The sequence below is a fragment of the Lontra canadensis genome, unplaced genomic scaffold, assembly GCF_010015895.1.
Source record: "Lontra canadensis isolate GAN:19392208 unplaced genomic scaffold, GSC_riverotter_1.0 scaffold31, whole genome shotgun sequence".
Taxonomy (NCBI): Eukaryota; Metazoa; Chordata; class Mammalia; order Carnivora; family Mustelidae; genus Lontra; species Lontra canadensis.
Window position 1 is genome coordinate 16,610,381 of NW_022631025.1, and position 72,089 is coordinate 16,682,469.

The 72,089-nt window shown below is 40.4% G+C and overlaps 1 protein-coding gene and 1 pseudogene across 1 annotated transcript; both read left to right on the forward strand.

The window, feature by feature from the left end:
- Window positions 1-1,441: 1,441 nt before the first annotated feature.
- Window positions 1,442-2,728, forward strand: FOXB2 (forkhead box B2). Its single transcript, XM_032866735.1, has one exon. It carries the CDS (start codon window positions 1,442-1,444, stop codon window positions 2,726-2,728), a length of 1,287 nt encoding a protein of 428 aa, XP_032722626.1.
- Window positions 2,729-4,625: 1,897 nt separating this feature from the next.
- Window positions 4,626-33,532, forward strand: LOC116873075 (annotated as a pseudogene).
- Window positions 33,533-72,089: the final 38,557 nt, after the last annotated feature.

The following is a 72,089-nucleotide window of genomic DNA, read 5'->3' on the forward strand; positions in this document are numbered from 1 at the left end:
GGCTCTTCTCCTCATTAGCTTTTCCCTCCAACCTTCTGGGCTTTGGGATTTCTTGCAGGGAAGGGGCCCTGAGACCACGGTGCCCCTAACTTGGCCCAGAGTGGCTAGTCTAGGAAAAACGTAGCGTAAGGAGCAAGAAGTTCAGAGCAGGTACGGGGGAAGCAGGAAAGTGAAAGGGCGGGGACAGGCGGGAGATGCAGGAGAGGAGAAAGAAAGCGGTGTCCTGTCCCCCCTCTCCCAGGCGTAGCGACCCGGGTGGGGTGCAGCGGCGGGGACCGCACCCGGCGCTGCGCCCCTCCCAGCGAACAGCCTGCGCTCCCCGCCCCTCCCGGCGGGCGGTGAATGTTGGGGGTGGGGGCGTCCAAAGTGTGGCGGAGGAGCGGGCGGGGGCGAGGCGCGGCGCCTTCGTGCCCCTTCTTCTGCGAGAGACGCGGCGGCGGCAGCGGAGTCCCTCAGCCTCGGTCATGTGATAGTCTCGAAGCGCGAGCTGCGGGGGTCTCCGGCGTCTCGGGGACCATTACAAAACGCAGCCAGGAGAGCGCGTCGCTGCCACAGCCGCCGCCGCCGCCGCCTCTCCAGCTCGAGACGGGCCCCGGAGAGCGGCGGCAGCTGCGGCGCGGACGGCGGAGCGGGCCCAGACCAGCCTCGCATCCTCCCGGCCTTCGCAGCCGCCCCCTCGGGCCCGCAGCGTGCCCCCGCGTCCAGCGCCCCCGCCGCGCCGCTGCTGCAGAAACCAAACCCCCCCCCCCCCCCAGCAACCGCCTACAGCTCTCTCCCCGGCTCTGCTGCGAGCGGCCAGAGACCTGGGAGAAACGGGCTGCCAGGAGCTGAGCTCCCTTCTCCTTACCTCGCCGCTCCCCTCCAGGAAAACCTCAACTCCCGGCTGGGTGCCCGAAGCAGGGACAGCCTCCGGGCGCAGCAAGTCTTGCCTCTCCGGCCCCCTGGAGCACGAGCGCCAACTCGGATATTTAAAGGGCCAGAGTCCCGCCTGTGCCGTCCTTCCCAGCCCGCTGGGCCTGAGCTTCCCTCGGACCGAGAAAAAGAAAAGAGGAGGCCGGGAACGGAACGCGGCCCTGCCGACGCCTCCACCGCCCGCTCTAGCACCGGGTCTCTGACCACCCGGGGGAAGCCGCCGGGAGGGTGTGGTGGGGAAGCTGGCGCGCCCCGCCCGCCACTCTCTGCGCGGGTCGGCCACCGTCGGGCCAGAAGTTGCTAGCCGCGGAGAGCTGAGCTGGCCCGAGAGGGCAGCAGGCGCGGAGCCCCCCGAACAGCTGGTAGAAGTCTGGAGAGAGACGGCGAGAGGGTCTGGGGACAGAAAGGGCGGGGTGGCGGGGCTGGGCGGGCGGATTGGGGCTTAGTGCAGACCGCCAGGCCCCGGCAACCCGGTGCGTAGACACTGCCGTCCAGTGGGGGCCGGAGGGCAGTGGAGGCGCCGGAGGCGATGCCGCGGCCGGGGAAGAGCTCGTACAGCGACCAAAAGCCGCCCTACTCGTACATCTCGCTGACCGCCATGGCCATCCAGCACTCGGCCGAGAAGATGCTGCCGCTGAGCGACATCTACAAGTTCATCATGGAGCGCTTCCCCTACTACCGCGAGCACACGCAGCGTTGGCAGAACAGCCTGCGCCACAACCTCTCCTTCAACGACTGCTTCATCAAGATCCCGCGGCGGCCGGACCAGCCCGGCAAGGGCAGCTTCTGGGCGCTGCATCCCGACTGCGGCGACATGTTCGAGAACGGCAGCTTCCTGCGGCGCCGAAAGCGCTTCAAGGTGCTGCGCGCGGAACACACTCACCTGCACGCGGGAAGCACCAAGAGCGCGCCAGGCGCCGGGCCCGGAGGGCACCTTCACCCCCACCACCCGCACCACCACCACCACCACCACCACGCGGCCGCGCACCACCACCACCACCACCACCACCCGCCCCAGCCGCCGCCGCCCCCGCCGCCGCCGCACATGGTGCATTATTTCCATCAGCAGCCTCCTCCCGCCCCGCAGCCGCCGCACCTTTCGTCGCAGCCCCCGCAGCAGCCTCCCCAGCAGTCGCAGCCTCAGCCGCCGTCCCACCCGGGCAAGATGCAGGAGGCGGCAGCGGTGGCGGCGGCGGCTGCGGCAGCGGCGGCGGCGGCCGTGGGCAGCGTGGGGCGCCTGTCGCAGTTCCCACCCTACGGGTTGGGCTCAGCGGCCGCCGCCGCCGCTGCCGCAGCAGCGTCCACGTCGGGCTTCAAGCATCCGTTCGCCATCGAGAACATCATCAGCCGAGACTACAAGGGCGTGCTTCAGGCCGGCGGGCTGCCCTTGGCGTCAGTCATGCACCACCTGGGTTACCCCGTGCCGGGCCAGCTTGGCAACGTGGTCAGCTCCGTGTGGCCGCACGTGGGCGTTATGGATTCGGTGGCCGCAGCCGCCGCCGCCGCCGCCGCGGCGGGGGTCCCTGTGGGCCCGGAGTACGGGGCTTTCGGCGTGCCGGTCAAGGCCCTGTGCCACTCGGCAAGCCAGAGCCTGCCTGCGGTGCCGGTGCCCATCAAGCCTACCCCCTCGCTGCCGCCGGTGGCCGCGCTGCCTCCGACCCTCACTGTCCCCGCGGCCGCGCAGCAGCCGCCGGCGCCGTCCACCGTGTGCCCTGCGGCTGCGGCCTCGCCGGCCGCCTCCCTGCTGGAGCCCACCGCCCCGAGTGCGGCCGAGAGCAAGGGCAGCTCCCTGCACTCGGTGCTGGTGCACTCGTAGGGGACACGGCGAGCCGCGGAGCCGGAAGCGTGCAGGCACTCCCGGCCCAGGACAGCCGGTTAGGGAGAAGGCGCCCTGAGGCTGGGCAGACCTGGCGAGCCTGAGCCTTTGTGGCAAAGGAAAGTCTTTGAACAGACAAACCCGAAAGCGGATTCTCCAGTGATCTGAATAAAGATAACACTTCTGGTGTTTGTGTTTATACTATGTTGTACAATCAGATTAATGAAAGGAAATTTTCAGGTAAGAGTTTCTATTGTAATTAATATTGTAAGTCAGTAAGTTATGGGGGGAGGGAGCGAAGGAGTTTGGGGAAGCCTCTTTGGCAAATTGCAAATGGATTTAGACCCTCATTCCTGGGAGCAGAAGCTGGCGGAGCTAAACCTCCCCGGGAGAAATCCAACAGACAATGACGCTTCAAACGGACCTCAGCCACCAAGTTTCTCACCCTGGGAGAGGCCTCTCGTCAACATCCTAGACAAAACTGCTATTCACTAAGGAAATCTCGTTTTATTTAAGATGGAAAAGAGAGAGCATTTTCATATCGTTATCTTGCCGGTCAGTTAAATGGGCGAGGACACGGTATCATGAATAAAGTCGCTTGGGGGTGAGGGGGTAGCAGGAACTCCACGAAGGATCTTGGGAAACAGTTCAGTTTCTTGCTCTGACCCGGGGGTCGACAAGGACAGAAGGACAGCTAAAGCAATTAGTTTGCACAAAACAGAATGGTAGCGGCTTAAGGAGCAAAGCCCCAGATTCCAAAAGTAAAGTTCGGGGGAACACAACCAAAGAGAGACAATAAAGGCGGCTTTTTACCTGCAATTCGTTTGTGTATCAATCGGATGAGGCTGTTAAGGAGCCCCCAAATAATGTTAATTCCCACGATCCGTTCCATTTGGGACTTTAAAGGAAAAAAAAAATCACTTGCATCATGGGATTTTGCTCCTCTAATCATGAGTGCAAGAAAAACCCGCGCCAACACCCGACAGTATTGGTCTTAACGCTTCCAGGAGCGCTTCTTGGCGGTTGCCTTCCAGCCTCCGGACAGATGTCAGAGGATGACTTCCGTCCCTTCGGCGCGCCGCGGTCGATGTGGTATCCTGAGCGCTGTTTGGCGCCTACGACTCTCAGGCGAATTTTTCATTTTCAGCTCGTGAATGGAAAAGAAACTTGCCGCTATTGCTCCTTCCCCCTTTTTGAGCCCCAGGAATAGCACTTTACTCGCAACAAACTTTTGGGAACGAGGGGGGCGCGGGTAAGGAGGAGGCAGCTGCCCTTTGCCTCTGAGTCACCTTGGGCTTGTGTCCGCGCCGCGTTCGGGTTGTGACTTTGTAACAAGTTCATGTCTGCCGGTGTTGTACGCGGTGTTCCCCATTAAAGCTTCTCTCTGGATATGCCGCTGCCGGTGTGAGGATGTTGCGCTTCTCAGGAGAGGAGGCGGCAGTCTGAGCGCCCACTGGGCGGTCGAGGGACTTTCCAAATCCTCTCCTCCCCTTTATTTCTCAACTTCAGAGCCTCTTAAGGGGTGAGTTCACAGGAGAGCCGCCACCAGGGACAAGCGTCCTCCATTGCTCTTATTATCCGTTGGCGCAATTACCTTCTGGAATTCCACCATCCTTATGCTGGCCTCCGGATCCCCAGCCCACCTCAGGGCAGGGAACCGCATTAGCAAAAAACCCGCAACAGGGAATTTTTTTGTTCCCATTTGAGGTTCACTTCAGTTCACCATCACCACCACTCAACACCCTTCCCCTTTCCTAAGGGCCTGGAGGGCGGGCCACGCCGGGGACTCTGTACCCTTGGGTAGATGCCCTGAGGCGCCCCCTTAAGTCTGGAAGACAGACCGGGGCGGGGAAGTCGGTGCCAGGTCCCTGCCACTGCCACCGCGGCCGACACTGACATGGAGTGCGACCCCCGCCACCGAAGCCGGGAGGACCTGTTGCGCTCCCGCTCGGGGAGCGTCCTCGGCGAGCAGGGCCTCGGGAGGAGGCGGCAGCCTGGGGCCCCAGAGCGCTGGGCGGGCGAGAACCCCTGGCCCCGCGGTCCGCTCTCCCGGGAGGGAACCTGCGGGCTGCAGCGGCTGCCGAGCCGCGCGGGGAGCTGGCGAGGCGGCCCCGGCCCGGCGCCGGTCGGGGAAGCCACGGCCGGCTGTCTGCTCTCCGACCTCGAACGGGGCTCCATCTGTTCAGTCAGGCCCAACAGAAGCCTCCTCTAACCTTTCCTCCGAAGAAAGTAAAGGACCTACAAGATGACCAGCACACAGTAATGACACTGAGGGGGAGGGGTGGGGACGGGAGGTGGGGCGGGTGTTGGTTAAATCTTGAAGTAGGTGTTTCCACGCATGCTTTATGTACAAGTTGCATCTCAGCTCGAAGCCGAGGTTTGGTCTCCGTTTAGGTCACCAAGTCCTTGCGAACTGAAACAACTGGTGTACCCACTTCTTCCAACTTGAGACTCTGTAAGGGTTTCGGCAGGGTTTCCCTCTTCACTAGTCTGATGCGGTGGAAAAAGAGAAAAGAAGGGGGACACTGACATGGGGGGGGTCACAGATTTGGAGGGACTTTTGAGTTTGGCTTCTTTGTCCTCCTCTGGATGAGTGAGTGCCTAGAAGTCCTGGGGTCAGGACCCCTAGTTTAGAAGAGTCCATTGGCTGGAAATAGCAATTGAATCCCAGGGGCTTGTTCAAAAGAACACTCCTTCCTTCTGGTCCAGCTGTCCAAAAGGTGTGATTTTACGGTGCCCAGGGCCCCTTTTCCAGGAAAGGGGCACAGCCCAAAGTGTCCTTTAGCACCAACAGAGCTAGCCTAAGCAGTAGTCCCTCCTGGGAAGAAAGGAGCCTGTGGGCCACAGCCACAGGAAATGAGCAATTGTCCCTCACAGTTTTCCTGGCCCCGCTGAGCTAACTCCTTCCTGCCTCTGTGTTGAAAACAAGGGTGTTTAGTATTTACTGGAAGAAAAGAGAAAAAGGAGAAGGGAAGGCCAAGTGAATTTAGAGATAATTCTACTCGAATTTTTATCCAGCAGGAGATCCAGGTACCCAAAGGAAACAATGCTTGGCATTGAGAGTAGAGAACCTGGGAATTCAGGCAAATAAATAAGGGTGAGGGGAGCTTTCTGCCAAAACTCTGATCCCAAGGGAGGCTTCCAGTTGAAGCCCCAGACACCAGCCCTGTCCTGAAGACCCCTCTTAACTAAGATGGGATCAGGAATCTGACTGTATTGTGTGGGGCTTTATCCGCCTAAGCAATTACCACCCCATTCCCAAGCCAGGAACCTGGCAGGATTAGTCTTGGCAGACCTCTGAGATACCAGGACTGGGAGGACCCCAGGCCTGAGGCTCACTGCTCATCACCAGAATCAGATTTTCATACCCAGATGCCATAAAACATCCATTTAAAGACATTGGAACCAGATCTGGTGCTTATTTTAAACATGTTCATAGGGTTCAGGCCATTAAAAAAAGAAAAAAAAAGTATTGTCCTGGTAATAATCAAAGTATATAGAGAAGTACAAAAGCTAATAAGAATAATAAATTGATGGTACTATTTTGGTGACCCTCTCAACTGAGTATGTGATCTCATCTGAACTCACAGGATTCTCTCTCTAGCGACAGGTTGAGATAGAGGGAAAGTAAATTCTGGATAGAAGTGAAATGCAAGTAGAGACAATAAAAAGGTATGACCATCTCAGTTCATGTGTTTAATAAAATCATTTGTGGTGGTTTAATAACATCATTAGGGGAGAGAATCGTGCTTTCCAGGATGATAAAAAAGAATAGGGTTGCTTAGCCTGTATCCCACTCACCTGCAGGCACGGGAGCCTGAGCAAGATGGGCAGAAGCAATGAGACAAGAGAGAGATTTCAGTGTAGATATCTTTACAGTAAAGTAAGAGGGAAACAGCTTGGAATCATCCATTTGATTGTATTTCCTTGAGAAGCAGAGACAAGAGCTAAGGGCAGAGGGAGGACAAAGATATTTTAGCTGTAGTCGCTAGCAGAACAGGCTCTCCAGAATCGGCACAGTTGGCATCTGGCACTTAGGAAGGCTGTCAGTCAAGCTGGCCTGTGGTCAATTATCTCCTTAAGTAGACTGGCACGAGTCCAGCCAGGGAGGAAGGCTGGTGGCATCCAGAGGAATCAGAGCCAGTTAGCTGGCCTTGGTACTAAGCATCTTTGCATGGGGGGTTTGGAAGGCTGATCAACACATCTTCTCCTGGGATTCGAAGGTGACATTTGCCTGCTTGGCACTAGTACAGAAAGAGTCCAGAACAGTATGGAAACAGAATGCCTTAGGAGAAAAAAAAAAAATTGATTCTCAAAGCCACCAGTTCTCCTTAAATTCCATTCACTGACAAAAATCACCATCTCTGATATGCACAAAACGATACAGAGATCTTGGTAAATGACAGCGGGACGTGGTTCCTCCACTGGACAAGAATTCTCGTTCATCATTGTACCTGACTATGAAATGGGCAGAAAAGATAGTCTGGGGGGCATATTCAGGCTTGGATGATGTGGCAAGGGTTTGAAGTGGTAGTGTTAAGCAGACTATGGGGATACAATTTTGTGTGGGGGTACAGGGGCAGGGTGGAGTTGTCATTGGAAAGGGGAGAGTAAAGAAGGGGTTTCGAAAGCCAGTGATAACCACTTTGTAGGTAAAAAGGCAGAATGGGGATTCAAGTGGAGGTGGGAAGTCCTTGAATTCCAAAGGGCAAAACAGTTTCTTCGAGTCCAACGTTTTCATTTTGCTCATTTGAAGTATTTTCATTAACTTTATCTGTCAAAGCTGAAATGCTACCTTATACCCTTTGGGGGAGATTGAAGAGATCTGTTTGGGATTTCAATTCAGTCTTAAACCATTGTTTAAATGGTATGAGTCTGGCAAAACTCCAGATGTACTCTGTCCCAAGCACTTTTCCCCCTTAACTATCCCCTGTGTATTTTAAGGAAAATCTAAGCCACATGTTGTACTTTCCCCCTTGCATCCAAATGTCGTTTTATTGAATTTTAGCATGGTCCATGAAATTCAAATTCTGAGTTTTAAGCTATAATATATTCATATGATCTACAACACAGTCACATGATATGCACATATATCATTAAGCAGAAAATAAAACATCTGAGAACTATAGTTGATTATAGTAACATTTCTTCAGACTGAAGAACCATGCTGAGAACTCCATATTAAAAAAGGATTTTATGAAATTATCCAAAAATTCAGAGAAATGAAATTAGTGACTCATGAGAATATTTTTAAAAGAATACTGCTAAGAAGCTATTTTGATTATGCTTTGTTTGATCCAAATAGTTGTTTCCTGCCACAAGGAACAGGTCTTTGTGTGCACAAGACACCCAGGCTTTGCTTGTAAGTCACAGATCTCATTATTGTGGCATCATTTAAAAAATGCATTGAACTAAGCTCTCCCATCTGAGCCACTTCCAGCCCTGTCAGCACCTTCACAGACAGCGTGCTTTTACTGTTACTGCGGATGAATGCTTAGCAAGAAGGGAGCTGGAGAGCTGTAGTCCAGGCCCAGCTGAACTAGATTCATTCCAGAAAGGATCCACAACATTGAAGCACACAGATGAGAAAAGGGGAAAAGGGGGAAAGGAGGGGGAAGAGAGGGGAAGCAAAGAAAGAAGCAGAGAGAGAGAGAGAGAGAGAGACGGGGGGCAGATGTATACATCTAATATTGACAAAGCAAAAAAAAAAAGGAATTATAATTTTCTAACCTAATATTGTTTTGGTTTTCTCTCAGGAAACTCTCGATCAATTTTTCCAATGTATGTGTCTATAACACTACTTATCAGAAATAATCTTGGCTTAAAAGCAATATCCATTCTTCTTTTAAGAATGGTTCTTAGTGGGGCGCCTGGGTGGCTCAGTGGGTTAAGTCTCCACCTTCAGCTCAGGTCATGATCTCAGGGTCTTGGGATCAAGCCTTGCATCGGGCTCTCTGCTGAGCAGGGAGCCTGCTTCCCTCTCTCTCTCTGCCTATTTGTGATCTCTCTCTTTCTCTCTCTGTGTCAAATAAATAAATAAAATCTAAAAAAAAAAAAAAAAAGAATGGTTCTTAGCTAGAGAGGACAGGGCACTGTATAACTAACTGGCAGCCACATTTATTGCCTAAAAAGAAGAGGCGTCAGTCTGCCTAAGAATTCATCCCAGGTGAGAATTTTGCATGATTAATTTTGTTGCAATTTATTGTATAGGGATTAACCTATATCCCCACAAGGAGGTGTTTAAATAAGTGATGCTGTTTATATACTATGGAGTATCATGCAGCCATCACAAATAATGCTTATGAAATTTTGCTCATATAGAAAATGTTTATGCACCAAATCTAAACAGCGGTACCTCTAGACTCCAGACTGCTGAAATCATAAATCATCTTATTTTCTTGTTTTCCATATGATCTCGATTGTTTTGGATTGTCTGCACACACCAATCATGTTTTACTTTTATAACCAGGGGAAAGATCACTCAAAGATCTCTCCAGCCAGTACAACTAGCATGTCAACAAAATGTAAATTATTATTTTTTAAGATTTATTTATTTATTTGACAGTTAGAGACCACAAGTAGGCAGAGAGGCAAGCAGAGAGAGAGGGGGAAGCAGGCTCTTCTGACCAGAGAGCCCGATTCGGGGCTCACTCCCAGGACCCTGAGATCATGACCTGAGCCAAAGGCAGAGGCTTAACTCGCCACCCAGGCGCCCCCAAAATGTAAATTATTATATTTTAATGTAGCATCTTCAGTTTGGGGGAGGGGTGAATAACTGACTGGTAAAAATGTACTTTAAAGGCAAAGAACTGCAGAGAAGAAGGACCCACACACATCCTGCTGTCCTCCTGCTGTGTCTTTTACAAGACGGCTGTCACTTTTTTTAAGTTTTGACTCCGGGAATTTTGTGAGAATCGCTGTCCCATAAAACTGCAATGGGAAAATGCAAAAAGGCTGAAATTACAAAGAGGGCTTGATAAAGAAAAAATCCCTCTCTTTCTCTCTCTCTCTTTTTTAAGTAAGCTCTAAACCCTACGTGGGGCTCAAACTCACAACCCCCAAATCAAGAGTCAAATGTTCTTCTGACAGATCCAGCCAGGCGCCCCAAGTCTTGCGTACTTTTGCTCCTTTTTCTACTCGCTTTCTCTCTTTTCATCTTTCACATTGCACGAAGTTTTTTAGTAGCCCCAAAGTCTTCTTGAAACTAGGCAGATAATGAGCATTAAGTTAATACATTCTACTAGCTTAGGCAATTCCTCCCAAATGCGAAATAATATGCAGTTTTCCAAAATAGTAATATAATTCTGCTTTTTCCCAGTTGGCAAATCCTTTTTGTGTAGTGACAATGTTTTAGGGGTTCCTGGGTGGCTCAGTCTGTTAAATGTCTGCTCTTGGCTCAGGTCATGATCCCAGGGTCCTGGGAATGAGCCCTGAGTTGGGCTCCCTGCTCAGTGGGGACCCTGCTTCTCCCTCTTCCTCTCCAGCTGGTGCTCTCTCCCCCTCTATCTGAAATAAACAAAATCTTAAAAAAAAAAAAAAAAAGATACTATTTGTACTAGTTCAAGTAAACCTGTATTGTGTCTTCCTTGTCTACACCGAAATCGTTTCTTTAAAAAAAAAAATATGGGGAAGTCTGGGGCATGTGGCTGGCCTCAGTCAGTAGAGCATAGGACTCTTGATCTTGGGGTGATGGGGTGATGACATTGAGCTCTATGTTGGATGTAGAAACTACTTTCATTTTTTTAATTTTTCTTAAGATTTTATTTATTTGATAGAGAGATCAAAAGTAGGCAGAGAGAGAGGAGGAAGCAGGCTCCCTGCCAAGCAGAGAGCCAGACGTGGGGCTCGATCCCAGAACCCTGAGACCATGACCTGAGCCAAAGGCAGAGGCCTAACCCACTGAGCCACCCAGGCACCCCAAGACTACTTTTAAAAAATTTGTTTTAAAATTTTAAAAAATGCAAAAGTCTGTAACTACTCAGAACATTCAAATTTTCAGAAGACTAAACATACCTCAACTATTATGACAGAAGCCTGATTACCTCTAAAAATGACCCCAGGTCACTGAGATTTTTGGTTTTTAAAAATGTCGCACTGGAGAACTTAAATTCAACTAAAGTTGAAATTATAAGCCTGAATTTTTAACCCAAGAGAACCAGAGAATCAAAGTATGATCAAATATATCTCACTTCACCAGCTTAGAGAACAAAATAACATCCTATTTCTTTGACATACAAAAATTTTGAACCCTCTTCTCAGTTATTACTGGAAAACATCTTTTTCCTTCTCAGGGAACCCTAGGCTGACTCAGGCCTGGTTACTCCCACCTTTTTTTAAGATTTTATTTACTTATTTGATAGAGAGAGAGGGAACACAAACAGGGGGAGTGGCAGAGAGAGAGGGAGAAGCAGGCTCCCTGCTGATGTGATCCCAGGAGTTTGGGATCATGACCCAAGCCAATGCTTAGGTGCCTGCGTGGCTCAGTGGGTTAAGCGGGCCCTCTGCTCAGCAGGGAGCCTGCTTCCCTGTCTTTTTCTCTCTGCCTACTTGTGATCTCTGTCTGTCAAATAAATAAATAAATAAAATCTTCAAAAGAAGAAAGAAAAGAAGGCAGATGCTTTACCACTGAGCCACCCAGGTGCCCCCTGGGGAGTTTTGTGAAACACCTTCTGCTGGATCCCGCCTCCAAAGATTCTGATTCAGCTGGTGTGAAGCAGAGCCTGAGTTGATACCGGTCTAATGAGTTACCAGATGATGCTGATGTTGCTGATTTTTTTTCTTTTTAAGATTTTATTTATTTATTTGACAGACAGAGATCACAAGTAGGCAGAGAGGTAGGCACAGAGAGAGGAGAAAGCAGGCTCAGGGAGCCTGATGGAGGGCTCGATCTCAGGACCCTGAGATCATGAACCCTCATCCAATCCACTGAGCCACCCAGGCGCCCCACTGATGTTGCTGATTTGCTGGGCCCCAGATCACACTCAAGTTCTGGGCTGCAAGAGATTTTCTTTTCATCAGTTAACAGCCATCTCAGCCCATCAGCCATACCCAAATAACTTTGAACATTAGTTAAGATCAATATCTTTTTTTCTCTCAAAACCTCCATAGGGCAGGGGCGCCTGCGTAGAGCAGTCAGTGAAGCGTTCGACTCTTGGTTTCGACTCAGGTGGTGATCTCAAAAGTCGTGGAATTAAGCCCCAAGTCCGGCGCTGTGCTCAGCTCAGAGTGGGCTTGACACTCTCTCTCTTTCTCCCTCTGCCTCTTCTGCTCTAGTTCTCTCTTGATCTCTCTCTAAAATAAATAAAACCTCAGGGCGGGGGGCAGGAACCTCACTGTTGCCTATCAAATTTACCCATCCCCTTCCCAGTCGTCTGAGTATTATATACTAATGCACAAGGGAAACGGAAAAGCCCCGTATGCCCCAGAGTTGGAACACTCCCCACCGTAGTCACATCAGGACAGAATGGTTGGGCTGGAAAGCAAAAAAATTTCTTATTTCATCAAGGAGGCAGCTGAGGCAGCAGTTACTTGAGAAGCAAATTACTAAACATTAAAGCTAGAAGTCAGTTGTTGGGGGCACCTGAATGGCTCAGTCAGTTAAGTCTACCTTGCTCAGGTCATGATCCCCGGGGTCCTGGGATCAAATCCTGCCTCAGGGAGCATGCTTCTTCCTATTCCTGCCACTCCTCCTGCTTGTGCACTCCCTTTTTCTCTCTCTGTCAAATAAATAAATAAAATCTTAAATTAATTAACAAAAACTCATTTGTCTTCTTGCTATGCCCATCTTTACATCATAAGCCAGCTCCTTTACAAAAGGAACTACCACTTCACTTCCTTAATGTGATGTAACTGTATTTGCAGACCACATTTTCCTTTGATGCTTTTATCTTTATGTCAACTGTTTTATATAGGAGAGATAGGGGTTTTTTTAAAGATTTTATTTATTTACTTGACACAGAGAGAGAGAGATCGCAAGCAGGCAGAGAGGCAGGCAGAGAGAGGGAGGAGCAGGCTTCCTGCTGAGCAGAGAGCCCAAGGCGGGGCTCAATCCCAGGACCCTGAGATCATAACCTGAGTCAAAGGCAGAGGCTTAACCCACTGAGCCACCCAGGCGCCTGGGGAGATAGGTTTTATTCTGAGTTTATACAGACGCAGGCTTAGATCTAAAACTTGGAGGATCGGGTCCTTGCAGATGTTCAAATGATGCATCAATTTAGTGAACTCACGCTTTGCCTAAAAATGGAACCAGTTAGCCAAATATTTACAAAACCGCTTTGTTTTCATAGTGTGTATTCTAACAAAATGTGTGCATTCTAACAAAACAAATGTTACCAGGACTCAAGCTGGGATCCCCTCTAATCCTTGAGAGTTCCTGATCTTTTCTATAGCCTTATCCCGTGTTCTGTGACAGACTCACACCCCTGTCTCTCTGGGGACTTTAGCTGGAGAAGGTATAGAGGCTTTGCTGATTAGTCATGTCTGACTTACAACTCCAGCTCCCAGAGACCTGGTGCACTTTAAGGATCATCTCAACATAAAAGCATCCTGCCCCCTTTATTTGCAACCATTCCAGGTATAAAGGGCATGAGAAGCAAACGCTAATGTCTTGAAGATTTGAGTTTACCTTACTTCATTGAATTGAAATATTTATTATTTTAAAAACTACTTCTATCATCTCTCTACCAGGACTTTTCTCTGATTGTCTTTGCAATTCAGTCTGGTCTTAGTCTGATTGACCTTGACTCTCTTCTTGGTCTGTTTGTTCTCTCCCCAGCCCACCTTGCCCTTCTCCAGTTGCTTCCATTGCCCTTCACCCTACTCCACCCCAATTCCCACTAACTTCTTTTTTTTCAAGAATTATTTATTTGACAGAGAGAGATCACAAGCGGGCAGAGAGGCAGGCAGAGAGAGAGAGGGAAGCAGACTCCCTGCCGAGCAAAGAGCCTGATATTGGGGCTCGATCCCAGGATCCTGAGATCACGACCTGAGCTGAAGGCAGAGGCTTAACCCACCGAGCCACCCACGTGGCCACTAACTTTTTATGAGGAATGGTTTAATCCTCCTTCTCTCTGTGGAGACTGTAACCATTGGGACCTCGCCTTCTACAGGGAAAGTGTTCTATCAAGTTTTTTTCCGACATGAAGACAGCTAAGACAACTAATGTTGACTATTAAAATCAGGGTTTTTTTTTAAAGATTTTATTTATTTATTTGACAGACAGAGATCACAAGTAGGCAGAGAGGCAGACAGAGAGAGAGAGAGAGGAGGAAGCAGCCTCCCCATTGAGCAGAGAGCCCGATGCGGGGCTCGATACCAGGACCCTGGGATCCTGACCCAAGCCAAAGTCAGAGGCTTTAACCCACTGAGCCACCCAGGCGCCCCTAAAATCAGTTTTAATCCTAACTACCCCCACATCTCCACCCCACAAGCAATTATTCAATTCTGTCCTCGTGCAGGACCTCTGCCAGGTGCTGATTATAATAAGACACATTCCCCGCCTGTGCCGCCAACTATTAAGCTGTTGTCTCTCATCTCCAAGCCTCCCCTTCCCTACTCTGCTCTGGGAAGCTGGGACTTCGCATACCACGTTTCTGCTTTGCCTGCTGGCTATATGTTGGGTTCTGGTAATGTGGGGTTCTAGTGGTAGTAGCAACAGTGGGAAAAGAAGGGATTTGCTCCTTTCTGCTTGTTCCTTCTGGGGCTTCCTTTTTGCTTGTGATTCCTGAAAGCCTCATGCAGCAAAACTTCTTTACCCTGCAGTGCCTTCTTGCAGCAGCAGCTGAATCCAGTTGGAAGTTTTCCCGATGCTTAAAGAACCAACCCCATCATGCCCCTCCTCGGAGACGTCAGCACGTCAGCCCCAGGACACTCCTGCGTTCTGAGGGCTAGCAACCTGGGGCTCACCTCTGAGTTTCTGAGTGTTAATAATGCCAACTTCTTCTTATGTCCTCTCCAGCCTAAACCTTGTAGGTGATTTCTGCCGTTGCTATGACTGTGATAGTTCAGAGTTCTCTTTCTACGCATTCCGTTATTAACATTTTTACACCTAGTTAACTATTCATTAAATGAAATTCTGTTCGTCAAAATAACTGGAATGGTTTCTGTCTCCTGACTGGATTTTAATGCATCTGCCTCTAAGGATCTGATAGTCCGAAGCAGAAGACTGTCTCCTCTGACCAAGATGTGTACAAAGTAAGTGCAGGGAACCATGGAGGGAAAAGTTCAGGTTCAAGTTTGTAATATGAAACAATATGCATAGGTATAGATATGCTGATAAATATCAACCAAGGAAAACATTGAAAACGTCTTTGCTTTTACAAGTAATAAACTCTTTTAAAATAAAAGTGTCAAAGCATGTGTTTATAGTAGCATAACCTTGTGTTCTCTGCAGGACTTCATTGCAACGTGGCTTTGTAAAGTGGCATGAGTTTGCAGATAAGTTCTGTGATCTCAGTGCGACAGACCCAGTCCAGCAGCTGAGTTCCCAGGAGGAGGCTTCTCCAGACCACACTGTTTGACCTTCACTCTTCGAGAGTCAAGGAACAAAATGATCCAATTCTCCCCGGAAGGTAGGAGGCTAGAGAGCAAAGTGGTAAAACAAACAAACAATCAAATAAGGTCAAAAATAATCGAATAGGTTGAAGGTAAAAAGAGTGCTTTTTGTTTTGTTTTGTTTTTAAAATTTTTATTAACATATACTGTATTATTTGCCCCAGGGGTACAGGTCTGTGAATCGCCAGGTGTACACATTTCACAGCACTCACCGTAGCCCATACCCTCCCCAATGTCCATAACCCAACCACCCTCTCCCTACCCCCCTCCCCCTGGCAATCCTCAGTTTGTTTCATGAGATTAAGAGTCTGTTATGGTTTGTCTAAAAAGTGATTTTTGCAACTTCTGAATTTGACCATTCTGCTTATAGATGTAATAGGAGGATATTGACTTTTTAAACGAGTTGCAGTAATATAAGTAAGTAGCTAGTGAGCGGGCCCCAGCCAGAGCTCCTCACTGGAAGGATACTGGCTCACCTTAAGAATGCCCTTAAGAATGTCCTATAAAACAATAGCAAGTTGGAATAAACACACATCAGGGACTTTTGTATAGTTTTCTATGAGAACAGTAAAGATATGTTTTGAAATAAGAGTTTTGACAGAGTATTCAAGTGCTTCACAGTTATTGAGGCGTTTAAGAGAAATTTGAACATTATAGGGTCCATGCCAAATTTATTTTGATGTCCAATAACAGGTTGACCCACTACATACTGGTTTTGCTGCTTTGATATTAGTATTTGTGGAAAGTTTTTGAAAGTTTCTACAGGTATCTTTTTCATCTTTGTACCTCTACCGACTAATATGTGAGTCATGGTACATTCTTTTTTTTTTTTTTTTTTTTAAGATTTTATTTATTGTGGGGCCTGGGTGGCTCAGTGGGTTAAGCCTCTGCCTTTGGCTCAGGTCATGATCCCTGGGTTCTGGGATCAAGCCCCACATAGGGCTCTCTGCTCAGCGGGAAGCCTGCTTCCTTGTCTCTCTCTGCCTGCCTCTCTGCCTGCCTCTCTGCCTATTTGTGATCTCTCTATCAAATAAACAAATAAGATCTTTTCTTTTTCCTTTTTTAAAAAAGATTTTATTTATTTGACACAGAGAGAGAGTTCACAAGTAGGCAGAGAGGCAGGCAGAGAGAGGGGGGGAAGCAGGCGTCTCATTGAGCAGAGAGCCCTATGCAGGGCTCAATCCCAGGACTCTGGGATCATGACCTGAGCCGAAGGCAGAGGCTTTAACCCACCTAACCACCCAAGCCAGCCCCTGTCACAGTATGTTCTTAAAGTTTTGTTGAAGAGGAATAAGAATTTAGTCAATATAGTCCACCATCTTGACTTAATGAATATTCAGATGTGGAGACCATCCACCTAACTGTTCAAAAACAAAAACAAAATCTTAAGTAATGAAATCCTTGTAAGTCAAATGGCTTCAAGATAGACAGAGATTCAGCTGCTTTGCCAAGGTCATTTAGCTACTTTGTGATAGAGCCAAGATTGTGTCTCAGGGCAGCCAAACTCACACCCAGCTCTTATCCACAGTCAGAAACTGCATCAAAAAATCTCTGAAACATTTTGGGTTTTGGTTTTTACATCTGTAAGACTGGACAAAGAATACCTACCTAATTAGATTTACTTTAACCAATAAATAAAATCAGTTTGCTGACAATCAAAATTGAAATTCCTATTTTCAAAAACCAATTGAGAAATGTTTCTTAGTAACTGGAGACAGATTGGAAAAAAAAAAAATCCTAAAAATTAGTATGATTTAGTAAAGGAGGCCAGCTGAAAGGGGGAAATTGTTTTGGACAGTATTTTTTTTTTTTTTAAACTAGATCCAGGCAATATTTCTTACAACTTTTCAAAGCGATGTGATGATTTTAAAACCACATTTATAGAAACAATTTCCTGGCTTTAAAATTAATTTTGATATTATATCCAAGTTACTTAAAAGTAACTCTTGTTTCAAAAATATTAAAAGCTTACTAAAAGAAAAATTGTAAAATGATTTGAACATTATTTAGAATGAAATTTTAGATTATATCATGGCAGGAAGGCAAACTTTGAAACTGACTGTAATTAAAAGTTCATGTGAAAATGTGGACTCACCCAGGATGATGAGCAACAATGTAACATATAAATCAGCACACTTTGCATACTTTTTTTCTATTTTGCTCTTTGGCTCTCCATTCTTTCTATATCCAACAATTAAATCGTGCCTTTCCTTCAAAACCCAACTTAAAAACCAACTCTTATAGTGGCTAATAGATTGCAGGAAACAATATTTCCTTTCCTTTCTTTTTTTTTTTTTTAAGATTTTATTTATTTGACAGATGGAGATCACAAGTAGGCAGAGAGGCAGGCAGAGAGAGAGGAGGAAGCAGGCTCTGCTGAGCAGAGAGCCCGATGTGGGGCTCAATCCCAGGACCCTGAGATCATGACCTGAGCCAAAGGCAGAGGCTTAACCCACTGAGCCACCCAAGCACTCCCAATATTTCCTTTCTTTCTTTCCAAGGAGTCTTACCAATTTGCCTCTACCTTTCTCTGGTCTCTGTTATTAATCTCTCTTTTCTTTATTCTTAGAGAATGTTAAATCCATGACCCAGTGTGCCTTGATTTGGGCTGAGCATGTCACCGGCTCTTCTGCCAAAATGAACTGTAGAATAACAGGGACTTCATCTTTATGGAAATCTTCGTATTTCTCCCTGCATGCTGTTTTCCACACAGTATGTATTCAGTTACTGTGTATGTGCAGAGAACAGAATCACCCTTGGCTGGTCTCCTTCAAGGCCGATTTCTAGAGAGACAGGTAAATTCTCTCTTGTCCAATTCCATTTGTATCTCTTGATATCCATTCCATGACCTGCAACCTGGAACTACATGGGATCGATGATCTCCTTCTCATATTCTTGTAACCATTGGGAGTGCTCAATTTAAAACATAACAGGTGCCCCACCTGCAGGTAGGCAACTCTTTCCATAGCAGATTTAACTGACCAGGAAGATCATTTTAAAGTTCTAACCCCAGACCTCTTACTCTGAGAAATTCTGGCCTTTGTGAACATCATCCAAAGGGCAACATGGTACCATGAGAAGCACTTGAGCTTTGAACCCCATATCTGAAATTTACTACTTCAATTGCTTTGATGATAGTAATTGATTGAACATATAAATGTCTACCATTAATCCTCAAAATAACTGAAGGCAGGCAGTCTGGACCAAATCTCATCCCTATTTGATTGATAAAGAATCTGAGGATCAGAGAGTCCACTTTCTTCCCAAGTCACGAGCTACCTAATGGTTTTACCAGGACTGGAACTCAAGGCAATGAAATTCAAGCCCCAACTCTTAACTTGAAGTGCTACTGCTTCATTAATTTCCTTAGCTTCTCTAAGTTTCCTCATCTTAAAGACCAAAGAAAATTTCTACTTCATTGGGTTTGTTGAGACAGCTGTCCAATGAGTATTAGTGTCCTTTCACCTGGAACTGTGGAACTTAATCAACCTAAATCTATCTGAATTAGGATTTTTGGTAGGAAAGAGGGAACCTTCTATGTAATGCCCTAAATTCCACCCTGAGTTTTTCCAATTGATTACTGACTTCCCAATGACCCAGGTGTTCAGTGAATGCAGAACTGGGTCTCCAACAGGGAGCAAGATGCCTTCCTTGGTCCTCAGCAATTTACACACATTTGCTGTGAATGATTGAGGACTTTAAAAGAGCACTCACCACATTTTATGGGCAATAGCTTTTCTATCTTCAGGTAGAAACAATTGTGTAAATTTGCATATGTATCAATCCAAGATGAGTTAGACATATATGACACTGGTGAGGAAAACTAAGGTCTAACAGGGAAACTGTCTTTAGTTTCACAAAGAGGAAATCCTACTCTAGCTTCCCACTGAGAAAAATAATGGACAAAGAAAGTACAAATGACCTAGAGTAACCTCCTCTTTCTCTACAACAAATGGTCAAAACCAGTGACAATATTATTTTAAAAATTTTTTTAAAGCTGGCACATAATCAATTTTCATTTCTTTATTCTTCATATATGGTGAGATTAGGTCAATGAACATGTACTTTCTGATGACTCATTTCCTTTTGATCCTTTCCATAACTCTGATTCAACTGAGATGACATAGAGAACATTTCCAGGGTTTACATGTGACATGATATATAAAATCTGTCCCTCAGGTAATAGATGAGGGACCTGCCTTCTAATGTCTGCAATTCCCTTTCTGCCTATCGGAAACTGGGAAAACTACAGAATTTCTCTGAAATGTAGTATCCTCACTCACAAATGGTCACTGTGCAAACATTTATCAAGCGTTCTTTACGTAACACACAGTGTGCTGGGAGGTTTGCAGGGAGGATAATGTTGCCCTGATTCCTCTATAAAATCTTTGAGAGATGAAGTCCAGCTCCAAAGGTTGATCAGTCTCATTCTGAGGAGGTCATGGAAATGGGAGCTCTCTGTGCAATGCTGAGTGTGTAAAGATACTAGAGATGCCAACTTTGGTAATGAGGGTAGCAATGGTGATGACCACGAGGAGGAGGATACTGAGAATCATTACTAACCTGTGTTTAGGAAAGGGTTGATGCAGCTCTTCTGGACTTGCCAAGGGTTTCAGAGAAGCAAACAAAACCTTCCTGGGCATCGGAATGGGATAGGAAATGGGAGAAGTGTCTGCCTTGATCTACTAGAAAGTTGCTCCACGGAGCCTATGGCACATATACGAACACTGAGTTCACCTTCTTAGAGATCAAATTCCTGAGATCTTGATTACGTGTGTCAATAAACAACTGAACACGTATTACAGACAAGATCCCAGGCACAGTTAGGCAGAAACTCAGACAAAGAAAGGTCTGCTGCATTGTTGGTAATTTTCTAAGCTGCTCAGTGAAACTTACAGGTTGAAATTTTTCAGAGCATCTCCCTGGGAAAAACAGTCCCAGAACTGATAACTTGCCCCTCCACATACTGTTATTTTTAGTACACTGAGTGCTCGATGCCGTAAAAGATCGAACTGAAACACTTAACATCCACGCTACTTTGCTCCTTGAGTTAAATGAGATTAAAATCTAGGAATGAGAAATTTTTATCTCATTTTTTTACATGTGATACTAATACAGTTTCTAAAAGGAATCCCAAAGTCATTACACTCTACTACTATCATTCTTTAAATAGACATAATTGAGATTCCTGAATTTCTGAATTAGACAGCTAGATGTGTATCCTATAAAAATTTGTACTAAAACCAAGATTCAGAACTCTACAGACAAATACCCACCTCATTTTGTGTAATGATGTGTCATTGCAGGTACAATCAGCATGGATAAGAATCTAAGAGTTCAAAATTATTTGTATAAATCCAAATCTAAATGCTTAATACCAGAAATCTATTCATTTCCTGCTCTTCCTGTAACAGATCACCACACACTTTGTGACTTAAAACGATGCAGTTCTGGACGTCAGAAGTCCAAATCAGTTTCACAGGGTTAACATCAAAATATTTGGCAGACTTGGCTCCTTCTAGAGGCTCTCACTGGAGAATCTGTTCCTTTACCTTTTCCCCCGCTGCTAGTAGACACCTGTAATTGGCTTGTGGCCCCCTTCCTTCCTCTTCAAAGCCTGTTTCCTTTATCATGCCACTTTCTCCTCTTCTGTAGTCTGATTTCTCTTTGTCTCCCTCTCAAGGAGGACACTAAGAATGATAATATCATAAGGATATTATCCCCATCTCAAGATCTTTTCTTTAGTCATATTTGCAAAATCCCCTTTGCCATGTAAATTAACATTCACAGATTCTGAGGCTGTGGACATTTTGGGGAGTTGTTATTCTGTCTACCATACAGATGCACCAGTCATGACTGAGGACCTCTATGGACCTCACCCAGATTTCCTAATGATAAAACAGCTTTTGATTTCATGTCTTGATTTTTTTGTAACAGTGAATCCTATGGAGAACTCCAACTAGAGCAGCTGGCATTCAAGATCATGAGATGGGAAGAAATAGCATAAAAGAGAAAGTTGGGGCACCTGGCTGACTTCTTCTGTAGAGTATTTGACTCTTAACCTTGGGGTCGTGAGTTCAAGCCCCATGTGCGGAAATTACCTAAAAATAAAACCTTAAAAAAAAGACTAATAAATTTAAAAGTCCCATTGTACATCAGATTAACTGAGGACAGGATGATTTTATATCTAAAGAGATCCCTTGCTTGCCCTCAGTCTCCACATGTTTCATTAAAAGCACACCCAAAGCCAATGAAAGCCAGCCTGTGTTGCAAATCTTCAGAACTAAACAAAAGATACTCAATGGAGATGTATTAGTTCTTTATCCAAGTGGTTCCTCCTGGAACAATTTTCTTTCAGTTTTTGGTACTAACATCATATAAAAAAAGTCTAATCCAAAATCTGATAGCAATCTCCTAAAGAAGAAACTCAATTTTCCAGAAATAGCTAATTCCTGAAACAAGATATTTGAGATGTGACCTCAAATACCTAGACCAAGTGTCTACAATCTGACTAGTCTGTCACTATAACCATAAAATGTATTTGAAAAGAGCCCTTAACAACCTAATTTAGGGTGAACAATAGATATTTAACTTGGCCGGGCCAAATGCAAATCTATCCCAAAAGAAATCTTCATTTGACCTTTGAAGTGAGGATTACAAACAGGGAGAGTTTGATCCTTCCAGCCTTCAGGATCTCATCCCTGTAAGGGGCAGAGGAGAAAGGGAGAAGGCTGAGGGAGGGGGAAATCTGACCTTAATCCCTGTGGGATTGAGACCCATGGATCCACAACAAGTATTGATATGCAGAGAAGCAGCAAGGGAAGGAAAAATTGGTGAGGATGATCGAACCCCACTTGAATAAAAAGCCAGAGGTTTACACAGTTTGTAACAGTGTAAATGTGAGGACCCTCGCATTTGCTCATTTAAAGAAAATCTATGTGTATCTGTTAATATTCATTGTAAATTTCAGGGGTTCAGGTGCTAGTATCTGGTGACTCCTTTAAAGCCATATGACAGATGTTGTCTGTAATAAGGCAAGAATTATTTTCTAAAATTGTGCACAAAGCTATTTTATTTTTCAGAGGATTTATGACATGTGCTCAAGTAATAACAGATCTGTGCATCTACAAGTTAAGTTAAGGGTCAATTTTCCACTGTTGTCATTACTGAGCACGTGGAGAAAGTGTTTTGAATTCCAAATGGCATTTCCTCCCCACAAACATTTTTATTCATCTATTTATTTTTTAAAGTAATCTCTGCACCCAACATGGTGCTTGAAATCACAACCCTGAGATCAATAGTTGCACATTCTATACCAAGTGAGCCAGCCAGGTGTCACGTCTCCTACCCCCCAAAACAATCTTAACTGTCTTTTCCAATCATAGCATAGGATGGTATACTCCATTTGTTTCGATCGTTGTGTTCTTAAAATCTACACTACATTTTCATAAGTCAAATTGAATGTTAATATTCCCAAACTCCCACTATGTAAAGAAATTGGTGTACGTGTGTTAAAAGCAGATCCCACAAAGATTATAGATTATTTTCAGTCATAGAGAAACTGAGGCATGGGAAGAATGAGTGGCTTGTCCAAAAACACCAGCAGACAATTCTAGCACAGTGAACTGACATCAGACTTTTGACATCCAGCTAGAACCAAGAAAAATATACTAACTTCCCTCCTTAAAGTTGAACATTTTTTTATTAAGATTATTAACTGCAAATTTGAAATGTTAAAAAAAATTAATCCTTTTTGGTCTTCCAAGTCATTGCTTCAAATTCCCTAGGAATTCCATAGGAAATTACTTCAACTGTGCACTTTTTCCTGTCCTATGTTGACCCAACCTTAGTTATCAACAGATTTTGATTTGTTTATTATTTGATTGAGTCTCATCCAACCCTTCTCCCTGGCAGTCAAGGGAATCCTCTCTCCTGAATGGAAACATTTAGATTTGCTACTTTTAAACTCAAGGATTAGCTTTGCACTTGGGGAATCTTTGGGTAGCATCAAACCTACCCTACAGAATTCTGCAATTTCATTTCATTTATGAATTTAAAGGGCTTACAGCTGTCTTCACAGTTAAGTGAGGATTTACGGAGATGTTGCCTTCCCTGGTAGCAGAGATAATTCCCCAACCAGCAGGACTTCTGTACTCCCTGAAGTAGATGGTTTGACCAAGGAGGGTGAAATTAGCACGCACACACAAAACATACCATCTGAGGCTTTCTGAGAATGCAGATCCAGGGGGAAATTTTAGTGCATCAGTTACTTTTTTTTTTTTTTTTTTTTTTGGTGGTGGTTTTTTGCTAGATCTTAGTTGGAAAGATTTGTGTGCTTTTTATGTGCACAGCTGTGGAGTCTCTGGGGAGATTTCTTGCTCTTTTTCATTTTTGCATATAAGCCAAAAACCAAGATCTAAGCACCAAATGTAGTATCATAAGCCCGTAGGTGATTCTCCAAAGGATGCTAGACAAAGAACTGATTAAAATCCAAGGTGGGCATTGTAGTGGCAAGGCTACAATGTGTATTATGATGAGAAGAGAAACAGCTGAACAGGTGGGAGCCAGGCCTTTGTTTTGTGGTTGCGTTTGTTGTTACTGCCATTTGTTTGCTTAGTTCTCACTCTGGCTCTAACCATTCTATATAGACTGGGCCAAATTAATGGAACTTTTGTTTGCTACTGGTGAGATAAATATCTGTTGCCCAAACAAATCAATGAACAAACCTGAGATTGATCTTTGCTATGTGACCCTGGCTGAGTGATTTGATCTCTATGCCTATATTTCTTTGTCTTGTGAATTAATCTAAATAAACTCTAGGATTTATTCTGGTTCCAAATATTAATGGTTAATATTTACAGATAACTTACTGTGGGTTGGACAATATTTTAAATACTTTCATATGCCAACCTTTTTAATCTTCACAAAATCTTAACAAATAAGTAGTAGTATTACCCTCATTGAACAAATAAGGAATCTGAGACAGAGATGTTAAATAACTTGTCCAACGCCAAATAGCTTGTAGGTGGCAAAATCAAAATTAAACTAGAAAGATCAACTCCAGACTTTGTACTCTAATGAAAATTCTATACCACCTCTCTAAAATGCTATGGACAAAAAGTGAGGATGTGAATTTTAATGTACTACCTCAAACTAGATCTCTCCAAACTGTAAACATTTTATTTTTATTAGCAATGAATGTATTAACCTTAATCTCTGAATCCCACCCCAGCCTGAATGCTCACTGCCTCCAAAGACCAATCGTATCTCTTGACCCTTAATATCATCTCTTGGCTTACATCATCTTTGGAGCTTATCCTGGGTCTCTGCCTGTGGTGGGGAGAAAACAGCGGAGAAGCCATGGTCAATCATTTGAAAACAAACAGGATCAGAGAGTTGAATGTTGTGCTTTGGAGGATGCATGGAAATGTCAAATGAAAGCCCAGTAGGAAACCGATCACACATTTGCATTACAGTAATTAGGAGGGTTTATTTATAAATGGACTAGGTATTTATAGTGAGCTTAATGGTACCACAAGGAATAAATAATACACCAACCTGGGGATCATAGCAACAGAATTGTTACCACCTTCCTTGACCTGAAGGGAAGGAAGTGGTTACCAGAACCCTGAAGGGGAGCTTTTTGTGGAACAGCCTCTTTGTGGGGAGTAATGTCCTTGGATCCAGGGACACAGCCAGCCTGAGAAACTAATACCGGACCTTGCTTTTTCCTCTCTAGTCTCCTGGGAAAGATACCCACTGGCCAAACCCAACAGGAAACCAGTAGGCCAGTGAATCAGTTTGTGTAATCCACAGAGGAGCCTCCTGGGGTAGGAATGGAGTAGATAAGAATGAAGAGTATATGGTGAAAAGCAAATGAAAGATACTTGGCAGACCTACTGCAAGCTGATATTTACTAAGAGAGCTGTTGAGGGTCCAGAAAGGTTATTTACCCAGAAATAAATTTTGAAGACCAACTGGTACCTCAAAATTACCTGTCTGAACCCCAAGAGCCCTTAATCTTATCAAATGGTTTGATTTTGCCACCTTTTATCTGTATCTATTTTATAAGTAATTTTGAAGAAATTTCTTTCCTTATGCTCTAGTCTAAGACTTAGAAGTCAAAATGTTGTAGTTTTTCCTACGAACATTGTTTAAATTTTTCAGTTAAGTAAACAATGCAACTTCGTCTCAAACCAAACCCTCCAACAGACCCTGCACCAAGTGTCAGGATATAGTAACTACTAATTTTATCATTAAGGTATTGACAACTTTCAAAGACAGAGAAAAGATATTTTAGCTTCTTGTGGCACCCATCAATAAAGCACCTAGCAGTTTATATCTTTTCCATGCAAAGTGCCTTTCCATTCTTTTATGAATGGAAATATATATATATATATAACCTATAAATAGGTAATGATTCCTCTCATTTTTTGCTTGTTTTGTGCTGTTCTGTATTTTTTCCCCAATTAATAAATTTTAAAGGCCAACAGATTAGACCACTCCCAAAGATCATGCAGTGGCACAACATGGCAGTGGAAGAAATCTAGAAATTTAATCAATGTTAAACAGCAGTAATACCTCAGGGCAGCAACCTCTAACTCTGAGGTCAGGAGTATGGCTAACAGAATAGTTTCTAGTGATTCAGAAAACAAGTAGAATTATGCATTACCAGTGAGCTCTTTAGTTAAAGAGCTTGTGTTAGTCCAAATAGGCCAACGTATGCTGCAGTAACAAATAGCTCTAACGTTGGAGTGGTTAACACATAGAATCTTTTTAGTTTGGCTCACAAAATCTGCTGTGGTCCAGTATCTTTGCAGGCCAGTCCCCTTCCAAGTGGTGATTCAGGGATCTAGGCAGATTTCATTTTGTAGCTATGTCATCAGGAACACCGCCCCCCTCCCCACCACCACCAGCTTGCTACACAGGAGAAGGAAGAACTGGAGGGTTTCCTTTACATGCTTTAGCCCAGAAGTGACACACATCACTTCAACTTAACAGCCTTTGGTTGGAGCTAGTTACTGGACCCTGCCTATCTGTCAGAGCTGGGAAATGTGTCAGAGCACATGGATAAATGTCACATAGATAAATGTCTCTACTACAGTTCCATCTCTAGACAATTACGCCTGCAGAACAGGAGCTGGTAGAGTGGGTGTGAGGGGAACCCTTAGGTATAATTTTTAAAAAAATTCTCTCTAATAAAGGAGTCGTGTCCTCTCTACCCTCCCTTGGATCTAAGCTTCTTTACAAAAGAAGGTTAGGGCATCTGGGTAGCTCAGTCGTTAAATGTCTGCCTTTGGCTCAGGTCATGATTCCAGGGTCCTGGGATCAAGCCCTGTGTCTGGGTCTCTACTCAGGGGGAAGCTTTCCTCTCCCTCTCCCCCTGCTTGTGTTCCCTCTCTCACTGTGTCCCTCTCTGTCAAATAAATAAATAAAATCTTTTTTTAAAAAAAGGTTAAAAATGGATACATTGATTAATATAGGATTACCACTGACCATCTTTCTAAATACTCTTGCTAAAGCAAATATAATTGCAACAGAACAGGGGTTAGAATCAGATGTTGTATCCTCAGCTCTACATTGGAGATGTTACTAATTTTCTCTAGCATCATTTTTTTAATCTGTAGAATGAAGATAAAAATGCCTCCCCTTCAGTGTTGTTAGGAGAGTAGGTTATTTTATCCTAGTCATAAGAGCCAGGGAAGGAGTTCTGAGAAGAGACAAATGATTAGAGACATGAAAGCAGAGGAAGAATTTACAGATGAAGGGGGCTAGGAAAAATGATCACAGAGGACATCACCTCTGTGTTGGGAGGACAACTTCAAATAGGATTGAAAGAAAGTCACTGGGGTGGAACGGGCAGAGGGGAACTGAACATAGACCTTGTAAGTATGTTCAGAATTTTGGTCTCCTAGGATAGCTAAGAGCAAAGGGAAGACTTTGATGGAGACGTCTTTGGTTTGACATAAAGGGAATGACATGGTCTGTTGTATCTTGCAAGATCACTCAGGTTGCCTTGAGGAGAATCCACTGGAAGCAAGAAGTAACGTCAAGGAGACTCATCAAGGGACCATGAAAGTAAATCAATGGAGAGATGATGACAGTTTTGATTAAGGAGGTGAGAAAAAAAAAAATAAGATAGAGGAAGGTATTTAAAAGCTAAACTCAACAGGACTTGAATGGCAGATGGGATCTCATGTATTAAGGAGAGGGAAGTGTGGAGAATAGTTGCTACGTTACTGGCTTGCCCATTGGGATGAATGGTAGGTACAACATTCCCTGAAATTAACCCTGGAAGGAGACTGGGCATGGGATATGGGATGAAGATTAAGAGTTGAATTTTAGATGTGTTGAATTTTAGTTCCTTTGAGGAATTCAGGTGGAGAGGACAAGAAAACTCTGTGATGTGTAAAATGCCTAGTGTTTCTGGCACTTAGTGTAAAAAAACAAAAACATATCAGTGACTGCTGTTGTTGCTATTATTATTATTATTACTACTCTTATGGCCTTCCACAGCCTGCACCCAATTAACCCATCCAGACCATGGGTATTTGCTTTCAGATAAAATTTGTCATCTTATTTCCATCTAGTCTATTTCCAACCTGCCCGTTCTTTATGGCCCAGTTCAGATGTCACTTCCTCCATGCTCTAAGCTGTTCTGTCTGAGGCTCTTTTTTTTCTCGACCCTCTCTTTGGGCAGTCTTACTACTCACATTGATGCAAATTACCACCTGTGCTGATGGTCCCCAGCGCATAAGTATCTCAACTCCCATTTCCCTCTTGAGATTCAGACTCACGTATTCAACCATCTCCTGAATATCACTAATTGGCTGTCCCACAGGCACCTCAAGTTTATTAAGATTATCACATACTCATCACTTTCCCTCAAACTGCTCTTTCTTCTGTGTTCTGTATCTTAATGGATGGCATGTAATTTTTAATACAAATCTGAACATCACATTTTAGTGTCTAACTTCCTTAAGGCACAGATAGTATCTGCTTGTTCACCACAGTGTATCCAGCACCTAGGGTGATGCTTGGTACAGAGTAGGGACTCATTACATACTGAAGAAATGAATTAAATACTCCTTACTCTTTTATTCTTCATATTCAATAAATTACCAAATCCCATCAATTCTTCCTTCCAAATACTCTTTTAGTCCTTCCTATGATCATGGATACTAACCTAGTTCAGGCCACTGTAATTGCATTAATAGTCTCTTAGTTAATCCCTTTGCCTCCAGTCTTGTCTCCTACAGCAAAGATGGCTAATTATATCCAGTACCCACACCCCCTTCTTCCTTTTGGTGATAGAATCGAGCACCATGTCTCCCAGCTAGAGACCACATTTCCCAAATTTCCCAACCTCCCTCGTGTCTTCCTATCACCAAGTTACAATGTCACCTGGCCAAGGATGTTCTGGTCAATAAGCTGAGAACGGAAGTGACATGTGTGCCTTCTGAAGCACATTCTTGAAACAGAGATGTTTGTCTTCCTCTTCTTTCTCCTTTCCGCAGTCTGGATTGTGATGAGATAGTACGAGTCAGCTTACAGTACGAGTCAGCTTACAAGTAAAAACCTTAGGGGATGAAGGAACCACAGGATAAAAGGAACCCTATCCTCCTGGACTTTTTCACCTCAAACTTTTATGAGAGAGAAAAATCTGTCTTATGGAAACCAACTGGCTTCTATTAAAATAACCAAACAAATGCCCTAAGTACTAAGCCCTTTTTTCTCCCAGCCAGAATCTTTCTCTTGAAATGAAGCCAAAACAATGTTATTACCTTGCCAATCTGATCAGAACTTCCACCTTGTCTTATTTATTTTTTATTTTTTTGAAAGTAATCTTCATGCCTCACATGGGGCTCAAACTCATGACTCCAGATCAAGAGTGGCATGCTCTACTGACTGAGCCAGCCAGGTGTCCCTCCCCTGGTCTTATTTATTTTTGTAGACTTCATAGGTCTTAGAACATGATCTTGTCTATACCAACACTCAATAATATTGATCGTCAATTGATACATTATGAAGCTCATTTTCTAGCAGAACCTAAGTTACAAAATTTAACTGTTACTTGTATGTGAAATCATGCATAATCACTGCATGAGACAGCAGCTTGAGGCTTCCTCAATTTCTGCAATCACCCTGGCTGGGCTTCCCCCCCATCCACCAGCTCCATTATTTGATGACCAAACAAAGGGTCAGCAATCTTTCTGATGATGAGAATTATCCATAGATGACAGAATTCCCCCAAGTGCCACTGACCACTGTGTTGGCAAGAAAGGAATAGAATAAGAAATCGGCAGAGGCAGAGAAAACAGCACAGAACTCTGTTGGGTGAGAGGTGGTAGAAAGTCATTAGATATTGATTCATACTCTGTCATGAAGGCTGTACTTGTGACCCATACAGATTAAGCCATTAAAATATCTCAAGGTGTTGCATTTCTACTGGGAAGATGATCATTACAAATTTAGATTTCTATCCAGCTAATGTTCCTCGAGGCTCTACTCTGTGCCAAGAGTTGTCTATGAAAAAATGTCCTTAATAGGTCAATGTTTCAAGCTCTACTCCCCATCCAGAGAGGTAGATGACCTGAGTCTTAGCAGGATCTCCCAGAAGAGGAACGTATTTGAAGTACCTCCCCGCATGCATCCTCCCAAGTTCTAATCCACTCAATTCCTAGAGTTGTGCTAAAATGAGGTAGTGTCAGAGACTTCATCAAGTTCAAAGCTACCTCCTCCCCCAAATGTATGTTTTTAAAAGATTTGTTATTTTTTCTATTAGTATAAGTATTTTGTCAGAGAACTATGAGTTGTCAGTGAGATTCTCTCATAAAGTGCCATTTATAATGCAGTTGTTTTTCACAAAGCACTCTATTACACTTGTCATTTGGAAATGAGAGCCATATTTTTTGTGACACACAAAACAAATTAAACCAGACAAAAAAGGCACCTGGGCAACTGAAATCTTCAGTTGGGTTCCTACAATTCCTCATTAGTTTATATTTACTTTCTCTTCTTGTTCTTTTAAAAAAAATTTATTATTCAAATTTTACAGCTCAAAGAAATGAGCTAACCCAGATGTTAAAAGGCAATGAAGATCATTTGGAACTGAACGTGACCTTCTTCATAGTGAAGTTTTTAAGTGATGTAAGTTTTTGTTGTTTTCCCCATGGATTGTAGTTCATAGGGAAGGCAGAGAACAACTTTTAAAGCAAAGTAAATAGTGCAAATTCCCAATTGCCATAAAAAAATACTGGAGCTTGCTTTCTAAAAACTTATCTCAATTTTAAACTCACTAAAGTTTTGAAAATTCCTGTTGTTGACCTGAGCAGAAGAAACACCTGAAGCCTTGAGGCAGAGTAGCTTTTAGAAGAAAAAAACACATTCATATTTCATGTGGAAGGAATTTTTCAAGGTGCATATCAGTTCTCCAAACCAGTAAGATGGCTCACTTTCACCGCCAGTTTGTGTCTTTTGAGTTCCATTTGGTATAATTAACTCTAGTCTTTTTTTACTCTGTTTTATCTCACAAAAGTACTTATCATTATATAGCAATAATAATAATAATAATGAAAGTATACATAGTATTTTTCCTCTGGACACTATACAATAAGAATATTTTGACTGCGACTACATGCTCTTCTTCATGACCGTTATAGTGGGCAGAATAATGGTTCCTCTCAATGTTTTTGTCTTAATTCCTTGTACTTGTGACTGTTACCTTATGTGGCAGAAGCAAACTTGCAGATGTGATAAAGTTAAGGACTTTGAGATAGGGAGATTATTTTGGGTTATCTAACCAGCTGGGTCCTTAAAAGTGGAGAACCATTCCCAGCTGTGATCAGAAGATGTGACTATAGAAGACTGGTCGGACAGATACGACATTGCTGGATTTGAAGAAGGAGAAAGGGGGTCATGAGCCAAGGAATATGGGTAGCCTCTAGAAGCTGGCAAAGTCAAACAGATTCTTCCCTAAGAATGTTCAAACTTGGGGACATTTGCGTTGTTGGTGTTGCATTATTTGTGTTATGCTCTGGTGCTGTACTCACATAATATTCCTAGAGAGCTAGACTGGACAACTGAACAAGGCATAACTCAAGATGGGAAAATAGAATAAATAAATTAAATAAATCATTTTAAATAGATCAAGTCAGGGGGCACCTTGGTAGCTCAGGTCATGATCCCAGGGTCCTGGGATGGGGTCCTGCATCAGGCACCTTGTCAGTGGGGAGTCTGTTTCTCTCTTTTTCTCTGTCTGCTGCTCCTTCTCCTTGTGTTCATGCTTTCTTTCCCTCTCTCTGTCAAATAAATAAATAAAATATTTTAAAAAGTAAATCAAGATGGAAAAATAGAATAAATGAAATAGTTTATTTTATAGTTACTTTAGTTTATGTATAATTTTGAGAGAAGTTTCTGGAGCCTAACTTGCAAATACCTTTTCTGTTTGTCCTGATGGATGGGGAAAAGTCGTGATAAATATTGAGAAGGTGGGGCACCTGGGTGGCTCAGTCAGTTAAGTGTTTGCCTTTGGCTCAGATCATGATCCCAGGATTCTGGGACTGAGCCTTGCATCAGGCTCCCTGCTCAGCAGAGAGCTTGCTTCTGCCTGTCCCTTTCCCTCTCTCTGGGCCACTCTGCCTACTTGTGTTCTCTCTCTGTCAAATAAATAAATAAAATCTTTAAAAAATATATTGAGAAGGTGACCTGAGGAAAGTGAGGGGCAGGACTTCACTGAAGCAGAGTAGTCACTTTCTTCAAGGTAGACAGTTACATACTAGTTGATCAGACACTTGACTATTAGCTCCCAATAAGTCTTAGTTGTTAGTAATTAATTGTCACCCAAGGGAATGTTACGAAGCCATGAAAATTATCATGTATATTCATTTTTAAATAGATTTTTAATGATATGTTGGTAGAAAAAGTCGGTAATAGAATAGTATAAGAATATTAGTCAACTGTTACTTGGAAAATTTTTGGAAAATATATAACAAAATATTTACAATGGCAATCTCTTGTTGGTAGGCTTTCAAGAGAGGTATTTTTTGTTTAGTTATCAATGTAAGTTTTTCTTTCTTTCTTTTTTTTTTTTACAATGACCATGAGCTACCAGTACTATATAATAATAAATGATTCTAAATGTGTAACAACACTAATTTGAACTTTCCAGAGTCAGATTTTCATTAGTAGTTGTATAGACATGCTGGCGATATAACAATTCCCCTTGGACCCTCAGAGCTGGTTATCCGCATGACAGACAAAAGTAGAAAACTAACCTGGGTTGAAAAATACCAGCCATGTTTTTCACCAGGGCATTCTGAGAACCATTCAAAAATTTGTCAATGAAGTTTGGTTGCCCATCTGCTTCTTCTCAATAACCCTCCAGGGATAGGAAAGACAGCCACAATCCTAGCCCATGCTAAGCAATTATACAAATATTAAAAAATAAAATAAGCAACTTGCTCTTAGAGTAATAGATACCATTCAAGGACCAATCCTGGACTTTACCAACACAGGACAACACTTAAGAAAGGCTTAAAATTAGAGGCTAACTAATGCCGTAACTCAAGATGCTCAGAATGCTTGAAGTAGGGTAATTGATAAATTTATGAAGAATCTGTATTTTACCTCCTCTGTAAGTATCTGTTGAAGATTATCCTTGCATTACAGTCCTGGTATATAATGTTCCAAGTTAGTCCTCTGATTCCAGAACTCACTGTTGTCTATGTAAGACATGTCCTAAGAGAAGAGAAAGTTGTGATTAGTGAAGATGGACTGAAAGCACTTGTAATTCTTTCCAGTGGAGCTATGTGAAGGGCTCTTCATGTCTCAGAGGGCACCAATATGGTTTTGGGGAGGGGGATAGGGCAGAATGTATACATGTGTATGGAACACCACCTCAAGTGTGATTTTGCCAACATTCAGGACTGGATTTTGAATCAAGACCTTATTACAGCTCCTAGAAATATTATGGAGTTATAAAGTCTCAAGAGGTTTGCATTACATAATATCCTCATTTGACTTAGAATGGACTTTACATCATCAGTTCAAATACATTTGTTGACCAAAATGGCAGACATCGAATACAAACTTTTTGTTGATACCAAAAGGAAACAGATTCAGCTAAATCCTCTAACTGCTGTGTTTAAATCACCAAAAAAAGACTCTCTTGTTGCAGAGGCTGAGACTTCTAGCTATAATTCAAAGAAATCAGCAGTAGCAGTTCGAGAACAAAATACATACTTAATGTGATTGAACTATAGTCATCCATAATTATTGGGAAACAGACTCTCAGGCTTTAGTTGGCAGAATTTTTAAAAGTACTGCATTTGTAGCATAGTAAAGATATAGACGGCAAGATATGATGTATAACTACTTTATTGTAGTTATTTGTCTTTTACAAAAAAAAAAAAAAAACTTTTGTCAGTCTTAAGGGTTTTTCTCTTCTGTTGCTTAGATGAAAGAGAATTGGATTAACCCAACCTGGTTTGGAATATAAGGCTTTCAAATCTAGTATCATCGAAGTTTCTTGTCAACATTCATCTTCCAAATTCAGTTTGAAAATACAGTCTTAGAGGGTGTCTGGGTGGCTCATGTGGTTAAACGACTGCCTTCATCTCAGGTCATGATCCTGGAATGCCAGGATGGAGTCCCGCATCAGGCTCCCAGCTCCATGGGGAGTCTGCTTCTGCCTCTGACCTTCTCCCCTCTCATGCTCTCTCTCTCTCTCTCACTCTCTCAAATAAATAAATAAAATCTTTAAGAAAAAAAGAAAAAATATGGTCTTAGGAATTGTCTGTGTTTACACTGAAAAAGCTTTTAATGGATTTGTGGCCAGAGCCATGGTATAATGAACTCGTTTAAGTTCGCTTTCTCTTCTTGAAGTAGAATTACCAGCAGCCTTCTCATTGGGGTGTGAGAGGCAGACAAAAGAAAATTGTAAGTATAACATAACTAGCCTTCAGATGATCCCATTTGATATCACTGATTATACAAAAAGTACTTTCTTAATGTCGGACACTTGAGAGAAGCCAGACTCTAAATCTGTAACTGCTAAAAAGAAAGGACATTTTGTACAAAATTAACAGCTTATTTTATAGTAATTTTATTATATTGATGTTATCACTGTTCATAATTTTTAGAAAGCAACTTTCTTATTATTTTATCTTATATGACTCTTCTTTATCTAGCAACACAGTTACAAAGAGGTGGTCCTACTCAATTTGAATTTATAATCAGGCTTTCACACTCTAAGGATCACAGAATTACCATTCTGGGTGATCCTAAACTTTCTTTAAAAAGTTGGTTTTTACCTAAGTGTTAAATCCTTATATGATTCACAAGGAGAAGCCTTCTTTCATCATCAATGATTTCCATAGATTTCATCACCTACCAAAGACATCTTCAGAAGTTCAAAAGCTAATGGCCAAGGGGAGAGGTCTCAGATTTTAATATAACCCTTACATTAAAATTTTTTACTAAGTGATTTTCACCTCAGACAAAACTTCACCAGGCTCTGAAATATATGGGTATCAATGGCCACTTAATCATTTTTTAAAATTTGTTAAGGAAATTTAGAAGCTCAAGTGATGTCTTTTAGTGCTTGGTATATCATCAGTGAAATGACATCTCAACTGACAGGAACCCCAAAACATGTGACATGGTGTCTCAGGCAAGAAATGAAAAAACATATTTAAGGAAAGCTTTTGTTTTCCAATGACCATCGGCTAATTGAATAATGGTTGTACATTTCAGCACCTGCTGGGCAGAAGCGCTACCGCTGAGAGAACTTAACAGCTTGCTTTGTAGACACCAAGTCAGTGAAACACAGCAGCACTGATCTAGAGTGACAAAAGACAGTTGGGGTTCTTAGCTCCCTCTAGCTCCTGATCCCAGATTTCCTCAGGATCTGGAGATGGACAGCTGGTGCCAGATGTGTGCTAAAAGAATTCTCAGGAACCTCATGGAAACAGTTAAATTCACATAAACCTGATTTAAGTTACTGAATGGCCATAAATTTACTTTTTGCTTATGGATGTTCTGCAGCCCCCGTAGGGGACTACCTTTCAACTTGTTCCTATATTTTCACTTCCCTTCTGTGACTTACCATCATCATCATCAGCAGTATCACTTTCGGTCTTACTCTTTGCTAGGTACTGTGCTACGAATGCTACAGACATTATTTATCATGTTTTAATTCTCATATGATGCTGAGATGCGTGTTCTCCTTAGCTTCATTTACGAGTACAGAAAATGGTTTAGAGAGTTCCTTTTCACACAAGGGCTAAGTGGCACAGCCCAGTGTGGAACCTAGGCAGTCTAACTCACATCCCACTATCTTAACCACGATTCTACCAACCACTCCCTCGAAAAGGAAAAAGTACTAATCACTATTGAACATTTCGTAGATTATAATTATGCCTGTTGTTCAATTCATCCCTGCCAACTAAGTAACCATATCATCTCTAAGAGCTTCTCTGTGTTTTATAAAATGTCTCATTCTTGCTCTAGGCATAAACACTGGGGAGTAGGGGGTGGGGGCAGAGAGAAGGGGACCTTCTCACCACTGGGGAGCTGATTAATTTACAATTAGCAGAGGCTAAAAGGTTCCTTTCTGAAACTTTTGCTTGGGGGCCTAGAATTAAAACTTAGTCACTGAATCCTGTCTCTTTTTGGGGGAAGAAGATCCACCACTAGGTCTCAAGTTCCCTCTCCACAGCTTACTCGAGACAGTCCCCTGATGTGGACTTTCAGTGTGGAGACCCGGCAGGTGATCCGTAGATAGTCTTTTGTGCTTATTCTCAAGACTCCATGTTTTACTTTTTCAACTGTATATTATAAAAAAATTTTAGATATACATAGAAGATGAAAGTATTTTAAAAAATACTACAATGGACTGCCATTGACCCATCACCTAGGCTCAACACCCATATACCTGCTACTTAGTTGTTAATGTATTTTGACATATTTTAACATATTTATTTATAAGGACCCTTAGCTATTTCATACTGTAATGTACATCTTCTAAGAATAAGAACATCCTCTTATATAATCACGTACCCTTAACTTATCCAAGAAAATTAACATTATTGCTCTAATATCATATAATACCCAGTCCAAATTCAAATCTCCCCATTTGTTCCAAACTTGTTTCTTACAGTTGATTTTTTTAAACTTAGTATTCAGACAATGTATATGCATTGCATTTGCTTGTTGTATCACTTTGGTATTTTTTATTCTAAAAGAATCTTTCCCTCTTTCTCCTTTTTTGTGTGCCATACCAACATTGTAAAGAAGTTTTTGTATGATGTTCCACATTCTGTATGTGTTTGCTTACTCTTGGAGTTATTTTCCCACCAGCCCTTATAATCCCTATAAACTGGGAAGCTTAAGGGTTTGACTAGATTTTGGCAGAAGTATTGTATAGGTGATGGCTTTATGCTTGGGGTACACGATGTCAGGTGTGTCATTCTTTCTAATCTAACATAAGATCTTGCCTTTGTAAAGGTATTTCTTGGGGCCCCTGGGTGGCTATTTTAGTTTAGTGTCCAACTCTTGATTTCAGCTCAGGTCATGATCTCAGGGTCGTGAGATCAAGGCCTGCATTGGACTCTGTGCTGCATGTGGAGTCTGCTTAGGAGTCTCTTCCTCTGCGCCTCCCTGTAGATCATGCTCCCATACACACTCTCTCTCTCTCTCTCTCTAAAAGAGAAAAAAAGTTACTTGTTTCTCTTCAAAATCAGCAAGAAATCTTTGGGATTATACTTTGGCATCATGAAAATACACTGTTCTGCTACATCTTTTCATTTATGGTTTTATATTCCATTGATGATCCATTATAATCCATTGATGATTTACCATTTTGTCTTTATTGACTGGCTTTCATTCTTGTATAAAGAGGTTGAAATAATCATTTTTTCCAATGTGGTTATGACACCAACTTAGTAGGTTCATGTGCTTTTAATTTGGGAGTTTGATTTCAATTTTAGAGTTTTTCTTTTTAATTTATTGTATCTGTTTATATATAAAAAAAACTTACGAAGTTCAAACTTTAAAGTACATGAAAAGATATATACTCAAATGAATTGAAAGCAAGAACTTGAACAGATATTTGCACACCCATGTTCATGGTAGCCTTAATCACAGTAGCCAAAAGGTGGAAAGAACCAAGTGCCCATTGATGGATAAATAGAGAAATAAAATGGGGTATATTCCCACAATAGATTATTATTCAGTCTTAAAGAGGAAGGAAATTCTGATATATGCTACATGAATGAACCTTGAGGACATGATGATAAGTGAAATAAGCCAGTCACAAAAAGATAAATACTGTATGAGTCCACTTATATGAGGTGTATTAAAGTAAAAAATTCATAGAAAGAGAAAGTAGAATAATGGTTATGAGGGGTTGAGAAAGGGGAGAATGAGAAGTTGTTTAACAGATACAGTTTTAGTTTTTCAAGATGAAAAGAATTTTGAATATTGAATGCATAACAGTGTGAATGTAGTTAACACTACTGAACTGTACATTTAAAAATGGTTAAGGTGGTAAATTTTATGTTAAGTATATTTTGCCAAAATTAAAATGTTTTAAGTTAAAAATAAAAGATTGAAATTAAAAACAAAAATTAAATTTAAATTAATTTAAATTAAAAATACAGACTCGGGATAACTTTACTAGTGAATGCTACCAAACATTTAAAGAATTAAGGCCCATGGGGGAGGAGCAAGATGGCAGAGGAGTAAATTTCACCTGGTCCCAGGGATCAGCTAGATCCATTCTGAACCATTCTGAACACCTAGAAACTCAACAGGAGATTGAAGAACGGAGTGGCACAGGAGCACACTGCAGGAACCTGCTGGGTTTGGAGACAGACCAAACAGGGCCTGTGCCAGAGATAGAAATACTCCATCACAGACCAGGTGAGCATGGAGTACTCTGGTATGAGGCCAAGGGGTGGGAGTGACTGACTGCTTTTCTCTGAGGGCCCACAGAGGAGTGGAGCTCCTAGTTCTCGGCTTCTTTGAAGTCAGAGATTGGGGGTCACCATTCTGATTCTCGTCTTCCAAATCTATATGGAAAGCATTCAGGGAACAAAAGCTCCAGAGAGCAAAACCCAGCAGATTTCTTAGCCTGGCCCCTGGCAAGGGCAGTGCAATTCCACTTCAGGCAAAGGCATTTGAGAATCACTACAACATGCTTCTCCTCCAGAATTCAGCAAGAACATCCAGCCAAGAACAAGTTCACCTATCAATGAGAACTGAAGAGCTCCAGTGCTAGAGGAATGCAGCACATAGAATTCATGACTTTTTTCCTGTGATTCTTTAGTCTTCAAAGTTAATTTTTTAAATTTTCTTTATTTTTTTCTTTATTTTTTGAATTTTTCTTCTTTCCTATTTGAACCAACATCTTATCAATCCCTTTTTAAAAATATTTTTTAATTTTCATTTTTACAGTCATATTCTATCCTTTCATTATATTTAACCTTATTTTTTGTACATATATATATATGTATATACATATATATATATAGGCTCTTCTTACTTTAAAATTTTTGGATACAGTTTCTTCTAACAGACCAAAATATACCCTAAATATGGTGTATGATTTGTTCTAGTCTCCCACCTTATCACATTCTCCCCTTTTTTAAAACATTTTTTTCTTTCTTTTTTTGACCAACTTCTTATCAATTCCTTTTTTAAAATCTTTTTAAATTTTCATCTTCATATTCATATTTCATCCCTTCATCATATTTGCCCTTATTTATATAGATATATATGAGTTTTCTTTCTTTAAAATTTTGGGAGCCAATTTCTTCTTACAGACTAAAATACACCCAAAATCTAGTGTGTGGCTCTGTTCTTTTCGCCAGCCTGATCATATTATTTTTTTCTTTTTTCTTTTTTTTCCTTTCTTTCACCCTGGTTTTGGATCTCTTCTGATTTATTTAGTGTATATTTTTCTGGGGTCATTGTTACACTTTTAGCATTTTGGTCTACATTCATGTATTCTTCTCATGAAAAAATTTAAAAATTGGAAAAACTCACCTAAAAAAAAAAAAAAGAAAAAGGAACAAGAGGCAGTACTGAGTGCCAGGTACCTAATCAATATGGACATTAGTAAGATGTTAGAACTAGAGTTTAGAATGATGATTTTAAAGATACTAGCTGGGCTTGAAAAAAGCATAGAAGATACTAGAGAATCCCTTTCTGGAGAAATAAAAGAACTAAAATCTAACCAAGTCAAAATAAAAAAAAGGTTATTAATGAGGTTCAATCAAAGATGGAGGCTCTTACTGCTAGGATAAATGAGGCAGAAGAGAGAATTAGTGATATAGAAGACCAAACGATGAAGAATAAAGAAGCTGAGAAAAAGAGAGATAAATAACTACTGGATCATGAGGGGAGAATCTGAGAGATAAGTGATACTAGAAGATGAAATAATATTAGAATAAATGGGATCCAAGAAGAAGAGGAAAGAGAGAGAGGGGCAGAATGTATATTGGAGGAAATTATAGTGGAGAAGTTCCCTAATTTGGGGAAGGAAACAGGCATCAAAATCCAGGAGGCACAGAGAAGACCCCTCAAAATAAAAAATAGGTCAACACCCCATCATCTAAGAGTAAAATTACAAGTCTCAAGAGAAAATCCTGAAAGCAGCTCAGGACAAGAGGTCTATAACCTACAATGATAGAAAAATTAGATTGCCAGAAGACCTATCCACAGAGACCTGGCAGGCCGGAAAGGACTGGCATGATATATTCAGAACACTAAATGAGAAAAATATGCAGCCAAGAATACTATATCCAGCCAGGCTGTCATTGAAAATAGAAGGAGAGATAAAAGGCTTCCAGGACAAGCAACTAAAAGAATTTGCAAACACCAAACCAGCCCTACAGGAAATATTGAAAGTGGTCCTCTAAGCAAAGAGAGAGCCTAAAAGAAACATAGACCAAGAAGGAACAGAGACAATATACAGTAACATTCACCTTACACGCAATACAATGGCACTAAATTCATATCTTTCAGTAGTTACCCTGAGTGTAAATGGGTTAATGCCCCAATCAAAAGACACAAGGTATCAGAATGGTTTAAAAAAAAAAAAAAAACCATCAACATGCTGTCTGTGAGAGACTCATTTTAGACACCCCCCAACACCTCCAGATTTAAAGTGAGGCAGTGGAAAACAGTTCACTACGCTAATGGATCAAGAGAAAGCTGGGGTGGCAATCCTTATATCAGACAAATTAGATTTTAAACCAAAGACTATAATAAGAGATGAGGAAGGACACTATATCATACTTAAAGGGTCCGTCAAACAAGATATAACCAATTTTAAATATCTATACCCCTAACATGGGAGCAGCAAATTATATAAACCAGTTAATAAGAAAATCAAAGAAATGCATCAACAATAATACAATAATAGTAGGGGACTTTAATACCCCCTTACTGAAATGGACAGACCATCTAAGCAAATGATCAACAAGTAAATAAAGGCTTTAAATGACACACTGGACAAGATGGACATCACAGATATATTCATTACATTCCATCCAAAAGCAACAGAATACACATTCTTCTCTAGTGCACATGGAACATTCTTCAGAATAGATCACATCCTGGATCACAAATCAGGTCTCAACCAGTACCAAAAGATTGGGATCATTCCCTGCATATTTTCAGACCACAGTGTTTTGAAACTAGAACTCAATTACAAGAGGAAAGCTGGAAAGAACTCAAATACCTGGAGAGTGAAGAGCATCTTACTAAAGAATGAATGGGTCAACCAGGAAATTAAAGAAGAATTTAAAAATTTCATGGAAACAAATGGAAATGAAAACACAACTGTTCAAAATCTTTGGGACACAGCAAATGTGGTCCTAAGAGGAAAGTATATAGCAATACAAGCCTCTCTCAGGAAACAAGAAAGTTCTCAAATACATGACGTAACCCTATACGTAAAAGAGCTGGAGAATGAACAGCAAAGAAAGACTACACCCAGCAGGAGAAGAGAAATAATAAAGATCAGAGCAGAAATCAATGAAAGAGAAACCAAAAGAAGAGTAGATCAACAAAAGTAGGAGCTCATTCTTTGAATTACTAAGATCGATAAACCCCTGGCCAGACTTACCAAAAGGAAAAGAGAAAGGGCCCAAATTAATAAAATCATAAATGAAAGAGGAGAGACCACAACCAACACCAAAGAAATAAAAATAATTACATGAACATATTATGAGCAACTATATGCCAGCAAATTTGACAATCCAGAAGGAATGGATACATTCCTTGAGATGTATAAACTACCAAAACCTAATCAGGAAAAAATAGAAAATCTGAACAGACCCATAACCAGTAAGGAGATTGAAGCAGTCATCAAGAATCTCCCAACAAACAGGAGCCGAGGGCCAGATGACCTCCCAGGGGAATTCTACCAAACATTTAAAGAAGAATTAATACCTAGTCTCCTGAAACTGTTCCAAAAAATAGAAATGGAAGGAAAACTTCCAAACTCATTTTATGAGGCCAGGATTACCTTGATCCCAAAACCAGACAAAGACCCCATCAAAAAGGAGGATTACAGATCAATATCCCTGATGAACCTGTGTGCAAAAATTCTCGCCAAAATACTAGTCAGTAGGATCAAACAGTACATTAAAAGGATTATTCACCAAGACCAAGTAGAATTTATTCCTGGGCTGCCAGGTTGATTCAACATCCATAAATCAATCAATATGGTACAATACATTAATAAAAGAAAGAACAAGAACCATATGATACCTCACTATGCTGAAAAAGCATCTGACAAAGTACAGCATCCTTTCTTGATCCAAACTTTTCATGGTATAGGGATAGAGGGTACATTCCTCAATATCATCAAAGCCATCTATGAAAAACCCAGAGTGAATATCATTCTCAATGGGAAAAGAGCTTTTCCCCTAAGGTCAGGAACATGGCAGGGTTGTCCACTATCACCACTGCTATTCAGTATTGTTCTAGAAGTCCTAGCATCAGAAATCAGATAACATAAATAAATAAATAAGTGGCATCCAAATTGGCAAAGAAGAACACAAATTCTTACTCTTTGCAGATGCTATGATACTTTATGTGGAAAACCAAAAGATGCCACTCCAAAACTGCTAGAACTCATACAGGAATTCAGTAAAGTGTCCGGATATAAAATCAATGCACAGAAATCGGTTGCATTTCTATACACCAACAGCAAGACAGAAGAAAGAGAAGTTAAGGAGTCAATCCCATTTACCACTGCACCCAAAACCGTAAGATGCCTAAGAATAAGCCTAACCAAAGAGGCAAAGACTCTGTACTCAGAAAACTATAAAGTACTCATGAAAGAAATTGAGGAAGACACAAAGAAACAGAAAACATTCCATGCTCAAAGATTGGAATAACAAATATCGTGAAAATGTCTGTGCTGCCTAGAACAATCTGCACATTTAATGCAATCCCTATCAAAATACCATCAACTTTTTTCAAAAAAATGGAACAAATAATCCTAAAATTTATATGGAACCATAAAAGACCCTGAATAGCCAGAGGAATGTTGAAAAAGAAAACCAAAGTTGGCAGCATCACAATTCCAGATTTCAAGCTCTATTACAAAGCTGTCATCATCAAGACAGTATGGTACTGCCACAAAAACAGACATATAGATTAATGGAACAGAATAGAGAGCACAGAAATGGATCCTCAACTCTATGGTCAACTAATCTTTGACAAAGCAGGAAAGAATGTCCAATGGAAAAAAGACTGTCTCTTCAACAAATGGTGTTGGGAAAATTGGAAAACCACATGCAGAAGAATGAAACTGGACCATCTCCTCACACCACACACAAAAATAGACTCAAAATGGATGAAGGACCTCAATGTGAGATAGGAATTCATCAAAATCCTTGAGGAGAACACAGGCAGCAACCTCTTCGACCTCAGCTGCAGCAACTTCTTCCTAGAAACATCACCAAAGGCAAGGGAAGCAAGGGCAAAATGAACTATTGGGACTTCATCAAGATCAAAAGCTTTTGCACAGCAAAGGAAACAGTTAACAAAACCAAAAGGCAACTGACAGAATGGGAGAAGATATTTGCAAATAACATATCAGATAAAGGGCTAGTATCCAAAATCTATAAAGAACTTATCAAACTCAACACCCAAAGAACAAATAATCCAATCAAGAAATGGGCAGAGGACATGAACAGACATTTCTGCAAAGAAGACATCCAGATGGCCAACAGACACATGAAAAAGTGCTCCACATCACTCGGCATCAGGGAAATGCAAATCAAAACCACAATGAGATACCACCTCACACCAATCAGAATGGCTAAAATTAACAAATCAGGAAATGACAGATGCTGGCGAGGATGCAGAGAAAGGGGCACCCTCATACACTGTTGGTGGGAATGCAAGCTGGTGCAGCCACTCTGGAAAACAGCATGGAGGTTCCTCAAAAGGTTGAAAATAGAGCTACCCTATGACCCAGCAATCACACTACTGGGTATTTACCCCAAAGATACAAATCTAGTGATCCAGAGGGGCACATACACCCCAATGTTATAGCAGCAATGTCCACAATAGCCAAAGTATGGAAAGAGCCCAGATGTCCATCAACAGATGAGTGGATAAAGAAGATCTGGGGTGTGTGTGTGTGTGTGTGTGTGTGTGTGTGTGTGTGTGTGTATATATATATATATGAATATTATGCAGCCATCAGAAAAAATTCAATCCTGCCATTTGCAACAATGAGGATGGAACTAGAGGGTATTATGCAAAGTGAAATAAGTCAATCAGAGAAAGACAATTATCTTATGTTCTCACTGATATGAGAAATTTGAGAAACAAGGCAGGATCATAGGGGAAGGGAGGGAAAAATGAAACAATACAAAACCAGAGAGGGTGAGAAACCATAAGAAAGTCTGAATCTCAGAAAACAAACCGAGAATTGCTGGAGTGGAAGGGGATGAGAAGGATGGGATGGCTGGGTAATGGGCATTGGGGAGGGTATGTGTTTTGATAAGTTCTGTGAATTATGTAAGACTGATGAATCATAGACATGTACCCCTGAAACAAATAATACATTATATGTTAATTTAAAAAAATTTTTAAAAAAGAATTAAGAGCCAACCTTATGAAATTATTCCCAAAAATTGAAGATGAGGGAATACTGACAAACCCGTTTTATAAGGCCATCCTTACTCTTCTATAAAAGCCAGACAAGGACATTACAAGAGAAGATTACTGGCCAATAACCCTGATAAATGAACATAGATGCAAATATCCTCAACAAATACTAGCAAACCAAATTCAACAATATGTTAAAAGGATCATAAACCATGACCAAATGGGAATTTTTTCTGGGCTACAAAGATTATTCAGCATTAAGGAAATCAATAAATGTGTGTCACTACATTAACAGAATGAAGGATAAAAATTACATGTTCATTTCAATAGATGAAGAAAAAAACATTTGACAAAATTCAACAGTTGTTCATAATATAAACTCTCAAGAAATTAGGTATAGAAGGAATGTACCTTGACATATAAAGACTACCTATGATAAATCCACAGCTAACCACGTACTCAACAGTGAAAAGCTGAAAACCTTCTCTAAGATCAAGAACAAGAAAAGGATGTCCACCCTTGCCAATTCTATTCAATATAGTAATGGAAGTTCCAGCCAGTGAACTCAGTCAAGAAACAGAAATAAATTCATCCACAGCAAAAAGGGAAAAGTAAAATTGTCTTTGTTCACAGATGACACAGTATTATATAGAAAATCTTAAAGATTCCATCAAAAAACTGTTAGAAATTATAAACAAAGAAACAAAAATAAATGATAAAGACAATAAAGTTAGTTGCAGGGCAACTAAAAAACACATAAAAACACATAAAAAACAAAAAAAAACCATTAAAAAATCAGTTGAATTTCTATATATTAACAATGCACTATTTGAAAAAGTAAGAAAACAATCTCATTTGCAATAACATCAAAAAGAGTAAAATGTTCAAGAATAAATTTAACCAAAGAGGTGAAAGATTTATATATTGAAAACTATAAAACACTGTTGAAAGGAAATGAAGAAGAAACAAATAAATGGAAAGTTAATCCATGTTCATGGACTAGAAGAATTAATATTGTTAAAGTGTTTGTGACACCCAAAGCTATCTATAGATTCAGTGCAATCTCTAAAAATTCCAATGGTATTTTTCAAAGAAATGGAAAAAAGAATCCTATTATTGTATGGAAATTATATGGAACCCTGAATAAAAAATAACACTTAATAGCAAAAATTATCTTGACTAAGAACAAAACTGGAGGTATCACACTTGCTGATTGCAAATTACATTGCAAGTCAATAGTAACCAAAGCAGTAAGGTATTGGCATAAAAACGGAGACTAAACTAATGGAACCAAATAGAGAGCCCAGAAATAAATCTACACATATACAGTCAATTAATTTTTGACAAGGGCACCAAGAATACAAAATGGGGAAAGGATATTCTTTTCAATAAATGGTACTAGGAAAACTGGATAAATACATAGAGAAGAATGAAATGGAGCCCTATCTTCCATCATAAACAAAGTCAGCTCAAAATGGATTAAGTACTTAAATCAGAGGGAGAGGAAGAGAGAATCTTAAGCAGACTCCATGCTGACTACAGAGCCCGAAGAAGGGCTCAATTTCATGATCCTGAGATCATGACCTGAGCTGAAACCAAGAGTCAGCTGCTTAACCAACTGCCCCCACACCAACCTTCTACAAACAGGTGTCCCCACACAAACTTTCTACAGTAGAATCTCTAGCAACTTTTATTTGCACTGTTACTCAAATGGAGAAGACTATTCCTGGTGCACGGACAGATAGAAACACACACACTGTATTTAGTTTTGTAAAAAAAAAAAAAAAATGATGTTAGATTTTGAAAACAATTATCACCAATTTCTAATTGATCCTGGTCTTTTTATCAAGGTTCCTACACTTGGATCTGCTTTTTCCAACAACACTGATAATATAAACTTAAGAAAACAACAGTGTTTGCTATTTAAAACAAATGCATAGAACCCCAAAATGGATAAAGCAAAATGATATAACTAAAAGGAGAAACAAATAATTCTGCAATTATAGCTGGATATTTCAAAGTCTCTCCATCCATGATTGATAAAGTAAACAGAAAACATACAAAATCAGCGAGCTAGCAAATGTTGTTAATGACAATGGCTGTTTCTCTGATTACGTTCCAGGTACTCTGATTACCATGGAATGTACTTTATGTGGTCTTTTAGCTTGAGAACTTGGGAAAATGAGAACAATGAAGTTGCATAATCAGCAATTCAGGGTATGGAGTATATGTTAAACAATCAAACGGTCAATTTCAATGAGACCTGTTCTAAGAACTGAGCCGAATGAAGAACATATCAAGCAACCCCATCATCATCATAAAATATTCAGCAGGGCCACCCTGAACTACCATGCCACAAGGACTTTCAAGGACCTCTTGAAGAATTAGAGTTGCTCCCTCCTTCAGTGTCCTGGAAATCACCAACCAAGGTCTCCAGAACCCCACCAGGAAATGAAAACCTTTGACTTCAATGCTGCAGGAATTTCCACAGTAGCAATAATGCCAGAAAGCAGACTGGAAGAGGGTGTCCTACTGGAAGGTCTAACATTATGAGAATTAGGAAGTCCAGAAGCTCTTTTCTAAATCACTCTGGTTCAAGTTCTTACATCTCAGACCTTTTTCAATGATTCAAGAAATATAGAAAACTCATCATACATCTTCTCTTATTCTTACTGGCTAGCAAAGATCAAGCACCAGGCCTAGAACAACTACCGTGGGAGTATGTATGCTGGTGCACAGGTCATCTGGGAAAGAATGCCTGACCTAGGGAAGTGATTTAACAATAGGGCATACAGACACATATCAGAACCCTGGGTTTCCAACAAAACTGTCTGCAATGGCTGAGCATTTACCTGGGGCCATGAGATAGTCAACACTCAAGGCATGGTGATTCAATATGTTATACCAGTCATGGAGGGTCTTGAGGAAAATAGAAATTACATAGCTCTGGCTGTACCTTGGAAGATCAGTCCAAAACAAAAGGGTTTTGAAGATGGAAGAGAGAAATCTGTGAATATTGGCACTGAGCAAAAGACAAGTTTCTTTACTAAGTATTTCTTGGAGAAGAGTCTACCTTACAGTTTCTAGTATGTGGCTTAAACTCTAAAAACTCATTATAGACCATTTTTGTGTCTTGTCTGCATGCGTTTTCCAAGCTTTGTATGTGATAACTTTCTCAAATGCCTTTGGAAGTAGAAATTAGGAGCCTGACACATTTCTTCAAGAGAATAAATGGTCGACCTTTACCACATTTCACCAAACAACGTATAAGGGAAATATAAAATCATAAAGCCCAGTAAAACATAAGGAGGCAAAACTGAGGCTGATGAAAATCATCAGCTCAGATTCTAAGCTGTTGGGCTCCTTGGGTTTCCCCTTCTTTAAATCTGTCTTTTCTGGAAAACGGTGAGACCCACACCAGCTATCACATAGCAATATCCTTTGGGTCCACTAGGAGGTTTAATTTTGCCATTAAACTTGGAAGAATACAAGGAGATTAAAGACCTCTTCAAATGTTAGGCAGAGCCATTGTCTAGAACGGGACATACCTGTAATCAGGGGCTGCCTTTTCCCTTTGGAGGTACACCAGTCACGGTGTATGGAGAACAGTAATGAAAATTCTGACCTTCCACCCAAGGAGGCTGGGAATACCAACTGGAACTAGGAGTTTTCATGGTTATCAAACCTAAACTACGAAGTTTGTAAGACAAACTCGTAATATCTGCTACCTCCCTCCCCACAAAAAAATTCCTTTATTTTTTTTCTATTTTTCCGTTCAAGTGTTTCTGAGCCTACAAAGTATGAACAAAGGAGAAAGTGATGAGAGAAACCCATACAGCCATTTTGACCAAAAGCTGTGTTTATCCTCCATGCTCACTAGGTTTGGTGCTAAGAAAGAGTTTTCTAACAGTCAGTCTGTGTCATAAACTAGGCCGGAGCACTTCATTTTGGCCCTTGGGAGATTAACCAGCCACTTGAATGCTGATTTAGTGCTTAAAGGAGTAAAGACTTTAAAAGTCATGGGGCTATAGCTTGCAGAGTTTTGAAAATAAATCTTTCAGGCTGCAATGCTAGACATTACCGCTGAGTCTATTTTTAAAGGGCTGAGGCTTCTATTCATCTCAAATGATTTCTGTGAATTCCCAAGTAAGAGAAAGTCTTCAAATTACTGTATACTTTCCTCCTGCAAGCTTTCACCCCCAAAGAAACTATTTGTCGGAACATTTTTAAGCCTATTAGTGAATGTGAATACATACGCTTCCCATCCCAGAGGCGCAGTGGACACAAAGACCACAGTCTGTTACGGGAAAGAAATTCGATGGACAAATGACATTCAAGGAAATATCTGTTAATGATGATGAAGTTAGCGATCACTCTCCTTTCACCTAAGAAAAATTTCTGTTCTGGTCTTGGCTGGTAGTGAGGAAACCTAGTTAAAATCTCATTAAAGAACCATGCCAACATCACAAGGGCTTAAAAGAAAGACTTAACATATTAATTTGCAGAACAAAGCCCGCCCAAGCCTACAAACAATCTATTAGCACATTTGGCAATGCAAGGCTTTAACACCCAGTTAGAACTACAACCTCGGGAAGCCCAGGCCTTCGAGCAGCCTTCCCCGTCCTCACCCCGCCCCCAACCCCTTTGCACCTGGACCCTGGTTTTTGTGTGTGTGTGTTATGAAGAGGGTTATTTTGCCATGGAGAGAGGAGGACTTTCATGACTTCAAACATGGACATTAGATCAAGTTTTTATCTTCTCCCATAATCCTGTCTTTGATGTCACCAGACTGAAACCTCTCAGAATAGAAAGGGAGAGACGTGAAAAGCAGCCTAGTTAATTTATATGTTTAAGTGCCGCTGCCCTAATTCGCAGGGTAGCGTTTGCATTGTCTTCTGCTTTGCATCCTAAAGGCGGGCTTACACCAGGCAATTATGAATGGCCCTTCTGAACAAATAATTGAAATTCACAAGTTGTGGGGTAGGGTTAAACAATGTCTGGGTTGGAGGTGTGAGGTCATCCATGTTCCCTGGGGCATTATTAAAGTTACAGACATTCTCCTCACAGGATGAGTATTTGTCTTACATTAACTTTAATGGAGACTAATCAGGTAAGCTACGTGCGCTAAGAACTAAATAATCTTGGGGAGACGCTCCTCACAAGGCAGTTGGGGATCTAGGGCTTCTTTGCCCTGTGAAAGCAGCAAATGCTCCCGGAAACGTGGGGTTCCAACATGGTGGTCCAGTTTCAAAATGGGAGTGAACATAAAATGGATTCAATGGCTGGAAAAAAACGTCCTTTGACGGTAAGAAAAATGGTGACCTATGGATAGTCTAAGAGTTCTACAATTCCAACAGCTTAGCTTTTCTCTTCCACACAGCTGGGCTAGTGTCATCTACAAAGGAGGCTCGGAGTGATCGTTCAAAGACGAGTATATTTGCACATGTGCATTCATGTTCACACACCCTTCAATGACTAATTAGAAATTAATTACTCCAAACCCAGTTCTGCCCTCTGCTGCGTATGTCCAAATTGCCTAATACGGTGGCATGTTCTCCAAGGAAAAGATGGATGCTGGCTTGTGAAACATAATAGGATCTTGCATTATCATGAGTATTTGTTCTAAAGTAGAATTCAGTGGAAGGCAGCACAAACAGCAGTCCGAGAATGGGTCCTGTTCACTGAACTTCTACAAGATTCTCTTAATAAGGAAAAGAGATTCTCATTTCTGAGGTTGTCTTACTACTCAGGGCTCCAAATTAATGGTCCCACCCACATCCTAGTGAAAAAGCCAATGAATCTCAACAGGACTGTTGTAATAAAAGCAAACTATATTTACTGATGAAAACAGTGATCATTCGGTGAATGAATGGTGGTGTTTTTCTGGAAGGTTCTGAATGCCACCAGCTCTACACTGATAGTTTAAGGACTTCAAAGCCCTAAAGATTGAAAATATTACAGTGCACTCCCAACACATAATTCCAATTTAAAATAGATTTAAACTACAAAACTCAAAACTCCTTATATACTAAATCAAAATAGCTTCTTTCTAGATTTTTTTTTAGATTCTGAGTATCTTGCAACATACTTTGTATAAATTTATCAAAGTTGGCTTCTTCCTTCCTCCCTTCTTCCTTCCTTCTTTCCTTTCCTTTTTTTTTCCTTAAGATTTATTTATTTATTTGAGAGAGAGTAGGTGTGTGTGTGTGTGTGTGTGTGTGTGTGTGTGTGTGGCGGGGGGAGAGGAGAGGCAGAGAAAGAGGGAGAGAGAGAGAGAATCCTCAAGCGGACTCCCTGCTGAGAGCAGAGTCTGATACAGGACTCAATTTCAGGACCCTGAGATCATGACCTGAGCTGAAATCAAGAGTCAGGTATCCCACCGACTGAGCTATCTAGGCGCTCCTTTTCCTGTCCTTTCCTTTATCTGTCCCTGCTTTGCCAGTGCCTGTCAAGCAATGCAGCATTCAATAGATCTATATATATTTGTAGAAATTATGTAGAAGATATATTGTTTTTAAAAAAAAAAGAGGTAGGATATCATCTATAGTGTGGTAATATTCACAAAAATATTAGTTGTAAATGCCTGGACACATTTACAGAAGTACTATAAGCATTTGGCAATAGTGGTTAACACTGAGAAATGGGATGGGATTGTGGGGAACGTGCGAGAAATGGATATTCCTCTTTTTCACTTAATACCCTTTCATAATGTTTCAAAATGTACTTTATCATGAGAATGTATTTCTTTAATGATTTGAAGTAAAATTAAAAAGGTAAAGAAACTGGGAGTTTAAAATTTTAAAAATCCCATTGGCATGGTTATAACCATCTAGATGAAGCCCTTAGACTTGGAGATTTTTAACAACCACTGTTCAACCACCTGAATAGGAATCAGAATCACAAAGTGAATTCTTCCAAGTCCAGGGAAGAGAACTGATTTACTCTGAGACAAAAGGCAGTTTCCATTTTCACTATCATCTGGGTTTGGTTCCTTGAGCCAAAAGACATTTATGATCCTCAGTTTTTATGATTCAATAGAAAAAATAAAAACTAGTATTGGAAAACCAAAAACCAGCACAGAAGAGAATAGTGGCCAAGACCAAGACTAAGTCAAAGAGCCTAGGTCTGAATCTTGTCCTCAATACTTGCTTTCTTTTTAAAGTTTTTATTTATTTATTTGAGAGAGAGAGTGCAAAAGAGAGCATGAGCTGGGGGAGAGGTAGAGGCAGATTTCCCACTGAGCAGAGAGAGCCCAGTATGGGGTTCCATCCCAGAACTCTGGGATCATGACCTGAGCCAAAGGCAGTCACTTCACTGTCTGAGACACCCAGGCGTCTCCAGTACTTACTAACTTTGTGAATTTCGGCAAGTTATTTAATGTCTCTGTTCTTACTAACTTTGTGAACTTGGGCAAGTTACTTAATCTCTCCGTTCTTCAGTGCCCTCCTCTATATAATGGAAATAATAGTTCTCATTCAAGGCATTGTTGGGAGCATTAAATATGATGATTGGCACCAGTGCTGTGCATACAATAAGCATTTAATAATTACTAGCTATGATTAAAGATTTTTTTTCTCTTAATACATACTAGAAGTTTATATTCTCACATAAAGAATCTGATTGAATCCTCAGAGCAGGAGACAAGAGGTTCAGAAACCCGAGTTACAGTCCATTGGGCTGGCAATGGATCATTCTAGCACATATTTTATTCTTTGGTTTTCCACAGATCTGAATGCGTTTATTAACCAAGCTGACTTAAGATCCAAGACCCTCCCTGACTGAGATCCTATTTTCCTGGAGAAATCTCAGATGGATAAACTCAGCACAGAGAAGCACCTCAGGGGAGGCTGGGTCAGCCATATTGCATAAGACCTTACAGTTAGCATTTTCGCTAGGTATATTAACCAAGACTCAGACTCAGAAATTTAGACAGTGTTCTGTCAGGTGGAATTCACTTTATTTGAGTTCCAAATCCTGATGTATAAAACCAAACCATGGGAAGTATAACTGCGATGTAAACAAGGTAACTCATGTTGCCTGACCAGAGTGGGCTCCATGTAGGTGATCTACACAGGAAACCAAATTAGAGCCTGGAAGCTTGTTTAGTACTTGTAGACTCAGAGCTGGGGGAGTTAGATATTGTGCATTTTTACAGATCTCCAAAGATCCAACCTTGATAAAATGACTGAGGAAATTCTAAGGGCTGAGATTCCCTCCAGGATTAAAGCTAGATGGGCTCCTTTTCTTTAGGGGATATAACTGTTACCCCTTTCCAGACTGACACATTCTTTCCTTTAATATGTTAGTACTGTGCCTTTTGTAAAGTCTGGGTAAGCATGGGTTCTTTGGGGGAATTTTTCTCTCTGAGTACACATCAATAAACCATGTTATAACTTAGTTCTCAGATGACAGATTTTCTTTTTCCTTCCTAGGATTAAAAACTGTAGAGCTGTGCTTCTCAAAGCATCTGTAGTGAAAAACCAGCTCCCCCCACCCTTATCCACTGATATTTTTGTTAAATACAATACAAATGTCACAATGATGTTACTCTGCTATAAACATTTCTAGACTGACACGGTCACTTTCGGTACTTCTCTTTTGGAACTAGTAAGAGTTTGAGAACCACCACCAATCCACCAACCAGACTTTGAAGGGCATTGCCCCCCCAGATACACACTTGGTTGAATTTTAAACTATTTTTTAAATAAACACTCATTTTCTAAACATACATTTCTCCTTATTTCCTAAGCATACATTAGGCTGTTCCCACTTGTCCTCTCAATAGGAGGTTCCTTCATCTTTTTAATCTTCACTTCTGGAAGTCCTGGCAGCTTTCTGAGGGCCAACTCAAGCCATAACTCAGCTGGATGGCCATTTCTCCTCCTCAGACCAAATTTGCACTTTGTGTCTCTGAGACTATGCAACAGGGTCACAGTTAAGATTTCCCCCAAAATAGTCTCTGAGTCAAGGATTCGTGCACAAAATATTTATGTGAGAAATGATTCCAGAAACACTGGTAGAAGATTGGGCAGAAAATTAGGAAGAAAAGGAAGTGAACACAGCCAATGGAGTGTTTATTTTTTAGAATGAATATTCAAGCAGGGTTCACATGTGTGATTTTCTTACTAGATGTCAAGTAAGTATGATATCAGTCTTCCGTCTTCAGAAGGTGTTAGTAAATAGAGTAATTGTTCATATTTTCTTTAATTGAAAAGAGAATTTGGCTTCTTGAATAAAACCCATATGCACTGACCTGTCTGCATATCCCTGGACAAAGAAGCTCTCTGGAGCACTGCATCCTTTCAGATGCAGATAGTAAAGCACTGTTCTAGAAGGAGCAGTGCTTCTCAAACACGAATGTGGACACATACCACCCTAGCATCTTGTCAAAATGCTGATACTGATTCCGTATATCTTGGGTAGGGTCCATGATTCTGCTTTTCTGTCCAACATTCTAGTGATGCTGAAGAGGCTGGTCCTCAGACCATACTTTGAGTAACAAAAACACAGGTAATAGAATCAACTGTGTGATGTTTAGGTTACTGGCCCATTGAAGATCTTTGTTGTACATTCCAGAAAGGCTTCAACTCCATGTCCACTGCTAAGCTGGAGGCAATTCATATAGCTCCTAAGAGGCAGCTAAATTTTCAGGGATTTCATATGCCAGTTGATAACACAGTTGGTGGTTGCAAACTCATCATGGAGGGGATATTTACACCACAGAAACTGGTAAATGCTGCAGAGCAGGGTTTGTATTTTTGAGAGAGCCAGTATATCAGCACTTACTTGCTTTCAACTCAGAAAACTACCCTGCCCTGTCACGCATATAGCTAGACTGCTCTGAGGGTCCTTTTGTCCTAAGTGGGGTGGGGGGTGGGGAGGACTACAGCATGTAAGAACTCAAGAATCTTTAACCAAGAATCAACATCAAAATACGAGTCGAGGTGACGGCTGTTGTTATTATTATTGTTTAGTTATTTTGTTCTTTGGAATATTTACTATGAAAATATTTCAACAAAGTAGAACTATTACACTATTATCCATAAAAGTGGAAAGGGTGAATAGTTACATAGCCATTAAAAATTATTGGGGCGCCTGGGTGGCTCAGTGGGTTAAGCATCTGCCTTCGGCTTGGATCATGATCTCAGGGTCCTGGGATTGAGTCCCACATCGGGCTCTCCGCTCGGTGGGGAGCCTTCTCCCCCCACCCCCCGCCTGCTGCTCTGCCTACTTGTGATCTCTGTCTGTCAAATAAATAAAATATTAAAAAAAATTTTTACTAAGCCTCTAGAAATATATCAAATATGTAGAAGTTATGGTAAGCGGAAAAAGGGGAACACAAACATGGAATTTGTTATTTGTGGGTTAATATAAACTATGTAGAAACATGCATGCATATGACAAAAAGAAGGAAATATATACAAAAAATTAGTTATGTTATAGTGCTAGCATTAGAAAGTTTTGAAAAATTTTCTGAACATCGTCCTTGCAAATAAAACATAACAAAACATTCCGATAATTCTCACTATTAAAAAAAAATATATAACTAAAAGTAAAAACAACCAAGCAAAGTCAGGGGAAGTATTAATAATATTTAACATTTATTGGTGTTATATGTGAAGAGCACTGTTCCGTTCTTTATAAGAATTAGCTCATTTAATCCCCACAACCACCTATGGTCTAGCAACTCTTTTTACTGCCATTTTGCTGGTAAGGAAACTGAGGAATGTGAAGGTTTTGTAATTTTCCCCAAGATAGACAGCTGATAAACCAATCCAACTCTTCTTGACATTGATAAATTCCTGACCTTTGTAAAATAGTTTTTGCCAAATTCTTTAAGGGCCAATAATCTGTCTAACGCAAGAAAGATTCAGCCATAACTCTTTCCTTGTTTGCAAGAAGTACACTTGGACCTGTAAATGAAAAATACAAATGTAAAGGCAATTAGTTTTAGTATAGTTTTTTTTTTTTTTTTTTAAGTAATCTCCATACCCAACATGGGCTCCAACTCACAACCCTGAGATCAAGTGTCCTGTGCTCCACCGACTGAGCCAGCCTGGTGGCCCTAAAGGCAATTTGTAAGAGACTCAACAGCCACTCTCCCGAAGTAATCAGATCTGTGCCGACTGAGGTAAGAAGTGGCATCTCGTTTTTCCAGACAAAGGTGAGCTACAATCCCCTTCTAGCTTGTCCCCTAGCTCTCTCTATGTCATTTTCCTCTAGTAGCCAAAAGGTATTACATGGTTTAAATTTAGGATATTGGCAAACATCTGACCTCTCTCTTCTCGTGTTCATCATTGGGCAGTGTGGATGAATACCAAGCAGTTCATCCTATGATGCTCATTTGTCTTGGAGAGCAATGTATGACACTTAGTCATTCAACAAACATTTGGTCAAGATCCCAATGTATAGGAATTCTTAGAAAATGTGTGGTGTAAATATACAATATACAAACATAAAGTATAATCCTTCTTATATGCAGCTATATAAGGAATTTTAGTCCATGAAATAGCATTAATTTTACCAGCACAGGGTACCAACTTTCCCGTTCAATACAATGGACAAATGCCTAGCCTTTTTTCTTTAAAAATGTAGCAGAGGGGGTGCCTGGGTGGCTCAGTGGGTTAAGCCTCCGCCTTTGGCTCAGGTCATGATCCCAGGGTCCTGGGATTCAGCCCCGCATCGGGCTCTCTGCTCAGCAAGGAGCCTGCTTCCCCCTCTTTCTCTACCTGCCTCTGCCTACTTGTGATCTTTCTCTCTCTGTCAAATAAATAAATGAAATATTTTTAAAAATGTAGCAGAGTGAAAATTTCTCCAGATGGATAAATAAGTGAGCTTGTACTAAGATATTATGAAATGAACTGGTAAAGATTGTGATTGTATTACTTTCATTTTAAGATCAAAGGGGTATTTTCCCTTAGAAAGAGTCAATATTTGATTTTTTACAAGTAACCACAAAATTGGAACAAAAGGTAATATTATTCTAATAAAATTGTCTTCAAGCATTACAAAATAGGTTTTGCAGTTATCTGGTTGCATTTCATTGCCAGCTGAATAAAAAATTCAGACTAGAAATCTTTCATTTCCAAAGGCAGTTTAACTGAGTTCCAGTTGGTTTTTGCAAACAAGCATTTTTCATTTTAAAAATTGTTAAACAGAATTGAGCATCTTTGTAACTTTCCAGCTCCAAAATGCAAATAAATTGTCCTCTAGGTGCTCCTTGTGTATTGTTACAAAACCTACATCCTTTTCACCTCTTTTATAGTCCCTTTTATGGCCATTAATTTTTAATTCTGGAGACATAGTCACTGTGTTTCTGGTTCTCTGGTGGGAGATAAATGTGATTTAGATCCTGTTTTATGTATGCTTGGGGTTGATGGTTCTGATTGTATCTGTTCCCCCAAGAGAAAAATTGCTGGTTTCCACAACCTCTTCCTGGCTGGTCATAAAACAAATATTAAATAATGGCAATAAGCTATGAACATCCTATAGTGCTCCAATTTCCAATTAAATGATTGCTGATGAAGTATGGCTGATGGAAAAACAGATCCTGTAGAGAATTCACATGATGTACCCAACGTATAGACAATTCATATTTCTTGGACCCTCGAGACCCACTAGGGCAGGTACAGAATGTCAACTGGCATTTCTTGAGCCGTACTTTTATAACTTACCACCCGCTGGCATGTTGGGAGCATAGACGCTACCCGAGTTGTGTCTTCTCCAAACTGGATTTCAGATTCCCAAACACAACTATAGTTCAGACACTTAAAATAAACAAACACTATAAATCTGTTACATTTAATATTTTGTGTACCCCCCAACAGCCATTTAATATGAGGTTTGTGGAGGAGTAAATGCTTTTAAAACCTTCAGCTCTTCTATTTTTTTTAGCAAGGAATCTGCCGAAAAGACCTGAAAGAATTTAAAAATGCAAGTATTCATGATATTCTCAAATTTGTCTCAGTAAATACTGACTTAATAACTGATAATTTTGCTTATAGACATGTAATTTACTCATTGGTGTTATTATAAGTCTTCAGCAATGATACCAGCTAAAATGTATAGGATCTGACCTAAAATGTTGCAAAGTGGGTATTACGATCAAATTAAACATGGGCATATGCATAACCCTCTGCAACCCCCCCATACCCCCCTCACCCGTACCTCCACTCCTAACCCCCACCACAAACACATATTAAGTCAAATAGGGATACCTTCTTTCTCATGTATCTGTGAGAGATCTTTTTAGGAAACTACTAGATATGTCCCTCGCTCTTCTCAAATCCTTACAATTTATTCCTCCCTCCAGAATTATGTTAAATCTTTTTTCTTTGTAGCAGCAAATGTTCATGAACATAACTTAAAGCTGAATGGTACCATTTAATTAGGGATCTCTTTACAGATTGCTACAATGCTGAGCACTCATTTAGTTGATCCCAAATACACACTGAGTCTTTAACCATATAACATTAACCACATGATGAACATTCACAAGAGGCGGGGTCTTTCAGATACATTCAAATAAATGATTTGCAAAGAATCATCAAAAATTGATTTGTTCAGAGCTGTGTCATGTTAAATAAATGTGGGATTCAGTTATGAGAAGGGAGGAAAATGTGCTTTGACTGCTTACATATTATCTTTTACTAAGAAAGGAAGGGAGAGAAGGAGAGAGGGAGGGAAGGAAGGGGAGGGAGAGAGGTAGGATGGAAGGAAGACAATTTAATGAGGAAAGGAAAGAGAGCTGGATTGGTAGTTATCTAAAAATTGGTCCTGGCAATTTGTGTACCATTTACTTGCTGTGTCATCTTAGGAAAGCCAGTTCACTTCCTGAATATCAGTTTGCTCCATCAAAAACAGTAATGATAATACATACTTTTCAGAGAATGAAGTGAGAGTTTCATAAAAGAGCTTTGGCAACTGCATACCCACATAGGTCAGTTCAGTGTGTGAACTCAACTTCTGCTTCTCTTACATGCCCTGGATGAGAAGGGAAACCTCTTGTTTCCTCACTTGAGTTGAATTGTATTTGTGATCTGAGGGGTTTAGATCATGTCCTAAAGGGTTGGTGGCTTTAGACATTAGTCAGATCTTCTCTAGTCCAATGTTTTTCAAACCTATTTATACAAATTGCTGGAGATCTTGTTAAAATGCAGGTCTGGGTGAGACCTGGGCTTCTGCTTGTCTACCCAGCTCACAGGTAAGACTGGTGCTTGCTAGCCCTGCTTGGTTCTTGATAAGGTTAGGGTTGCTTCAACATGTCCACACACTGAGCACACATTATTTATTGGATCAGAGCGCAGAGTTGTAAGTGCTGCTGCTGATGTCATTCGGGTTTTTTCCATGGTGATAAATACATCCTCTGGGAATGATTGCAGCCAACAAAGAGGACTGTAAATGGAACAGGGTGAGGCAAGCAGGCGGGATAGTGGTCTATGGAAGAATCCACTGCTTCTCCTCCTTCTGTCACTCATGATGAATGGCTCAATGCAGAAAGGTTGGACTCCAGTGCAGTGGTGAGTTGCAATTAAACTCTGCGTGCATCCTTTGCCATGCCCCTCATTAGCATACTGTCCATAAGATGTACCATAATTATGGTCCATAATGCATACCATATCAAAGTGGAGACAAACCTTTATGTGGTGGCTTGTTACAAACCTGAAAGTCTGCCTCTCTTATCAGGGAATTTAATTTGCTTTGTTGAAGCATGTTTTGGCTTTGTAACATCAAGAGCAAGCAACACAAGAAATCTGGATGCCAAATTAGAGTGAAAATCACAAAGACCAGCTTATCTTCTTGAAGTCATTCATACACCATAGTCTCCATCATTTTATCTACTCATTCATCCAACAAATATTTATTGAGTCCCTGCAACATGCTAGATGCTGTTCTGGGACCTAGAATAAAGCAGTGAACAGAACAAACTTCCCACCCTGATAGAGCTTATTGTTTGTGTGAACAGATAAATACAGAACCTGCCAGGTAGTAGTAAATGGCACAGCAGGAAGAGACCAAACAAAGTAAGGAAGAAAGGGAAAGATGTGGGAGTTCTATTTTATATGGGGGGCTGGGAGCAGGGGTGGTAGGGGGCAGAGAGGACCTAAGGAAGGGAGAACAAGACACACAGATCTATAGCTAAAGAGATAACTAGACAGAGAGAAAGGAAGGAATCAAGAACTCTAAGATTTCTGCCTCAAGCAATTGCAAGAATCAGGTTGCCATTTTAATGAGGACCTTATGTAAGCAAATGAACCAAGTATTAAAATATTCTGGGCACCATTCTTCTAAATTAAATTTAAAATTCAGTTTTAAACTGATAGGGAAAAGAGGAGAAAAAGAAAATGAGCATTGTTGTCTCTCTGAAAATCTGAGAAGAAGCAATCCTCTTTAAAACACATGCCAATGTTGTTTTTCTTTTTAAGAACTAGAGAATAATGTTTCATTTAAACCATTTTTTACATAAATGGTAATTATTCTTTTAAGTACACAGGGTTCTTTTTTAAAAGTTTATCTAATTTGCATACATATATTCCTATGATCTATTACATACGTTTAAAAAAAATTAGTACTATGTATTTATTTTAGAAGACCTGTTAAGGATCAATAATATATCCATAGGTCAAATCAATACATCAAAAAGTCAAAAAGAAGCATAATATCTATAGATTCAGAAAAAACTTCTAATAAAATTCAACACTAAGAAACTTCTAGCTTCCAGGACTATAGAGTAAACATACTTTTCCCTATTTCTCCCACTAAATACAACTAAAAACCCTGGATGTTATATAATAAACAAATATAAGAAATCTCTGAAAGGTAAAGAGAAGAAGGCCGACTGATAGAGAGCGTGGGGCCATGGAATGGCACAGTGGTGAATTCCCCAGGTTTTCTTTTTCCCTCATACATCCCAGCTTTAGAATTGAAGGAGGTGGTAAATCAGAAACACCAATGGGCACAGATGAGAAAAGTGCGAACAAAACCTGCTCTTTCTAGCCAAAGACCATGAGAGGGGTAGTCTTGAAGGATGCAAACTCTCAGCTGATGACCACCTACCTCAAGCAGGCAGCATAGAAGAGACTAACCCATTCCTACCCCCACCAGCAGAGACTGAGTGGGAAACTTAAACCTCCATCTTTGTGTGGCTGTAACAGGCATCTCTGCAACCTGCCATGATGGGATCAGAAGAGGCTACACAGGGAGCTGGGACTTCTGTCCCCACTGCTAGTAACTTGGTCTTCCCCCACAGCTCTGCTATGTCCATGGAGACCAAGCGCGGAGCCTGGACTTCCACCCAACATGGTAGTAAGGTAATGTTTCATCTCTCCCAGATGAGGTAAGGTCAAAGGAGGCTAAGTAAAGAGTGAGGAATTTTCCCATTACCCAGCAGTAATGGGCCACCTCCCCAGGGGTGGCATTGAGGACTATGGGAAGGGCCAGAACTCTCCTCCCCTCCCAGCAGTCACAGGCAATCCCTCCAACTCAGGTATCAAGAGAGGCTGAGTGGCACTGGGCTTCTACCTTCACCTGACAGACAGGAGGCATTTCACTCTTCCACTCTGATGGAGTAGTGCCGGAGAAAGCCAGCTGGAACAGAAGGTGTAAATAAGATCCCGAGTCTTATAACACAATATGAAAATGTCCAGGTTTCACCTAAAAACTACTTACCATACCAAGAGGCAGGAAAATCTCAGATTGTATGAAAAGGTAATCAATAGGTGCCAATAGAGATAGAATTATCTGGCAAATCTTTTAAAGCAGCCATGATAAAAATGTTTCAATAAGCAATTATAAACATGCTTGAAACAAATGAAACATAGAAAACTTCAGTGAAGAAATAGGAAATGATGAAGAACCAGGGGCAGTTGGGTGGTTCAGTCAGTTGAGCATCTGACTCTTGATTTTGGTTCAGATCATGATCTCGGGGTTGTGGGATCAAGCCCTGTGTAGGGCTCCATGATCAGCAGGGAGTCTGCTTGAGCCTTCCCTCCCTCTCCCACTGCCCCTCCCCCTGCTCTCTCCATCTCTCTCAAGTAAATAAATAGATCTTTTAAATTTTTTAAATGTTATTAAAAAAAGAAAATAAGAAGAACCAAATAGATTACTTTAGATTACAGCAATTAGAATAAAAATTCAGTGGATAACAGAAGGGAAAAAAAAAAAAAACCCAGTAGACAGAAAGCTAGAACTCCAAGGAACAGAGAGAAACAGACTGGAAGAGAAGGACAAAGCCTCAAAGTCCTATGGTACTAAAACAAAAGATCTAGCATTGTGTCATCAGATTCTGGAAGAAGGGGGGAAAGATGGAAGAGCTGAAAAAGTACTCACAGAAATGAAAGATGAAAACTTGGCAAATTTTGCAAGAGACATAAACCCACAGCTTCAAGAATTTAAGTGAATGCCAAAGAGACTAACCCAAAGGAATCTATACCAAGACACATCATAATTAAATTTCTGAAAACTTAAATTTAAAAATAAATTTTTTTGAAAGTAGCTAGAGAAAAATAACACCATACCTAGAAGGGAAAAACAAAATTACAGCATATTTCTCATCAGAAAGCATGGAGGCCCAAAGAAAGTGTTATGATATTTTTCAAGTGAAATGAGCCAGAGAAAGACAAATACTGCATGATATCACTTATATGTGGAATCTAAAATCTAAAGAAAGTAAAGCTTACAGAAACAGAGTAGAAAAGTGTGGCTATCATGGGCTGGGGGTGGAGGAAAGAGGGACACGTTGGTAAAAAGGGTATAAACTTTCAGGTATAAGAATAATTAAGTTTTGAGGGTCTGATGTATGACATGGTGACCAAAGTGCATAACATTGTACTTCTGTAATTGAAATCTGCTAAGTCAGTCAATTTAAATCTTCTAATGAAACAAAGAGTAAATATGTGAGGGGATGATTATGTTAGTTAACTTAATAGGGGAGCATCCTTTCTCAATGTGTACATGTTTCAAATCATCAGTTACACACTTTAAATACCTTACAGTTTTGTCAGTTATACCTCAATAAGGCAAAAAGAAAAGAAAAATCCTTTAGTCTATTGTGATCAGAAAAAAGGAGAGGTAGGATGTAAAGAACTTTAGAGAAGAATGCCATCAAAGAAATGTAGGAAAAAATACAGAATTAGCAAAGCACCATTGTGCAACCACCTACATAATAATTGAGCCAAGCAACGATCATGAATGAATGTTAAAAAGCAGTTTCATGAGGGGCACCTGGGTAGCTTAGTGGGTTAACTGGTTAACCATCTGACTTTGGCTCAGGTCATGATCTCTGGGTCTTGAGTCAGCAGGGAGTCTTCTTCTCCCTCTCACTCCCCCTCTGCCCCTCCCTTCACTCATGCACTCTCTCTCTCTCAAATAAATAAATAAAATCTTTAAAAAAAACAACGTGATGAAAAGTTGTCAGGGAATATGATAGTCACGCAGTCTCAAAGTGTGATGCGACAGAATCCTTATTCATTATAAAGGGAAATATATATCTTTACAATGGAGAAATCCTGTGCACGTCACCTTAATCAAGTCATCAAATTGGCATTATCCACGATGGGACAAGGTGTTATGATGTGTCTCCTCATGTGATATAATGGAAAGTCCATATCACCCCAAACTGCAAAACAACAACCAATGTTTAACCCTAAGATAATCATGAGAAAATAAATTTTCAAATCCAAATGGTTGAAGGTTCTGCAAGACAACTGCTCTGAACTCCTCAAAATTATCAGTAATATGAAAGACAAAAAAGGCAGGAGCTTCTTGTACTAGATTAAAATAAGACTAAAAAAAAAATGACAACTAAATGCTATGGGTAATCTTTGGATTCTAGATTTTAAAAAAAGCTATATAAAGACATTATCAGAGTAATGGGTGAAATCTGAATGTGAACACTATATTACATAATATTACTGCATTTATCTTAAATATCTTGAGAATGATAATGGTATGATTATGAAGGATTCATGCTGAAATATTTACAGTTGAAGGGTTGTGATAGTTGCAAGTTACTTTCAAATGATTCAGGCAAAAAGAGAGAGACAGTATAGTATGCGTGTGTGTGTGAAAGAGAGAGACAGAGATGGAAAGAGCACAAATGGGACAAAATGAGTAAAGGGTATGGAGCTGTTCTATTTATTGCTGCGTATCATACAAATCCTAACCTTAGTCGCTAAAATAAAATAAAATAAACACTCTATTATATTTCACCATCTTGTGGATCAAGAATTTGGGAAGGGCTTAGATGGATGATTGTTCTACTCTATGTGGCATTACCCGGAGTCCCTCTGTGGCTTTCAGCTGATGGATGGGCTGTTCCTGAGAATCCAAACCATGACTAGTGGGAATGGATGAAAGGCTGGATTTTGCTGGAACCCTCTGCCTCTCCACATAGTCCCAACTTCTCTTTGCATTGTCTCCCCACCAGGGTAGTTAGTTGAACTTAGGTGATGGCTCAAAGCTTCAAGAAACCATACCAGCAATAACCATTCCTCTTAAAAGCTAGGCCCAGACGGCTATACAGTAATATTTTCCATTTTCTTCTGCTCAAAGCTGTCTCAAAAGCCCAGATTCAAAGGAAGGGGGAAAAAAATCTTGTTCTCAATGAGAAGAGTGTCAAATAATTTATTCCCACGTCTAGTCTTCCACAAGAGTTTCTGCAGTTTTGAATATTCTCAAAATCAAAACTCAGGGTAGGGTAGGGAAACCTCAAATGAATATATATGGCATTTTTTGTGTGTGAGTCTATTCGTACCCTAAGCTCCTAGAAATAGAATTACTTCTCAATTTGGTAGACATTTCCAAGTTGCTTTCCAAAAAGAGTGTATCACTTTATTTGCCTACCAAATGATGATGAATGACTGTATTCTCCATATTTGGTGGTAGTTTTAAAATATACTTACAATGTGACACCCCTGTTATCATAAGATAGCCTGATTCTTCTCAGCAGAAGTGACAATGTGTGATTTCCAAGTCTAGGTTGTAGAAGGAAAGGCAGCTTCTACCTGTATCTCTATATTGGGCCATGCATTCTGGGAGCCCTGCATGGACAGGTAGGAATTCTGGCTAGGAGGGTGAGTAACTTTTTAAGAGAGCTAACCCAGGGCACAGACACCTAGATTTTTTTAAAACCCTCAAACATAATAGCATAATATATAACAAATAAGTATATGTAAACATACTATGCTTTTTTCATCCCCATGACTTAATACTTCAACATAAGAATATGAAAAATAGATATTTATTTAAAATTATATATTTGGTATCATTTACTTCTATACTAAATAAATGCTGTTCTTTAAAAATAAAACAGCAATAAGCCTTGTTAGTGTAATGAGAAGTGATTAATAGTAGAACTAATTAAATAAGTAGTATGTGTGAGAAAATATAACAGTATGTTATGACATTTCTATCTTTTGATAGAGCAATTTATTTGAATTCTTTTTAAAAACTCTTTATTAGAGTTAAAATTCTTTCAAGTTAAATTATTGTACGTTCTTAAGATATACAAATGCAAAACTTTCTAAAAGGAGAACTTAAATACAGTAGAAATATTAAAATAGAATTCATTAAAAAATGAAATGTTTCTTTCTGTCCCATGGTGTACTATAGGATATTTCTACTCTGTTTTCTTTTCCAATAACACTTTTCCAACTGCCTACAGCCTGCAGGACATTTTTTTTTCTTCTGCAATGGTAAAACTGAATACAGTAAAAAATAAGATATACTTTAAATAAGTCATGGGGATGAAAAGTACAGCATCAGGAACATGGCTAATAATATTGTAATACCTTTACCATGGTAAGCATTTTGTCATGTAGAATTGTTGAATTACTAAGTTGTATGCCTGAAACTAACATTATATGTCAGGTATACTTCAATTAAGAATTTAAAAAATTTTAATGGTCAGTGAAGAATTTACGGATAAAATAGCAATACTTATGGGAAAGAGGCTTCTAATAAAAAATTTAAAAAGAGCTAACAGCTATCCTAATTTCACTTTTCAAATGGAGATCTACAAAATTAAACAAAAGCCTTCCTAAATTCGCATTTTAATAAGAGAAAATTTATTTTCAATGTTCTCATTTACAAAAAGCGGGCATTGCCTTGGTTTTTTATTTTTTTAATTTTTTCCACTTTTTAATTCTTCATTCACAAATCATCTCAATAGGGTATTAGTATCACTAAATCAAAGATTATTAGCTTTAAAAAGGGAGAAAGTTATAAAGCATATAGCATGCTGTTATAAATTTGTGGTAACAATCTAGAATCCTACTTTAAAGCAAATATTTGATGTAAATGTTTTATTAGTAAAAGACTAAGGTATAGAGTTTTAACATTCTAGTAATACATCAATGCTATTTTTTTTCCAAAGTAAGCATTCCCTTGGCTCTTTAAAAAAAAGAAAAAGAAAAAAAAAAAAAAAAGGTAAGATATACTTTGACTTGCAATTCTGCTCTTATCAAGCACATATTATGCTAATGCCTGGTGTCAGTCCAGTGGGATGTCAGTCAAGCTAATATCTTCCCAGCAAAGGCAGTTGAGCATAGACTACTTAGGCTAATTGAATTTAAATTTAAATTTTAAAAAAGGAAAAATATAACTTAAGTTTCAGACATAGTTTTTAGGCTCTAATGTATCTTGTGATATATGTGCTATTATTAAATATTATAATACCAATCCAAAAACTATGTCTCTTATACAAGATACAAGGTTTCTACTGTAACATTGCATTTTGCACATCTTGTATTTCAATATCTTCACAAATCTTGCTTTACAGCTACTAATTTTATTTAACCAGGTATTAATAAATAGAAATGTGTATTAAAAAAAGAATACTTAGGATTTCACTTACCAGCACTAGCAGGACTTAGATAGTGGTGTCCTAATGATGCCCATCTCCTCTGCACCTACAGACTTGTTCTGGGGACTAGCTCTTTGTCAGGTGCTTTGCACGTCATACTGTAAGTTACTCCTATCTAAATTGTCCATGATTTTTATTTTTTAAAAGATTTTATTTATTTATTTGACAAAGAGAGAGAGAGAGATCACAAGTAGGCGGAGAGGCAGGCAGAGAGAGAAGGAAGCAGGCTCCCCGCCAAGCAGAGAGCCAGATGTGGGGCTCGATCCCAGGACCCTGAGATCATGACCTGAGCCAAAGGCAGAGGTTTAACCCACTGAGCCACCCAGTGCCCCATAAATTGTCCATGATTTTTACACACTCTGAAGCACATTAAATGTCATCACTAATTAAGCCCCTCTTTCTCAAGGCAAAGGGTTTTAAAGCACAGAGACCATTTGAACTTGTAAAATCAAAGGCAAATCCCAAAGAAGTCACGGTTTTAGCAAAAAAATAGGAAAAGTCCTGTTTAACTTGGCTGTCATTTTTCTCATGGCACTTTTTTTTTTTAGTTCTCAAGCAGTCTGATTCCAAGACAAGAATTGGCTTTTTTTTTTCCCCACACTATAAGAGTTTTGTTTTTTTGAAGATTTTATTTATTTATTTGACAGAGACACAACGAGAGAAGGAACACAGCAGGGGGAGTCGGAGAGGGAGAAGCAGGCTTCCTGCTGAGCAGAGAGCCCCATGTGGGGCTGAATCCCAGGACCCTGGATCATGACCTGAGCGGAAGGCAGACGCTTAATGACTGAGCTACCCAGGCGCCCCCACCGTAAGAGTTTTTGTTGAAACCTACACATAATATCAAACAATCAGGTGATCAATCAGCTCATCTTTTATGAGGTGTCTTATGACCTCTTCAGAAATCATTAAGCCAGTTTTGGGGAGGGCCTGACCGGATGAGGTCTGCTCTATGTAGTATCACCTGGAGTCACTAAACCACATGGGACACACTGTTTCCAAGCTACACGGGACATACTGTTTGTATCACACTTTATCACACTTGAAAATCTGCTTTTAGAGCAGACCAGCATTTTTAAAAAATTTAAATTCAATTAGCCAACATCATTAGTTTCAGCTGCAGAGTCCAAAAATTCATCACTTGTGTATAACACCCACTGCTCATCACATCACATGCCCTCCTTAATGCCCACCTCCCCTCCAGCAATCCTCAGTTTGTTTCCTATAGTTAAGAGTCTCTCATGGATATCACCCTCTCTGATTCTCCCTATTCGGTTTTCCCTCCCTTACCCTATCATCCTCTACTCTATCTCTTATATTCCACATATGAGTGAAGCCATGTGTAATTGTCTTTCTGTGGTTGACTTATTTTGCTCAGCAGGATCCCCTCCAGTTCCATCCATGTCAATGTCAATGGTAAGTATGCATCCTTTCTGACAGCTAAGGAATATTCCCTTGTATATATACACCACATCTTCTTTATCCATTCCTCTATCAGTGGACATCTGGGCTCTTTCCATAGTTTGGCTATTGTTGACATTGCTGCTATAAACATCGGGGTGTATGCTTCCCTTCGGATCATTACATTTGTATTTTTGGGCTAAACATCTAGTAATGTAATTGCTGGGTCATGCGGTACTTCTATTTTTAATTTCTTGAGGAATCTCCACATTGTTTTCCAGAGTGGCTACACCAGCTTGCATCCCCACCAACAGTGTAGGAGGGTTCCCCTTTCTCCACATCCTCACCAACATTTGTTGTTCCCTGACTCGTTAATGTTAGCCATTCTGACTGGTGTGAGGGGGTATCTCATTATGGTTTTGATTTGTATTTTCCTGATGCCGAGTGATGGTGATCATTTTTTCATGTGCCTGTTGGCCATTTGTATGTCGTCTTTGGAGAAATGTCTGTTCTTGTCTTAGGGCAGGCCAACATTTTAACATCTTTCTATGGCCAGCATCAAAGATAGCCATCTTGTAGGCACATGACTCATGGGGCAGGCTCCTTCTATTTCTTTTGTAATATTTAGACAAGACATAAGCAATCTTTTACTTAATGTTTTCTGCAGTTTTATTAAAATCGTCATAGAAATTTTTAAAAACTCATGATTTGAAGCCCCATTTTTAAAAATCAAAATACCTAGGAGGTAGGAGGAACACGTTTTGCTTTTGTGATTCAACATGTCCATCTAGAATTATGTTGATATTAGAAATTAGATGAGGATTTTGAGTTTTAAAAGTTCCATTGGTCTGGCCAGTTGTCTCAACATTGTTCATTGACTAGTGAGTATTTTACCAACCCTGGTGGCTTTGTACAGTGTCAATTCGGCCCTACTGGACCTGTGAATTATGCTTCCCATTACCCTTTTCCTCAAACAAAGAGTTAGCTTTTTAAGTCTTTCTGGTATTAAAGACACAAAAATCTGGAACTACACAATGTTAAATCAGATTTTTATAGTATTTCCCAGAAGGTCGTGAAGCACGTAGGCCTTGGCCATGTTTCCTTGCTTTTAGCTTAGCGACTTCAGGTTTACTAGCTCTTACTACTGTGGATTTGTAGAAGAAATATCAGAATTTGAAAAAGGCAGGTCCATTGTAGCAAAGTCTGCCAAGTACTAGATGCTCCATATTTAGTAGTTCTGTTCACTTATTTGGATTTAGAGGAAAGATTTGGTGTTTAGAGAAGTTGAAAGTGACGGTGAATGAGAAATGCTGGTTTATCTCTGGCTTTCAACTGTTTCCTCTGTATTCTGTGATTATGAGCACACCTAAGTCAGCTCTGGCCTGCTCACAAATGACAACCAAAAACCTGAGATTAAAACATCAAATGAAAAAAAAAGCAAAACCATGAAATTTACTTCCAAAGCAACTAGTTTATTGTCAGCAAGAAGAGATTGCTGTTGATGTGTTGGTTCAAGTGATGTAATTGTCACTCTCCGCAAAGGAATCACCTCTCATTAGATTTAGCCTCGTTTCTCAAATAAGACATCATCGTAAATATGATATAGGATTCATTTCAAAAGATCAGACCTATTAAATCTGTACTGGAGACTGCTAGAAGATGTAATTTTTAAGTACATTAAACACTCTTAAACACATGACCCTCCTTCCCCCAGATACCTCTGAGAAAATGTAATTAAAACGTAGTCAATTTTGTGGTGTTTTTTTTTTTGAAGGGAAAACTCATCAGATCTTTACAACATTAGAATATTGCATACCACGAGTGTTTGACTTTATTCCAGTGGATTCGACAATAAGTGCATAGTACTTATCTCTGCTTATAATGGAGAACCTGAAATGTGTGGAGACATGCTTCAAATGATGAAGAAAATGTAAATGCATCCAGTTTAAGGGGAAATAGACTACCTGCTAATTGCTTCAAGAATTGAGTGATTTGGAAGACCTCAGGAGAGGGTTCATTTCTCTGATTTGCATACACTTGGCTCGTGTTACCTGGCTTACTGCAAATGCCTTGATGCTGGGTGTGTGTGGAGTGTTCCTCATCAACACCAGAGACTGAGAACGATCCAGGGACTCTGGGGACCAGAGAGCTTGCTCCCACTCAAGGAACTGCCCCTCAGTGATACCCAGCCCTTCGGAGAGCAGACTTCATGTTTGATAAATGATCTGGCTTTCTTATAGGCCGTTGATCCTATTATTCTTATTTTTTATTTGCCAAAAACTAATTGGTTTCATTTTCACTGTGATTCCGGAGAGCTTACTAGTTAACGTGGCACATTATACTCTTGTAGAGAGCCTCTCTTAGTTTAATAAAAGGGTAGAAAAGGAAAATATTACTTTTATTCCCTTCCAGAGTTTTTAACACCTGGTGGTGTAAAGAATTGAGGAACCTTAGAACCACAGCAATCAAATGCAAAGATGGCTTGTAGCCTGCCTTTAACGTAGGTGGAGAGCTCCAACTCCCTAGAGGGAGGTGAATGGGGGGGGTTGTTAGAAAGCAAAGGGTAGAGAGAAATAGTACAAAGAGGAGGAGGGAAATGGTGAGCACGCATCTGTAGAGAACAGGGACAGAAGATAGCTGCAGAGAAGGGAATAAAATAAAGATGGAGAAGAAATTAACAGACAGGGAATAAATGCGGACAGAAATAGGACAAAACAGAAGAAAAGGAAGACAAGTTAACAAAAGGGGAGTGGATTAAAGGACAAAAAGAAAGAACTAAAAAAGAGATATGTAATACATACTTTAATATGGATTGTGCATTATAGTAAACCACTAAAAAAAAAAAATCCATTTTAGCCTCATTTTAAGTACATAGACTACAAGAAAAATCAGACCTTGCATTCTCATGCATGATTTCCTGACTTCATAAACCTGTGTCTTCCATACTGAGAAGATTAGCAAAACTTGAGAATTAAAGTCTTCTTTCCATAGCAGAAGAAAAATATTTTTAAACAATACCTCAAAGTAGCAGCTTCTAGATATACATGAGGATAATCAAAATGTTAGGATTTTTAATTTGTCTTGAGTACACAACCATGATTTGAAGCAGCATAAAGGGTTGAAAAGCACGTCAAGGATAAAATGCACTTTAAAAATTAAAAGATTCATAAGGTTAACTTTCAGAGAAATCTGTTCAATATGAATGTAAAAATGAATAAAATATAAGGTCATAGGCAAATCACCCTATTTTCATGAACCTTGATCAGATAATAGAAGTTACATTTGTTACTGAAACGTGAATGGAGATGGAATTCAAGATAAGGTATTAATCATAATTAGAATAACTATGACAGGTCTGTGGTGACAAATACTTAACAAGAAGTAAGAATGCTTATTCATAACAAACCTCTTAATTCATTAAATTCTTCATTAAAAGGGCAACCTCTTAATAAGTTCAACATAAAGTTGGTATAACATGCTATTTGCATTTTCTCCCTTTTTATTTCCATTTTAGGGGTGTATTGTTAACAAATTGAGATAAATCATTTAAAACATATAATTACTTGGATATAGTCGCATAGTAATTCCCTAAGCAATTGCGCGGTTATAAGTTGTCAGTGTGCATATTAATTTATCATACCCACCCGCCTCATCTTCATTGATTTGCTACTAGCTGTTAGAAAAACAGATTAAGAAGCACATGCTGTCCTTCTCTGAAAGTTTCATTGAGGCACAAGGAGGGCAAACACTGCTTTCCAATTAGAATCCTGCTGTTTGCCGGGCCTTGACAATGACTAATTACAGTTCTAAATGACTTAATATGTTTGAATGCATGATTATTTATAAATACATTTTAAGATCTGCATAAAATAATCGTGCCTGTTTTAAATATGAAAGGCTACTTTTTGTGCAATGGGCAAAGACCTGTTGAACACCTGAGGTCAAAGGAAAAAAGATGTTTTGATGTTGACGTTAGAGCTCCCCTCGCGGGCACCACCTTGCAAGAAAGAGCCTGTTGTTCTGGTGAAGGAAGTTGTCCGAGGATAAATGCAGTTCTGCTGAGTATAAAACTTACCACTGTATGATTGAGGGAGGGACTCATAGTTCTTAAAACATATACTTACCTTCTTAGCATTGTTGCCAGAATGAAAAGGTTAAGAACATGTACAGTACAGCACGCTGACCACTACTTGGGACAGAGTAAGCATTCAATCATTTTCGTTTTTCTTGTTAGTACTGGAGTGACAGAACACGAACTGTATGGCAGTTAGCTGTATGGCAGATTTGGCTGGACAAGAATTTGTAGATATGTAAGTGATTTTTGAAACATTTTAGGGAATTCTTCTGGTCATCAGTTGCTCGTTGTTAAGCTTCTGAGTCAGGCACCATGCTAGACGTGCAAAATAAGAT

Coding starts and splice junctions, on each gene's coding strand:
- FOXB2 (XM_032866735.1), top strand. CDS start 1,442: ATGCCGCGGCCGGGGAAGAGCTCGTACAGCGACCAAAAGCCGCCCTAC.